The sequence below is a fragment of the Cydia amplana genome, chromosome 18, assembly GCF_948474715.1.
Source record: "Cydia amplana chromosome 18, ilCydAmpl1.1, whole genome shotgun sequence".
NCBI lineage: Eukaryota > Metazoa > Arthropoda > Insecta > Lepidoptera > Tortricidae > Cydia > Cydia amplana.
Window position 1 is genome coordinate 4,747,109 of NC_086086.1, and position 72,089 is coordinate 4,819,197.

The 72,089-nt window shown below is 37.1% G+C and overlaps 3 protein-coding genes across 3 annotated transcripts; 1 reads left to right on the forward strand and 2 right to left on the reverse strand.

Annotated features, from left to right (window-relative positions):
• Window positions 1–650: 650 nt before the first annotated feature.
• On the reverse strand, window positions 651–6,756 carry LOC134656264 (putative odorant receptor 92a). Its single transcript, XM_063511781.1, has 7 exons — window positions 6,170–6,756; window positions 5,508–5,673; window positions 5,054–5,150; window positions 4,311–4,412; window positions 4,141–4,229; window positions 2,524–2,590; window positions 651–768 (listed from the first exon to the last, which is right to left on the reverse strand). Exons 1-7 carry the CDS (start codon window positions 6,729–6,731, stop codon window positions 703–705), a joined length of 1,149 nt encoding a protein of 382 aa, XP_063367851.1. The 5' UTR covers window positions 6,732–6,756; the 3' UTR covers window positions 651–702.
• A 14,918-nt stretch (window positions 6,757–21,674) lies between these two features.
• Window positions 21,675–28,156, reverse strand: LOC134656269 (pancreatic triacylglycerol lipase-like). The gene is made up of 6 exons (XM_063511788.1): window positions 28,076–28,156; window positions 25,596–25,776; window positions 24,842–24,990; window positions 23,757–24,002; window positions 22,368–22,710; window positions 21,675–21,790 (listed from the first exon to the last, which is right to left on the reverse strand). The coding sequence occupies exons 1-6, from the start codon at window positions 28,107–28,109 to the stop codon at window positions 21,745–21,747; spliced, it is 999 nt and encodes a 332-aa protein (XP_063367858.1). The 5' UTR covers window positions 28,110–28,156; the 3' UTR covers window positions 21,675–21,744.
• An 8,318-nt stretch (window positions 28,157–36,474) lies between these two features.
• On the forward strand, window positions 36,475–41,392 carry LOC134656237 (pancreatic triacylglycerol lipase-like). Its single transcript, XM_063511739.1, has 6 exons — window positions 36,475–36,540; window positions 36,819–36,993; window positions 37,890–38,038; window positions 38,397–38,642; window positions 39,115–39,457; window positions 41,347–41,392. Exons 1-6 carry the CDS (start codon window positions 36,504–36,506, stop codon window positions 41,390–41,392), a joined length of 996 nt encoding a protein of 331 aa, XP_063367809.1. The 5' UTR covers window positions 36,475–36,503.
• Window positions 41,393–72,089: the final 30,697 nt, after the last annotated feature.

Here is a 72,089-nt window from a genome sequence, read left to right on the forward strand (position 1 = left end):
TATCTTCTATATTCAAAAATAGTTCCGCAACAGTCATTGCATCAATCAAAAATCGATAAGAACGATCGCGTAGGTATTTAGGCTTAAAAACAAGATTATTTTGTTTGTTGTTTGTTTATCTATGTGCTGATCTTTCTTGATTTAAATTACAAAAAATATAGGCCCGTGTATTGTACAACGTTTTACCGTACATAATTATGGCTCTCTAAATTTTCGACATAGGAACGTATTGTGATAGTTACCGCACTAGTGCGGTAAAGTATAGCACCATATGCACTGTAAAGATAGTTAGATAGTTATCTCTGTAAATATATATAATTATGATTTCAATAGGTTGGCAATATACAAATAATTACAGTTTTTCACCTGACTGGTATCACTGATAGGTAGGTACTCTAGGCGAACAAAAAACATAATAAATAGTTTCGATTAGGTACTTTATTTGGTGATTATATCATCATAAGTAATAAGTAGTATGATTTATAGATATCTGGCTAGCATTGTACTACTATACATATTGTGCTATACAATTTGTGTTAAAATTACAACCTCTTAAAAAAATCAAGACTGAACTCGGACTAGGCGCTATTATTACTATCTCAGGTAGGTACCTACGATCAGTATATGCAACATGAATAGGTATATTATGCGCAGTTATACTTTTAATATAAGGTAGGTGTTAACATTAATCTAAACATGTTTCTATTGGTCTTCTGGTGAATACACTGTTCGTAGGATTGTGAAGTATGACCAGGAGTTACTGATTATCTGAAAATAGAATATTATATTTAGAGACTTTAATTTAATATTTTTCTAGTTTCTATTCAATAATTATGTTTAAATTGCTCACGTGTAAGGTATTGATCATACATTTATCTATGGTATGGTATAACTATTTATAATCTTTAGTTTTAGCAGACAATTTGGGGTCGTTCATAATGCTTCCAAGTTTTTATCAAGTATCGTTTCATTATAAAACTACCTACATACAAGGTCTACACTAGGGCTTCCAATACCGGGATCCCGGTATTTCGGGATCCCGGGATCCCGTCTTTTTAAACGCATTTTTCAATACCGGTATTTTTAAAGGCAATACCGGGATCCCGGTATTTTAAAAATGAGGGAAATGCGCAGTATAAACCCTTTAAACCCATTATATTCGGCTGTATCAAAAAGCTTACTAAACGTCAGACGCATCTAGAGTTAAACCAAGAAAAGTCTGCAACGATTTTGATAGCACGCGCAGTGTTATATTAAACGTCAAACTTCTATGAAATTATGACGTACAAATAACACTTGCACTGCATACTGCGTAATTGCGTATGCTATCAAAATCGTTGCAGACTTTACTTGATCTAACTCTAACTGGTCTCTAGCCCGCATTTTATTATTGAAACAAGATCGTTGCCTAATGCGTCAGATAAATATTTGGTGGTTGGTGGTGGATGAATCCTAAAGTTATGTGAGTGATGAATATGATGATAGTGACATTAACATGAACATAATTAGTTGTTATAATTTTATCAAAAAATAAAACAAACGAGCAAGGATAACTGTAATAATGGCAAACCAATTTTGACGGAAATTTGAAAAAATGTTGTCTGGTTGGTTAAGTTGGACTACAAATGTGACTGGTGAGGTGAAGTCAACAAATTGGATAAAATTATTGCCAACCTTGAGTGTGAAATAAAATTATTGCAGATGGCGGCATTGATTCTTTATTGTTGTACGTAGCTTTTAGGACATATCTGGTATTCCAGTGAGCCTTTTTAATTCCCCTTTTTAATTCCCCTTTTTAATAAAACTATATATTTTTAAGCGATTCATATCCAATACCGGGATCCCGGGATCCCGGTATTGATGAAGACAGTTTCGGTATTAATACCGGTATTGTGAGAAGTCCGGTATTTGGAAGCCCTAGTCTACACATAACTAAGAGTGCTATTCGATTTCGTTAGGTATTTGACATAAATAAAATTTAATGCGTTAGGGCCACCCCACATCTAGCGTCTTAATGTCACCAATTGCAAAAATAAAAAGTTTTATTAATTGAGCCCGTACCATGAGTCACTGACAGTGTCAAAACTGACATTTACGCTATCGAGAACGTAATTTACTTTCTATACATCTCGTTTGCACAAATATGTGAGTACGAGCGAGATGTATAGAAAGTAAATTACGTTCTCGACGGCGTTTATGTCAGTGCCAAACTGTCAGTTTGACGTTAAAAACGTCAGTATTTTAGCGTAATTAGTATGGAAATAAATGTTATGGCAACCATCTTATTACTCAATGTGCAGTATCTGAATCAGTTTACAATAATCAAATACCCACCGAAGCCATTACAGCCGGTCTAGCATGAGTTGCGTTCTCGCGCGCGACTCCATACATCTGGCGCGACTTCAAGTATAGACTATGGACTCGCGCGCGATAACGCAACTCATGCTAGACCGCCAGGTTTCTGTATTTCTCAAGACCTTTTTAAAGAAGATGTGAAGATAACAAGTTAACAACGATGCTTACTTTAGTAAATCCTTCATAGCAAATGACAGAATATTTGAACGCAGTCAGGCGTGCAGGTCTTCGAGTCCTGAAAAGGTAACAATTTCGGAGCGAGTTAAAGTCCATTTTTTTATTCGGTAGACTGAAATGACAGTTAATAGTATGAAATGACATTTCATGTTCATACAATTAGCTGTCATTTCAGTCTACCGAATAAAAAAATAGACTTTAACTTGCTCAACGTAATTCAAAACACATGAAAAAACTATAATACGAGCTCGAAATTTTATAATGTTTACCTAGCATTTATTATTTTACTAAAGGTAATAAATAAAATATGTTGTAATATAATTATAGGTGAACCAGGATCTATTGAGGGTGCGCCATATTACGGAAATTTGTTGGTACTAATTTCTAGCAATGGCAACAATTTTAATAATAGACAACATCTACCCTCTATGATAGTTGTCAATATTGACAATGTAAACATTGCTTTGTCTAGTTTCGTGTGAATTATTATTAGACTGCAATAATCATGCCGAAAGTTTTAGATTTTACAGAGAAAAAAGTTGTAAATAGTGTATAAGTATAGTTATTTATTGGAAAAAAACGTGCGGGAGAGAAATTACTTCCATTAAAAACATAACGAAATTAGCATGTGAATTGACGGGTAAGTTTCAAACTTATAGACAAATGTCACTATAGTCAGGTCGTCACGATTTGGTTGATGTCTTAATGACTGAAGAATATTTAGATTCCGATTTTGAGTATAATGTTGAGAACGAGTCAAATTCCTTCATGACTGAAGAATATTTAGATCCCGATTTCAACTATGCTGAATAGAACATATTTGGTACGTTAAATAATTTTATTTGTAAAATTATCTATATAAATTCTTACTTATAACTCTTGCGTTACTTATTGACTTTACGCTATTCATTTTATCTAAATCGAGTCAGCCATTAAAGCGTAAAAACCGAAGAAATATCCAATCATCAAACTTCGCACTTATTAAAGTTGTCGGAATAAAACAAAAATCATCTGCCAATTTCCATTGTCCCCACTATACAAATTGTTGCTATATAAAATTCAAAACGAGCGCCCTCTTGACAATACTCCCAAAGTTCTGGTTTACCTATAAATAAGAGGTTATAGGTGAACCAGGATCTATTGAGGGTGCGCCATGTTGCGGAATTTCACTGGAACTATTTTTTTCATACTACACTGAATTGTCACCCTATACATGAGAATAACAGCGCCCTCTTGACAATTATCATATATTACTGGTTAGGCTATAATTTAATGTGCATCTTAACATAAATGTCAAAGTCCCTTGACAGTCAATCTGGAATGTATATTATTTATTTCTCCATTTTAGACTTCACGGGCCTATAAATCCCGGACTTTTGATAGATTAAGGTAGGTAGGTATTAAGATAGGCTTGCGTGGGGATATAGATCCAACACCCCTTTAGTAGAGGCCCTTTGGAGAGCTTTAATGTCATGTAGAACGCCTGCTGGAACCCGTTCACAGGCGCAACAATAAACACCCATGAACCGGTCGCAGCAGGCATTGGGACTATTGTAGAAAAAGTGAACAGTATACAGGTCTATGGATATTTATAATTATTAACATTACCTGATCATTAGCATCAGCAAAACTTTCTGCGTTTTCAGATTCATTTTATACCAGTCGCATAAAAACGCCGACTCCCCAACTTTAATACTCTAAAACATGATGTGAATTTATTATTACAACCCAATGTTTGTTAAGAATACTGAACAAAGTGATGGATAGAATTATTTTACCGCTCCAATTAGTTTTTCCCCGAAAACGCTCATCATAAATAATTGAAAGAGAACAGACACAATGAACAGCATACAGCCGGGGACATTGTTCCAATCACCTATCTAAAATAAGATAAACTTATCAAAGAAAATACTTTATAAGTAAGTACTTAACTTCCGGCCATTATTCTTATAAAGTAAATTAATTATTTTATTAATTAGTTTGTAATTAAATAAGACTATATCTGATATTAATTAGTCCATCCTTCTTGGAACTGCGATATTACACAAAATCAGACAAAGCCGCCTTGACGATACGCTTCGAAATACCTGCTGAAAATATTATATGTATTTTGTAATTGTTTATTATTTATTTTCGCACAACATATCAGCATTGCGATACAGCGAGGATATGCCGCCAGCATCCTTGGTACAATGCCCCAAGGGCCTATTATCTTTAAATTAATTTACCACCACTACCACTGTATACCTATATGTTTTATTTAAATACATAGTTTAAACAAGTTTTATATTTGTTATACTTTGTTTAACGTACCTGCTTTAAGGTACCTACTTGAAATTAAAACCGCCGGGACCAAGAAAATCACAGGAATATATTTTTCCTTACATCATTTTTTCGGACAAAATATAATAAAATAATATGAATAATAATATTAATAATCAAGGGGAGAGACCTTTGCCCAGCAGTGGGACACTCAGATAAGCTAGGGAAAAAATAAATTAGATTTATATATTGTTTTTACCATTAAGTTGAACCCAAGAGCGCATATTTCTACCGATCCCACCAGAACGTTGAAAAAATTAGGCAACGTAAAGATATCCTCCAAATCTTCCGCTAATCTGAAATAACTCGCTCATTGATGAAATTAAAATATTAAAAATTATACACTAATCAGATTCAGCTATTATTATTTATTTATCGTGTGGCATATACATGTACATGTCATTGGATATTGGATATCGGAATGCAAGTTTGTCGTCAAGGTAGATCACATAAGTTATTTTTTTAATACATAGTATAAGAAAGTAAATATATATTTTTTTATATAGGTATGCGTTTTACCGACGGCCCACTACAGAACATACACTGTGGGTGGCCTGACAATGCTCTTGCCAAGTTTTTTTAAACATTTCGTCAATGAATTAAAAGAAGTACATAAGTAGGTATAAGTTATAAGTATATAAGTAGGTACTTACTCCAGAACATTTTGGTGTTTTTTTATTATCTGGTCTAACATAACACCTGTAGATTGGTTTAGACATATTATTTCGTTGCTTAGGACGGCGAATATTGTGCACACATAAGACGTCAAAGTAAAGTACAGTGCATCCACGGCAGTGAAAAATAATACGCAAATGAAACCTGGAACACAAACCTGGGTTTAAAAAATAATTTTATGAATCAAGATTGCAGAAAATCATTAGTTACGAGCGATTTATTACCGGACTGACAGTGTCAAAACTGACATATACGCTAACGTCTACGTAATTTACTTTCGATACATCTCGCTTACACTATTATGCAAGTACGAGCGAGGTGCATAGAAAGTAAGTTACGTTCTCGATGGCGTATCAGTGCCAAACTGGTGGTAGCCACACTGGAAATGTTCGAGGAAGGTTATAGCGGACGTCTGTCGTTTATCATGATGAAGATCACTACATAGTATAAAACAAAGTCGCTTCCCGCTGTCTGTCTGTCTGTATGCTTAGATCTTTAAAACTACGCAACGGATTTTGATGCGGATTTTTAATAGATAGAGTGATTCAAGAGGAAGGTTTATGTATAATTTGTTAACTCGTGCGAAGCCGGGCGGGTCGCTAGTAGCTAATAAAAAGCATTAATTGTTAGTTATTCTTACCACACATTACTGAAAATACATAAACAAATGTCCACGTCAACCACGTTTCAGTAGAGAATGGCACAATGACAGCGTACGGCAAGATAAAAATCTCTTCATTCGTCGTAAGGTAATGATACAAAATATAGAATGGTGTTGAAAAATTATACACGAAAATCAGCACGGCGTTTAGGACAAAATAGTATTTGATGAGAGTTTTCAACAGATTTATGTCAGGACTCACGATGTCTGTCTTAATAGGGTCCCTCAAGTTTTCTGTACTGAGTCTTTCCAGCTTGTCAGCCAAAGAGAAAACTGTGTTCTTCTTCCTTGCTAAAGCAGCTATTTTCAAAAGGGATAAGATACCGACACAGATGCACGGAGCTAGGCCAGTCAATTCGAGAAAATTTTCCGGTGCCATGTTAACGATAAAGAACACAACTTCTGATGAGACCATTGCGAAAAGCATGGCGTAAAAGATGTAAAACGTCACACCAGTCCTTGATTTATCTTCCTGGATGCCCATGACTGACAAGTTGATCCTGATTTGCCGGAACACCTCGTCGAATGTGGGGGTGCTCATGGCGATGCCGCCTTCGTAATGAAGCTTTTGACTGTTATAGACACTTCTTTCGCTTATTTAAGCTGTTTACTCGTAGGGTTGACAAATCAATCTCAAAATTAATTATAAACTACTTGGGATACATAAACATTAGTCATTTATTAATATTGTTTATATTTATTTGTGTCGTGTGTTCCACCAGTAGTCAAAACTACAGAGCCATATTCGATTAACAATGTCGATCAATTCGTCTTAATAGTCTAGCTAGGTGACATCTAGGAGCACGACCGTGAAGGGCACTGCCAACCTTTTTTCGACGCGTTTCGTCGTATATACATTTCCTTCCAAGAACATAGTTTTGTGTGAATTCTCCTCCCTATACAATATTTATTAGTCTTTAGTCGGGCTGGTTGTATTGTACCTACCTAAAAATAAAAAATCTAAATCAGTCTCTGGCGGAAATTAACTTTGTGACAAGAATATGTAGTTTATCAAACACTATACAGCTCCTAGAGAAAAATAGTAGTTAGAGACCCAAAGTGGAATTTGGCCTCTAATGCGAGTTTGATGCCAGCGCGCCCTGCCCTGTCTTGTGCCATTTCCTTTCAGTTTTCTGTATTCCGAGTATAGTGACAGAGTAGGTCTTTGTCAATCTGGTCTCTCCAGCGGTACTTGGGACGACCAGATGGTGTCCGACCTATAAGGTGTCCAAAGTAAGTAGGTAATTTTAAGCGCCCTATTCGCTGGCATTCTCTCGAGATTACAAAGCTAACGTAGTCTTGCTGATTTTATCTCGCCGGCAATGTTCGGTTCTGACACTAGCAGCCATATTCGAACTTAGGGATACGTCGATATCGTTTCTATATATAATATTTGACGTATCTTAAAGTTTGAATATGGCTGTTGGTCTTCGAGACCCTTGTTTTTCCGGATCTAAATCCTTAAAAAAAAAACGTTTTCTTTAGTAGCCGATAACCCTACTCTGTGGGTGGAGAACAATGTTAAAACAGCGATGACAGCTTTGTTATTTTGGTCTCTGTGATTATAAAAGCCAACACAATCAAAATGACACATCGGCAATTCACTTTTAAATGTCACTAGCAAAGTTTGACATTAAATATTCTGTTAGCACGTCGCATTTAGAACAGACGACAAGTCACATCACAGGCATCTGATTAAGAATGACTCACGCTAGACCGGGCCAGGGCCGGGCCGGAGCTTCCGGAGCTTCGTTTTCTATGGAAAGCACTACGTCATCACCGATCAGCCGTTATAGAAGATGACATGTCGGATGCCTCGGCCCGGGCACGGCCCAGTCTAGTGAGTCATCCTTAAATCAAAGAATCAATGTTAAAAAGGGCGCTTTAAATTTTTATGAGGCAATATAGTATGTTCGTCAACTAAATAAATCAATTCATAATGTTCAGAAGCTCAAAATAAAGTCGCTTTTTTCTTTTCACCGTGTATTACTAACATAGAAGGTAGCATCCTATAGAAGTGGTATACGCGTGCCTCCGTGAGGGACAAAACATATAAATGAATTCGACGAATCACGGTGGTCAATTTACGGTGGGGAATAAAACAAGATGTGAGACTGTGACAAGGACAAACAATAATAGCGCTTTCGCTGCTACTCCTACTGAAAGATACATAAGACTATCCCGTTCTGGCAGTTATCCCCACCACTCATGCCCAATCCAGTTATACTAGATTCATGATTACTAAGCCGAAATTACTCACATTGTTAAAGAGCACTAAGAAAAGGCGTGTACTTAAGCAAGCCTAATCTTGAGCGATGGATATGTGTTCTTATACTGCATTGCAGGAAAGATTGCGGTGCGGCTCAGGTGGCCATCCTCTTAGAACCCTCTTTGAGTAATGGCACCCGAAACTCGGAACAAGCGCACGCTATCAGATCATGGCGAGTTAACGCGGTTGACATTTCTTACCGTCCTAAGAAGTTAGAAGTGCCTATCGATCTTAAGTTACACAAGCTTGGGGAGGGTAAGTTGTTACAAAATGAATTTCATTTTTAATTTAAGCGAGGAGTCTATGTACAGAGTAAATAGGTTATAAATATGTGCAAACCTTTTAAGACTTTCAACAAACCTAACCATATTCTATAACCTTCTACAGCGTAAAATAACGCTAACTCTTCAAAATTCATATTCATGCTACAGAAAATCTTTATTACTATGATCGTAAATCGCGCTGGTAAAGCAGAAAACTGCAGCATACGGCCGAAGTGGGATAATGGCGCGGATATAATCGTCGGCAAACGTAGGAAAATATCCCGTTAGTTATGTAGCCGCGTTCAATATTCTGTACCTATCAGTGAAGGTTTTATTACACTGCATATATGCGTAGAGTACATAAGAAAATATTTAACTAAATAAATGTGCTAAAATAGTCATTAGACAATTACATACTTACCTACCTAGTTATACAATTTGTCCGTTTTGTAATACTGAATTGTCCAGACTACATCACCAAACATTAAGTGCATTTTTATGAGTAAAGTGAAATACGGTGTTTCATTTAGGCACCTCATAAACACATTTTAATATTCCTGTAAAATCCAAAACACACCAAAAAAATTCACGCTCTTAAAATTTTCTGACATCTAAAGAATATCTAATGCAAAAAGATTACTATTACCGAAGTGCTCTCTCTCAAAATATTACCATAGATAACAGTGTGATGAAGACGGTGAGCGAGTGCTTCTATAATATTGTTGCGTGTTTTTTAGTTTACCTTTACAATGGCAAAATCGGTAGTTACCGCACCTTACCCGTAGCGGTGACAGCAGCGAGGACAGTATATTACTTAGGTACATTAATGTTGAATGATCACTATTATTATTTTAAAATACTTTGATAACCAGCCGCTTTTTATTCAGTTTTGGTTTACAAATGCAACTAAAATTCCAATATCTGTTCAAAAGGGACTTGATTCTAAAAACGGAAAATAAGTTTAACTACTTAGCTAAAACATATCGAGTAAAATAAAATGACTGTAAAATCGAATCGCGTATAAAATCTGTGTGCATTTTATTTTTAATTTCAAAGTTCCAGTTAGAGGAATTAAAATCGAACCGAATCAAAACTTTATTTATTCACCTATAGATATGTATCAACCTACTTTGATATCTAAATATTTACTATATCTGAATACGTAATTCTGACAAATTAAATAAACAAATTCAGTGTTCAAATACCATTATGTTATTTGAGTAAGTCGATTATTATAACTGCCGCTGTTCCAACTTGGGGATCCGGCTAACTAACCCCGATCGCATTGCCCACCAACAAAGGCAAAGTTTACCGAATAAGTGTTGTAACAGTGAACAAGCTTCCATTCTCTTTGCTTCGCCAGCCACCGTTAGCCTTATCGGGCAAAATTTACATAATACCTACAAGCCAGGCACTGCTGCTGATATTGCCGCGCGTCGAGATTATCGCGCTCTAAGCCGTCTTCGGTAGACGATGAGACGGGGACGTCATAAATTAATAACTATAACCGCTATCGCTACACCGCTGGAGTTAAGCCTATTGAGGTATCTTGCGACGCGATTGAGGTAACGGTGCAATGAATCTCATTAATATGCGAATGCGGTGAATGTGAAGACCCACAATGTACAAGCATGAATATGAACCATGAATCTATACCTACATTGGAGTTGCATGAGATATACCTAACTAAAACGTAGGGTATGAAATGCAGTAGGAGAACGCATAAGGGAAATCTGTAACTAGGTGTTTTTTTTTATAATTAGTGGGCTTACTCATGGCCACAGACTAACCGAGGCGAAGACGTGGCTTACGATGGAGCGAGCCTGCCCAGAAGGTGTTTATACCAAAACGTGTTCTTAGGAGCTACAAATCTTATTTTAGAATTAAGGAAAGCCACATTCTTATTAAAAGATAAAGATAAGATAAGATAAAAGATAGTTTATTCAAGTAGGCATAATTACAATGCGCTTATGAACGTCAAATAAAGCTAGGTAGCAAAATGATTGGCACCTTGATTCATTTTAAAAATATGGCCCATAGTTAGGTCTTTTATTGAAGAATTTTTTGTTTATTTTTCAAGCAAATAGATTTCGGATGTTTGGAAGTTCTTTAAATGAAATAAATTGTTCATTTGTAAGATTTTATTTTTGTAATCGTTTTTATGTATGAATGTAGACTAAGGGTTTTATTTATTTTTAATTTGCAAGAAGCAGTTCTTCGAGAAGTTTTCTAATTCATACCAAGATCAAAACGATTTTACCTCTCATCATAATTCAAACATTAAGTAGGTACCTTGAATGCAAACGCGTTTGACGGTACCTGTATCTCAGCAACCGTTTCAAGGGTGCATTCGAAACTATTGGATTTGAAACTCTTCCAGTGAGCGATATCACCGCTATAAGAGTTAGGTAAACTATAAAGACTGTATGTCCGTGTACATTGTACTTGAAGTAGTCGTAGAAGTTGACGCTTTATGACCGCACCCATTGGTACAGTCAGCAGCAATAGTTGCTAAGTGGGCGAGGTGTTCAAAATGATCTTGGCGCGACTCTATTGTTGAGAGAATAAGAGCGCCGCAAGGTAATTTTGAATACCTGGCCCGCTTAGAAACTTCTGCTGCTGACTGTAGAAGCTACAGCTTGCCTAGGCGCGACTAAAGTGCTGTACAATATTTACAATTTTAGTGCATATACCACCATGTAGACTGTAGTCTATTGTTTTTCAGCAATGAGGGAAAGTTTCCTTTCTCATTGTTCGTCGGTGCGAATAAAAAAATCGCCATGTATTTTTTAGCTACTTTACAGGAGACAAAAAAAAACTGTTTATTTTCCTGTTTGTAATATATTTGTTGCACCTGTATTTTTTTTTTCAGGTAGATCAATGGTTTTTACATGATACTTATGCAGAAAATAAACAGTTTTTTTCGTAAATTTTTACAATATAAATTATTTTAACCAGAATTTTGCTACATAGCGACTTAAATTTGGTTCACTTAAAATCGCCAGGTGTAAAGTTTAGCGACATAGCGATTTGTTTCCAAAGTAACGTAGCACGAGAAATGATACATAGCTGATTTTAGGGTCAATAAATCGCCATGTGCAATATTATCGCCATCACCCTCGACGGAAAACAAGGCATTTAATTTCGTTATGTGCAAAAAAATCACATAGCTATTTTTTGTACAAATTTTGTTAGTTAGTTTCAAAACTAATATAGATATAAAAAAAATATTGATATAGGTCGACGGAAAATTGAAAAAGGAATTAGAATATGCCAAAATCAAAAAATCGTCAAAAAAACACATAGCGATTTTTTTATTCGCACCGACGTGTTGTAATTTAAAATCTCATTGAATTATCCAAATATACACAACAATGAAGACTGTAACTTTATATACAGAATGCGAGTCTTTATTATTTACTTGTGCCTGTTACAACATTATTGCGCCGTAAGGAAATTTGATTCTCGAAATCAGATTGCAATATCTCAGCGATACGAATGTCGGTGATAGTAGCACTTCGAGAGTTACACGCGCAATTGCCTACTCTATTACATTCCAATTTGATTTATACAGTAGGCTACATTTTAAGTAGGCTATTTGGCTCGAATGATTTAGGTAATATTCTATCTCCCATTAGGATCATTCGAATTTTGATAGATTTTTACCAGGGAGGATTCTGTCGTGCTAAAACAAAACGCTATTCGTAGGTACGTTTTGTAATTACGTACTAGTTTTGGGCTTAGTATGGTGGCATTAGTGTTTAATGGCTTTCGCTTAAGTGATTTAATATCACTTTGCTAGAGATACTGTACATATTGTACTTGCCAGCCTTATTACAAAATTTATAATATATAAATATGATTTTTTTAGGATAAATTAAACACCCCTAAGTACTTCCTGGGAATATCGTTTTATAATTTTATTACCGATCAATCAAGGATAGCAGAAAATATACCCAACCTGTTGCAACGGATAGGACACGAGTTTTTAACATGTTGATACAGTCGATTATGTAATTAATTATCTATCGCTCTCAGCTCTACCCCACCAAATACGTGCCAAATCTGATTAACCGAGGATCTCGGTCTTGCTCGGTCAAAGTTGCTCTAACCTATGAAAATGATTATTGATTATGTAATTTATGTATCTGTGAGTGCATGAAAAAACGGGATGTAGAAATCGTTAAAGCCGTTTTCGAATATTGTTCCCACATTAATATGTGTCGCTTAACTACTAACTCGGGTAAATCCATTCGACCCTCTCATCAAATATCTACCCTATTACCTTTTCTTAAAACCAAAATCGCATAATCTGACAGAAGGATTTACCCGAGTTTGAAGTTAAGCGACATTAGGCGTTTCGTCCATTAGGTTATTTGAGCTTAGGTATAGGGTTGCCAACTATTTTTTGGTGGAATATAGTATTTTCCAGAATAAGGCATCAAAAATATAGTAATTTAAAAAAAATATAGTACTTTTAGATAAAATACTAAACATAAGTGTAAAAATACGTTTAATCGGAAATATAGTATTTTAGCGTACTTACCTACTATATATTTTTCCAAAATTATATAGTACAGAGAGCCACAATATAGTAGTTTGGCAACCCTACTTAGGTATTATAAACTTAGGTCAGTCAATGTTTAGGTAAAATGATCTGTGGAGCGTAGACTGTAGTTTTGAAGTTGAATTAAAGTTCTGCGAGAAGAGAAGAAACAGCACTCAGGAACGCGCCAGCCGGGATACCTTCGAAGTCCGCTTGCCGTACCTCCAATACCACCATTACCGGGTTAGTATGTTAATAAGAACACATATTTATGGTTAATATGTTACGTGTTAAGGCATATGTTGCCTGTAGTAGTATGTAGTGATTAGTGAGTAAGCTACCACGGCGGGAGGCGGTATTTATAGGCGCGCGCCCCACCATAGCCACTTAGGCCACGCCTACTTAAGACGTGGGTGTTACGTGCAGAGTCAGTTTTCCTTTATTCGACCAATAAGCTTACGCTATTACATTTGATTGGGGAATGGGTAAAATATATTTATTAGGAACATAATTGACTTAAATCTAGGCATATAACACAAATAATATTATTAATAACACAATATAAGTTAAAAATACACATGAAAGTAAAGGGTACATAATAAAAACGCTTAAAACTAACATGCTTAATTTTAATGAGCTATACACGACATGATCGTTAGGTAATTTAAAAATAATAATAAATGAATCAAGCATAGGTGATTTCCGGCCAAAAGTTACTATTTCAGTTTATTTTTATTTTTTATTTTTTCAATATTTATATTAAAACCTATGTTACGAAGATGCCGGCGGCTCAGGTGCGTTATTGGTTATTGGAATAGCCTAAGTTATGAGGGATATAAAATGGAATTTGGTCCGTTAAACCCGGTTCCAACCGGTAATTCCAACCGGTTCTCCAGCTAGTTAAACTCATGAAAGCCAGTATAATCACGCCCCTGATTTCTTGATATTGTGATGGATTTTGAGGTCAATATATATTGTTTTGTGTAACGCAGAAACTTAACAGCGGTCGGTAAACGAAGGGTACATGAGAGACACCAAGTTTTGATACAGGTAGGTAAGTGGACGTAGGTAAAGTCTATTTTTTATTCGGTAGACTATATAAAATGACCTTTCATAGTATGAGTCATTTCAGTCTACCGAATAAAAAAATAGACTTTAGGTAGATATTGTTTCGTCTATGACATTTCTCCTACGCCTACTGTTCGCGATGCAAATAATATCTCATTAAAAGCGTCAATGAATGTGTAAGAGCTGAGAGAGGTGCGGGGAGCCGGGGTGCATCTATGCATTTCCGAACAAACCCGAATTGGTTCCGATCTAGACTCCGCGCCAGCCGCACGTCTCTTGCGCTCATTTTTTTATATGTGTACCTACTTTCCGTTTTAAATTCGAATAATATAGTTTTTTGTGCAATTTTCGGATTTTTCACTGGTGTTTTAACTCCCAGCCGTTACAAAAGCTGGTCTTCGAACCGGATCGTACATGTTCCATACGCCTAAGATGCCTAAGATGTCAAATGTTAAAACACGGAGTGTTGCTAAGCGGGAACAGTTGCAATTAGAGGGTACCGAAAACAAAGAAGCGACCGGTACCGATATGCCGCAGGATACCGAAGCTAAAGAAGAACAAGTTCAACCTTCAACATCACAAAAACGGATTTTGGATGTGACATCAGTGATCGCGAGTACAGTCAAGACAGAAAAGACTCGTAAATCTGAGCGCGCCGTTAGTAGTGTGTCGAAAACAAAGAAATCTTCTGTATCTTCTGTAGAAGCGCGCAAAAAGAAGCTGGAGCTAGAAGCGGCGGAAGAGAAAGCACGAATTAGGATGGAGTTAATTGACAAGCGATTGGAAGCCGAGATAGCGGAATTAAATAACGATTACAGTCCACATTCATCGGAGGCCGACAGTTTAGTTTCCAAACGCAGTGAGGTTGCTAAATGGGTGGAGCGAAGTCAGCAAGAATTGGAGTCACGGCCAGTCACTGAACGGAACGAGGGTCTCGAGGGGCCAGGCTTGCCGTGCCCGCCAGCGTTACAGAACGGCGCTAGCACCGACGGTCCAATTCACCAGCTCGCTAACGTACTTAAAGATTTCCTCACAACTAGCATCACTGAAAAACAAAACTCCAAACTCCTAAGCCGTATCAGTACACCCAAGGATCTACCACTGTTCACTGGTGACGCAATGGAATGGCTGCAGTTCAAGATGGCATACGAAGAATCAACTCGATTGTGTCAATTTAGTGATTCCGAGAACTTGTGGCGGCTACGAAAATGTCTCCGTGGCGCAGCAAAAGACGCGGTCCAGGCGTTACTCATCACGGCTACTTCTCCCGAAGTACTTATGTCTACGCTCGAGCTGCAGTTCGGCAACCCAGATAATATCTTGTCGCGTATAAAACAAGAAATAAAAAAATTGAGTTCAGTGGCTCCAGAATACCATAAAGACATTCTTATGTTTTCAAATAAAATTAAAAACTATGTTGCCGCTGTACTCGCACTTAACCGTGAAAATCACCTCGAAGACTCGAGTCTAATCACAGTTGTGTTATCTAAACTGCCTACCATTCTTTTGTCTAAATGGGCGGACTACCGGTACCTACACAACACGGCAAGTACCACGACTAGACTCGATCAACTATCGGATTTTCTCAACGAAGAAGCTATTAAAATATCAAAGTGTAGTGTTACGTTAATTAATGCTCCAAAGGACAATTTTAAGCGTAAATACACGGACAATAATATCAACGCTAAGACTATACTACTACAAAGTGAACAAAGTTATACTAAGTGTCGTTATTGTCACGGAACTAATCACAATCTCACAGACTGTAAGAAATTTAAAAAATCATTACGAAAAGATCGTTGGAGCTATGTGAAGCGGTCCGGACTTTGTTACAAGTGCCTGTTACGTCATCACGATAAACAGCTGTGCCCGGCGCCGGTGTGTGATATTGATAACTGCGGTGAGGCGCATCACCGCTTATTGCATTTCGTACCGACTAACCGTGGTACATCAAGCAACAACCCCGTCGTAGAAGAACCGCCCGAGACTGAAAACACGGAAACTCAAGTCGTTACTCATATTGACTGTACCTCCGAAAGTGTTGTGTTAATAAAAGTCGTGCCAATAAGTGTACACGGACCTAATGGAACTATTATAAACACGACCGCGGTCCTTGACGACGGTACTAGTGTGTCGATGATAACAGCTGGTCTGGCCGCCCGGGCCGGCCTGCAGGGACGGCCCAAGTACTTACGTGCGCGTGGTGCATGGCACAATGCTCAGTTAGCGTGCGAAACGGAGCAGATAGATAACATTACGGTGTCTAATAGTGACAAAAAACTGTTTACGTTGAGCGCGCGCAGTGTGAATGAACTGGATTTACCTAAACAATATATCAACTTAGTTAATTGTGAAAAGTTCGCGCATGTTCAAAAGTATAAAAAACATTTTAGTAACGGACAGTATAAAAAACCTGAAATACTAATCGGCCAAGATAATTATCATTTGATATTACCATTAGAAATCATAGGTGGAAGTACACACGACGAGCCGTATGTAACTCGTACTCCGCTGGGCTACTGTGTACACGGCAGGGTTCCCTCAGGTGTGACGTCATCACACCGCGCACTGTTTACAACCCTGCATTTAACTACTTATGATGTCGACGACGCTGACGTCACCGAGAACAACCGGTTGCTTAATGATCTACACGAGAAGGTTCGCCGTAACTTTGCAGTGGATTCGATGGGAATTTCTACTAAACCGCGGCTGAATAGCGAAGATGAACGCGCTCGTGAACTGCTGGAGCAAACTTCTACTCTCGTTGACGGCAAATGGCACGTCGGTTTGCCCTGGAAAGACGTGAACTGTGTTATGCCCGACTCATTTCCCCTTGCGATGTCACGCTTAAGAAATGTCGAGCAAAAGATGTCAAAGAATAGCGCATACAAACAGAGGTATATGGAACGTTTTGAACACTTATTCGAAAATGATTATGCGCACGAACTACTCGACACTCAAGTTACGCCAAAAACTTGGTACTTAGGACATTTTGGAGTAGACAATCCAAATAAGTCAAAACTTCGGCTTGTTTTTGACGGCGCAGCTACCACGAACGGATTTTCTCTAAACGACTACTTATTAAAAGGGCCCGACCTACTCATGTCTCTCTTCGGTATAATGCTCAGATTCCGCGAGCACCCTATCGCCATATCTGGTGACATAAAGGACATGTTTCTGCGCATAAAAATAAGACCCGAAGATCAGAATGCATTCCGATTCTTATACAGAAAAGAACCCGAAGAACCCGTGAGAACGTATGCGATGTCGTCCTTAGTATTTGGGGCTTGCTGTTCGCCATTTATTGCCCAATTTATCAAAAACAAGAACGCTCAACGCTTTGAGTCATCACATCCGTCAGCCACGGAAGCTATACATAAGCAACATTATATGGATGACTGGATTGACAGCGTGCCAGATGAAGAAACAGCAATCAAGTTGATACGTGAAGTTAAAATGATTCATAAACAGGGAAACTTTGAAATACGCAACTTTATGTGCAACAGCCCAGCAGTACTCGATAGCCTACCGAAAGAAGCCCTAGGTGAGATGGCCGTAAAGTTCAAAACCGGCGAGCAGTACGAAGGCGAGCGAACTCTCGGCCTATTGTGGCGTCCAGTTGATGATACCTTGGGGTTTGACGTATCGTTTAAAAAAATACCGGAAAGTATTATAAATGGACAACAAAGGCCAACAAAGCGTGCCATGCTGCGCGTTGTGATGTCGATTTTCGATGTTTACGGATTTTTATCGCCAATTACTATTATAGGAAAACTGATTATTCGTGATACTTGGCGATTAAATATATCTTGGGATGAAGGTGTACCTGACGATATATACGATGAATGGTGCAAGTGGACGAATCTACTTAAATCATTAGATAATGTGAGACTGCCCAGGTACTATAACGACGCCGCGGCAACGAGCCCCGCCAGCGCAACGCACACCGAGCCGACGCAGAGTCAGCTGTCGCTAGGCGGCGACGCGCCCGTCCCGGCCTTATCGTTATCTATGCCTGCGCCGCCGCATAATAATAAATATACAAACCTGCAGTTGCACCTATTTTGCGACAGTTCATCTATAGCTATGTGCGCGGTGGCTTACTGGAGATGGGAATGTAATGGATTAATACAAGTTGCATTTATAGCTAGCAGAAGTCGTGTAATGCCTAATAAAACCTTATCAATTCCTAGGGCGGAATTACAAGCTGCTGTTTTATCTGCTCGCTTAGCAGATGCGATAACAAAGGAACATAAGATAAAGGCCGAGCGACGAACCTTTTGGAGTGATTCGAGTTGTACTTTGCATTGGATAAGGAATGCCGCGCGTACCTACAAACCGTACATATCACATCGCTTAGGCGAGATTGACGAGATGACGCTCATTAGTGAATGGAGGTACGTGCCTACAAAATTAAACATAGCGGACTTGGGCACGCGAAAAAACTATGACTGCCGCATTTTGGAAAACGAATGGCTTCATGGACCGACCTTCCTCCGACGTGATGAGTGTGACTGGCCAACCGATGTACTGAACCCTGAAATAAAAAACACAGATGATTTAGAATGTGTAAATATTATACAAAATAATGAAATTGACTTACCTGTGCCGGACCCAACAAGATTTTCTTCCTGGTTGCGCCTACTTAGGTCTACTAATATGGTACTTACCTTTATAAACAAATGTAGAAAACATACCATTGAGAAAGATGTCACCATGGAGAAAGCTGAAAGTTTAATTTTGAGATATTCTCAAGCTGAAAGTTTCGGACAAGAAATAAGTGACCTTGAACAAGGAAAACACATTAATAAAAATAGTAAAATACTTACTTTGTCACCGTTCCTCGACGAATATGGAGTCTTGCGCGCGGCGGGCCGCATCGATGAGGCTGCAGATGTTTCGCCGGCAATGAGAAGACCTGCAATCCTAGATGGTCAGAATTATACGGCGCGCCTGATTGTAAAATATTATCATACCAGCTCTGCGCATGGATATCAGGAATTGGTTGTAAATAATATAAAACAAAGATACTGGATTACAAAATTAAGACCTACCGTTAAAAACGTTGTATCTAAGTGCATGACCTGCCGACTTAAAAAATGTAAACCAGAGATTCCCAGAATGGGAGACCTACCTGGTGCTAGATTGGCTCACCATCAACGTCCTTTTACCTTTTGTGGCGTAGATCTGTTCGATCCTATGGAGGTAACTATTGGGAGAAGACGCGAAAAAAGATATGGCGTCCTGTTTACCTGCTTAACGGTGAGAGCTATACACCTGGAGACCGTCGCATCACTTACCTCCGATTCCTTCATCATGGCTCTGCGCCGCATGGCAGCAAGACGAGGCTGGCCTCAGCAATTGTTTTCGGACAATGGGACGAATCTCCGAGGTGCCGATACTGAACTTAGAAGGTCGATTCAGGAACTGGACGAGGAGAAACTCAAAGATGGAGCGATGAACCACGGGGCAAAATGGACTTTTATTCCCCCTGCTAGCCCACACTGGGGAGGTGCATGGGAGCGCCTAATACGAAGTGTAAAGGTATCCCTGAAAACCATACTAAAAGAACGAGCTCCTAGAGAGGAGACTTTAAACACGCTACTCGCTGAAGTTGAAAATATAGTAAATAGCCGACCGCTAACCCACGTTTCTGTCGAGCCAAATAGCCAGGAAACTTTGACACCTAACCACTTTCTTGTGGGTACCTCATCCAATCTACCACACATTGGAGTCTTTGACGGATCAGAGTTTTTTCTACGAAAACAATGGCGCATAGCTCAACTCCTTGCTGACCAATACTGGAAGCGTTGGGTGAGGGAGGTTCTGCCTGACCTGGTGCCGCGAAAGAAATGGCAAGCAGAGGCGAGGCCATTGCAAGTTGGAGACCTCGTACTTATTGTAGAGCCAGACGGGCCTCGCAATGTGTGGCCCAGGGGCATTATACAAGAAGTTATACCTGGAAAAGACGGGCGGATCCGAATGGTGAGGATTAAGACCAGAACGGGAATACTTACCAGATCTGCCACACGCGTCGCTCACCTTCCGATAGGGGATGAGTGCTGCTAGTGCAGCACTAGGGGGGGGTATGTTCGCGATGCAAATAATATCTCATTAAAAGCGTCAATGAATGTGTAAGAGCTGAGAGAGGTGCGGGGAGCCGGGGTGCATCTATGCATTTCCGAACAAACCCGAATTGGTTCCGATCTAGACTCCGCGCCAGCCGCACGTCTCTTGCGCTCATTTTTTTATATGTGTACCTACTTTCCGTTTTAAATTCGAATAATATAGTTTTTTGTGCAATTTTCGGATTTTTCACTGGTGTTTTAACTCCCAGCCGTTACACCTACGTTATAATACAATGTGATTTGAATTTATAATCTCCTTTCCTCTCTTACGCGTCTTTAACCAAAGTACATTTATGTATCAAAAAAGTGCTGCCTAATTTATTCAAATAATTATTTATCATGTAATATAATAAATAACCAACTGAAAGTAAGTAAATAATGTATATTTCTGAAGTTAATTCCAGAGCCTGTGTTCGGTGCGTGTTATGCCAGCGCCGTCTCGGCGCAAACTTGTGAAGTTCTATCACAACTTGTAATGGAAAATAGCGTACGGTAATGTAATGTTAGTTACTTAGTTATGCATAGATCTGGTCTAGTTTATTTGCCATTTACAATATTAAGTAATGAGATTTTTATTATGCATGTGACGTGACGGACGGAAAGGAATACTGTGATTCGTTTTGTTTATTTACTTTGTGCCCATTCACCTACTGTGATTAACATTTTTATACATATAGTAATAGGTAATAGGTACCGTAAAATGGGGTGAGTAGGCGCAAAACTGACATTCAAACCTCGATAACATTTTATTTTTACATATGCAAACTGAATGGTGTATATAATAAGTGTTCCGGACGTTTGTATTTTAGTTTTTATCTTATTTTGGGTAGTTCCATTTCATAACTTTGACGATAAAGAGGAAAACCCACCTCACCCCGTAGTGCCTCGTATTTGGGGTGAGAGGGCTTTTCATACAAAGGTGATTTTGGAAGAATGTTGGACCGATTTTTTTTTATTATGCGTATCACTATAGCTCCATTTTAAATTGGAATACATTATTTTTGTAGCAGTAGCCTTAAAATCACTTCTCACCCCCCTCTCAAAAGAGAAGGTCTCCCCATTCATAACCCACCTCTCCCCGCGAAACCTACTCACCCCATTTTACTAGGTTTCGTATGTAATTTTATAAAAATACATATGACTTGCCATTGTCAATGAACGCCCCGAGAATACCAATTTAAAATCCTTGATTTCGGTTTTTTTAAATATATATTCTTGTTTTTAGCAAGTATTACATAGCAGATCTTGTTTATCGTCAAATCCTTATATATATAATAATTTTAGAAGGGATATCTTCGTGCAGTGTTCACTCGGTATTTGCCAGACCTGGAGACAAGGAAAGACACATAAATATAATACACAAGCAGAGTCGTTTTCATTCCGACAGTAAATTACATCATTACATGTAATTTACTGTCGGAATGTCGGCATTACATCATGTTTAGTTTGTAAAAAGAAACTAACCTAATTCGCATTAAGTCAAATGATAATAAAGCATTTCGGTTAAAAAGTGGCCTTCTGAAAATCGTAATTATAAACTACTTTTTATAAAATAGAACTATTTTTTATCAACGGTTATAAAAGTTAATATTTAAGCTTAATAGTTGGTTAAAACTTTTCAATAATTAAAGGGCATACTTTATTAATTTAGGAGATACACTTTAATAATCTTATTCCTTCTTCTTCTTCTTCCCAAAAAGTTGAGATTTTGTATTACTTAAGTCAGTTTCATTCTAAAGGGCGGATCTATGTAACTCATTGAAGTTCTTGAATTCAAATCATTTTAACTACTCTTTCATCACTTAAAAAATAGTGTACAAATAAACAATTTAATTTCATCAAGAGATATCTATAATATTATATTTTAAACCAGTAATTGAAAGAAAAAAAAAATTGAACTTACCCCCACTTTCTCAAATAATCATTGCCCATATGAAGTGACTGTCCTCTGCAGGTACCTAAAGTGATCTGCAAGTTGGATGTGCACTCTTGCCCGATAAGGTGGTTGTACGACACACTAGCAGCAAACAGCTCCCACGCGCGGTTGTGGTTGCAGATGTTGGTGAGGCACGCGGGCTGAGAGATACCGCCGTTGGCGAAAAAGTCGGCATTGGCAATCGCCGTCCCGATGCCAAGACCACCAATAGTATAGCCGCCATCAGTATGAATCGCCTCCACGTACACGCCGTCGTTGGGACCCAGACGGTTGCTGTTATAATTCCACAGGGGACCGGCAGGGTCTAAACCTAATGGACAAAAGTGTCTCAGAGTTAGTGTAATAACTAGAGATGCCACGAATATTCGGGAACTATTCGGTATTCGGCCTATTCGGCCACTTTGCCGAATATTCGGTATTCGGCCGAATGTTGCCTACTATTCGGCCGAATACCGAATATCTGTTGCACCTACTTAAAAAGAAAAAATGCAAAATAAAAATAACCAAAAACTATGTAGGTATATTTAGAATGACTTCTTGGAAAGTTGTTAAATACAAAGGCCCTTTTTTGAGCACTTGTTGATTAGAAAACATTTAATTTTTATCATGAGTCTGTTTTGTTTGACTATATTCATTAATGCTGTTCAACAAAAATATATCTTAGCTAACGTCATCTAACGTTGAGCTTTGTTAGCGATCAGTTTTCATAATAATTGTGACTCAAAATGTTCGCATGTCATGCCGAATATTCGGTCGCCGAATATTCGGTATTCGGCCGAGAGAGGGGCCGAATATTCGGTATTCGGTATTCGGCCAAAATCACTATTCGGGGCATCTCTAGTAATAACGTTAAGTCCCTAAGGTACATGCTGTAATTGATTAAGTATTCCGTTTTGTACTTACAAATGAAATCTTTTTTAAGAAAAACATCTAATATCATTTTTTTCTAAACTGAATAGTTTGCGCGAGAGACACTTCCAAAGTGGTAAAATGTGTGTGTCCCCCCCCCCCCTGTAAATTCTAAAATAAGAGAATGATAATACTAAAAAAAATATATGATGTACATTACCATGTAAACTTCCACCGAAAATTGGTTTGAACGAGATCTAGTAAGTAGTTTTTTTTTTATACGTCATAAATCGCCTAAATACGGAACCCTTCATGGGCGAGTCCGACTCGCACTTGGCCGCTTTTTACTATTCGTTTGGCGATGGCGGTTATCGATAAATGTTGGTCATCTTGTAAACGGCTTGTTCTTGATTGAATAAAACTTGTTCATGAAAGTGCAAATTAATTTTATAATAATTATGATGTTTTAAACTCAATATAAGTTTAAACTCAAATGTATTTACTTACCAGTTACACGGGCAACAGCTCCTCCCAGCTCTCTTCCTGCGTTGCCAACCAGATGAGCGCCCAGGCTGAATCCGACGAGATGCATGGAGCTGTACGGGGCGCCAGTGGTCTCATGGACGAATCGCAGGAACTGACCGAGGCCGCGACCAACCGCGGGGACTCCACTCACAGCCGTCACGTAACCGCCGATGGCGAGGCGGCGCCAGTCCAGAATGATGACGTTAGCTACGCCTTTGTTTAGGTAAGCTGGAAATCAATGATTATTTATTAATGTTTGTATTTTTATGCAGACAAATGTAATTGACATTTTATTTATGTATGTCGATCCCTCTGTTTGTTAGTCTTCCTGCCAGAATCACCTATTTTGAGTTAAGCGGTTATATTTATTTTGGAGTAAATTATTAGGTAGTAGCGTTTGAAAAGGGACCTGGGGGCTGTTTTTTGAATTTCGATCGCTCGATTTCGTCACTCGAAAATCGGTGGAAAACGGCGAAATGCTAATTTTTGAAATACGAGTGATAGAAATTTGGAATCGAGTGGTATTGACCACTCGTTTTCAATTCTATTAGTAGAATTTATATGCCTAGTAGTGGAGATATTACTGAACGAAATACACGAAATCGAGCGGTCGAATTTCAAAAATCGGCCCCTTGTATGATGCTCGAAAGTTGATGACTATGTGTGAAAATTATGATTTATTTATAGGAGGAAAGTTAAAATTTATAAACTGTAGATATATTAGACGTCATATACAAAAGAAAAAGTGCCCAAGACCTCGAGTGGCTGATGAGAACTGATTGTAATTTGATTTGTTTCCAAGTTCAAGTTGTATGAAATTATTTCTTAAGGTCATCAGAATCAAAGGCAATATTTTCAATTTAATTCTGCAATATTAGGAAACTTCTTGCGTTTAACAAAATGATTCACAAAAAGATAATCAAACTTTTACGATAAATTATTAGTTCAGACAAATTGTACTTTCAACTTGTTGTACTTTGTACTGTAAGTGCAGTTTTCTGCTACAAATATAATTTTATGAATGTTTAATTTTGAACATCAAATTTATCAGATAGTTTAAAACCTACCGTTTCTGATAACGGGGTTAAGGTCTGTGTTCTGATTGCTGAGCCATCCGTGCGCGATGACCACAGTGGGGTGGCTGGGGTTGAAGTTTGAGTTCAAGACTGAGTTCCTGTCGTTGATGACCAGCGTTTGCGAGGTAAGTGGGTTCCGTCTGTGGTACAGAAGTAAGGGTGTTTAGATGAAACCATAAGATATGTGTCACGTCATTTGCGATAAGATCTGAGATTACCATCAGAGTTGGGAGTCCTTTTCAAACAAACAATAACAAACGCATGACATTTCTAAGATGTCTATAAGGCTAAATATGTACCTACCTATAAGTAAAGCAAAATTTGGGCAGATTCAAAAATGCGTTTTGCACGCATCATGCTGCTCAAACTTCTTCTTCTTCTTCCTCGCGTTATCCCGGCATTTTGTCACGGCTCATGGGAGCCTGGGGTCCGCTTGGCAACTAATCCCAAGAATTGGCGTGGCCACTAGTTTTTACGAAAGCGACTGCCATCTGACCTTCCAACCCAGAGGGGAAACTAAGGCTTTATTGGGATTAGTCCGGTTTCCTCACGATGTTTTCCTTCACCGAAAAGCAACTGATGGTGAATATCAAATGATAGTACATAAGTTCCGAAAAACTCATTGGTACGAGCCCACCAGCGCCTGCTCAAATTTATTGGCTAATAAAGCCTGAAGGCCCAAATTCAGGAAGGCCGGTTGAAAAACTTGTCTTTTCTATCTCTATATAGGAAAACGCTATGTTACCTGGTATAGAGCAGGTACAGATTATTATCCGGGTTCCTCTGCACCTCTTCGAGGAGGTTGTGGTCGACCTCCTCCTGCAGGTCCACCGTGTGAGGAACGCCGTCGCCATCAGGAAACTGGATGAACCTCGGGTACTCGAAGTCAGCCTGCTCTTCAGGCACGGGCACCGCCGAAGCGAAAGCTGAAAATGTAATTTTTTATTAGGATTATACCTAACATTCTATTTTACATAACAAACCAAAAAAATAAGATTTGTTCATTTGTTCATTTATTAGGATCACCAACAGAAGATTGAAACAAAAGATACGGTGCGCCGCCGCCGCGCAAAACTTACGACGAAAGATACCGCTGTCGCATGGGTTGTTACCTTTTATCAATAATATCTGGGAGACCGAGCTTTGCTCGGAAAACATATAAAAACTCAAAAACCAGCATTTTTCCAAAGATAAATCGATTTTTCGCCCCCGAAAACACCCATATACCAAATTTCATCGAAATCGTTAGAGCCGTTTCCGAGATCGCCGAAATATATATATAAATAAATAAATAAATAAACAAGAATTGCTCGTTTAAAGGTATTAGATTAGATTAGATAGATTACTCTGAAAATATACTTTTGATTAAATTTTTTCTGAACTCACCCTGTGGATTGTTTTTTTACGGTTGGCAAGATTGAACGTCACTATCAGTTAGTGATTTGTGTCCGTGGGATCAAGCATGTCGATCGATGGAAAAAAAATTAAAATATGCAAAAGTATCAGTTTTGCGTACTTTTAATAGCTTGTATAACTTCTAATGTACAATGTTCTATATAGCAAATACATAAATTTGATGTAATCCATTGAATCAGGCATGTATCGGCCTATAACATCGATTCTTGTTGCAAATCATAATCATGGCGGCCATTTTAGTATCTCGGTTTTTGTGGCATGGGGTGTCATTGATCGCCTATAAGGGTTTACTTTGACGACATATAGTGTTTTTAGATTATTTAGATATTGAAGGTTTTTTAACTGATTTTTGTATTATTGTTTTAGAATAACGCCTGAGCATATAGGAACTACTCTGAAAAAGTTTTAAACCGGGCTGTGACAGAAGTGGTCGAAGGCAGGCCGTCGATACGCCAAGCATCCGTACATCATCGTATTGTTATTAAGTACATACTTTTAATAAATTTTGATAGGTTTTTATTGTTCAATTATGCTTCTTACCTTAAATACGTAAAATATGAGACTGTTTTGCAACAAAGTTGATTTTTTCTAAGCTAACCTTTTTTCTCTTTGTCAAAGTAACCCCAAAGGCAATAAAATCCTTATAAATCCTAAACCTGCGAACGGATTTTTTTGTAATGTACTTATTGAAGTTTTCGTCCCTATACTATCGAATTCCGTCGAAAAAAAGGGAGGTATCAAAGTAACTCCAAATTAAGTTTAAAGTTGATCTCCACTTTAGAATTTTTTTTTAAAGGACACATTAGTATTTAAAAAAATATTATTGGTGAAATCGATAGAGGAGCAAAAACCGACACCTACTGTCATTTTTTAAATTTATTTTTGGATTCCATATTCGGGGAGATAAATAAATATTAATTTTGAAATTGATCAAAGTAACCCCATTCCACGGTACTAAAATTATACTCCTATGGTATGCAGTGTAACGGCACACAACTTAAAATAAATGAAATTAACATTAGTATTTTTTTTGGAAATTGCTTATCAATCTTATCAGGCTTATATGTCTTCCTCAGCATTTTAAAGTAAGAAATAATTAAATAAGTATTTATCATAATTATCTAAAATAACTGACAACGCTAGGTGGCACTGTTGTCCTGTACGGCACGAAACTCGATTAAAAAGGGTCTTTGTAAATTGGCATAGAGTACTTGTACCCAATTATAATTAAGTATTATAAATTCATTGCAAGTTGGGGCTTATAACTTTAACTAGTTTCATTGCTAAGGGCCACTTGCACCATTCACTAACCCGGGGTTAACCAGTTAAACCTGGAGTTTCCATGGGTACCAGTGCAATTTTACAGTGGGTTATTGGTTTAACCGGTTAACCCCGGGTTAGCGGGATGGTGCAAGTGGCGCTAAGTAAGTTACACGTTTCATCATGTTTCTAACTTTTTCCGAATAAATGGAACATTGTTTGTATAAACTTATTGCACCATTTTAAAACAGCAAAAGTTAAATCCCAAATAAAATAATAATATTTGGTATATTATACCTACCTAGCCCAACTTTACAAAATTATATAGAGTCAGACCAAGACAAGTCTGCAACGATTTTGATAGCACACGCACTGCAATTGTTATTTTAAACTTCAAACTTTCTATGAAATTATGACGTGAATATAACACTTGCATTGCGACGTGTGCTATCAAAATCCTTGCAGACTTATCTTGGTATAAGTCTAACGTTATATCTTACGTGTAATTATATTTTACACGATTTATAAAAAAAAATTATAACGACGTACCCGCAAAAGCAAGAAGCACTATGGCGGTACGCATATTCAGTTCTGCCAGTTGAACGACTGAAGCTACCACCCGCAAACAATCTTTTATACTTTACGGGTAGGCTATCATTTTTGATTATTTATCTTATCCTGTACGTATTTTTAGGGTTCCGTAGCCAAATGGCAAAAAACGGAACCCTTATAGATTCGTCATGTCTGTCTGTCTGTCTGTCTGTCTGTCTGTCTGTTTGTCTGTCTGTCCGTCTGTCTGTCCGTCCGTATGTCACAGCCACTTTTCTCCGAAACTATAAGAACTATACTGTTGAAACTTGGTAAGTAGATGTATTCTGTGAACCGCATTAAGATTTTCACACAAAAATAGAAAAATAACAATAAATTTTTGGGGTTCCCCATACTTTGAACTGAAACTCAAAAATTTTTATTGAGGTTTCTAATATCATTTTTTTCTAAACTGAATAGTTTGCGCGAGAGACACTTCCAAAGTGGTAAAATGTGTGTCCCCCCCCCCTGTAACTTCTAAAATAAGAGAATGATAAAACTAAAAAAAATATATGATGTACATTACCATGTAAACTTCCACCGAAAATTGGTTTGAACGAGATCTAGTAAGTAGTTTTTTTTTATACGTCATAAATCGCCTAAATACGGAACCCTTCATGGGCGAGTCCGACTCGCACTTGGCCGCTTTTTTTAATCACATGTAGGTGCATGACAGATAATTAGATAATAAAAATCGACTGCAAAATTGGAAAACAGGTGCTAAAGCAAACATATTAAACAATTTAGATATAAAGTTATTCTATGGAAACGCGAGTATGGACATTATTTACGACAAGTTCCTTTTGTACCGAATTTTCATTGCTAACTGTAAAACAAAAAATATACACATGTAAAGTAAATCTTCCTAAGATCAAAATGAAACACTCAAACCACTTCACACGTAAACAATCAGCCACTTTCAAAGCATGAGAAAAGAAAAAAGAACTACCTATTATATTAATATAATTCTAGAGCTTTCAAAGAGTGGCCTATTTTCTATACCGTAAACGGGGTGAGTAGGTTTCGCGGGGAGAGGTGGGTTATGAATGGGGAGAGAAGGTTTGAGAGGGGGGTGAGAAGGGATTTGAAGGCTACTGCTACAAAAATAATGTATTCCAATTTAAAATGGAGCTATAGTAATACGCATAATAAAAAAACATCGATCCAACAATCTTCCAAAATCACCTTTGTATGAAAACCCCTCTCACCCCCAATACGAGGCACTACGGGGTGAGGTGGGTTTTCCTCTTTATCGTCAAAGTTATGAAATAGAACTACCCAAAATAAAATACAAACGTCATTATATACACCATTCAGTTTTCATATGTAAAAAAAAAATGTTATCGAGGTTTGAATTTCAGTTTTGATCCTACTCACCCCATTTTACGATAGTCGATAAACGATTGTCAACTTGGCTAGACCCCCCCTGGCATGCGTGTTTGCTACCATTGTGGTATAACTAAAAACACTTTCCGGAACTATATATAACTATAATTACACTAACAGTATCTAATCTAGTAATTTTATAACAGATTATTATAATATTTTTTGTCTGAAAAGGTCTGTCTGATCATATCGCAAGCAAAAGAAAATGTAATCAATCTTGATTAATATTATGATGGGATTAAAGTTGATGAATTAGTTATGATGCGCGTGCAAGTTAGCAGACCATATGTCAAGTCTAAAGTATAAAAAATATATGCGTATAAAAGCCGCAGCGTTGCGAAGGGGGCGACGATGGCGATGTCGCATGTAATCTTGTACGAGCAATTCTTGTATATTTATTTATTCATATATATATTTCGGAAATCTTGAAAACGGCTGTAACGATTTCGATGAAATTTTCTATAGGGGGGGTTCCAGGGGTGAAAAGTTGATCTAGCTAGGTCTAACCTCTGGGAAAACGCGGATTTTTGAGTTTTTGTACGTTTTCCGAGCAAAGCTCGATCTTCCAGATATTTTAAATAAAAGTGAGCTGTAATAGCCACAATTACTTTTAATGAATTCGCTTCTTTGGATGCATGAATTTTACTTTTTACTGATTTTAAAAATTGAAAGCTCTAAAATATTCTTGAACGTGTTGTATCGAGTCGTCTCTTTGGCGTGGGTGACAGAGATAGGCTACAATTTAAATGACTTTGAAAGAGGAAGTTTTTTTACGAGAAATAAGTAAAGTAACATTAGGTACTTAGTTACCTATGTACTAGTTGGGTTTAAGTTTTTTAAACATTTTGTTTTTTACGATTATTTTCGTGTGCTTTTTTTATACATTTTCATGTAGGTATGCTGAGAAACAATGAATGTGATCAAAGGAAAATAGGCAACTAGTTATATCAAATACGCTCACAAACATTTATATCTCGGCAGCATAAGGAATAAAATCAATTTTTGTCGGATACTAGTCACAAAACAAGATTGTCGGATTCCGTTTAGCGCACTGAAATGTGCATCTTTAGAGAAATATCCGCTAAACCAGTGGAAAGTGAAACAAAATAAAACACATTGAATTAAGCTTGAAGCACAAAAGCTACATTTGATCTTTAAAAATCTGAACCTGATTTGACATTACATGCCACGCTCACACCATCTTACGTGCTCCAATGTTAGGCATAAGTACGAATGAGATGCATTGAGAGTAATTTCAAACAAATAATATCATTATCAAGTTGGATATTAAGGTTTTGTCGCTTCGAATATGGCTCCAGGACGTCGATTATCGAATGCGCTTTGGATATGTTAATTAGTTATATGTATCAGAACGTGTCACATCTGGACACCGAATAGAGAAATGTGTGGCTCTTTCAGAACTTATGATGGAAATATCAGTTAATTTGATATTTACCATACCTACCGATTGAATTCCTCGAGACATACGTACGAAATTGCGTTTGATAACTAACCAATCACACATCTCACATCGTGAGACCAAACTAGCCTAGTTTGCCCTCTGCCTCTGGGTTGGACGGTAAGATGGCATTTTATTTCGTAAAAAATGAGTACTGGAGCGTAGCCCAATGCTCCTCGAATGAGCGGTGGCAAAATGCCGAGAAAAAGCTGGGAAGATGATGATGAGTGCCGATACATTCGTTAAATAAAAACATGGTGAAGAAACATAAATCCCAAAATGTCCTACTTAAACAAGGCGAGATTCGTCTCTGGCCTAAAAGGTCACATAATAATCATTTAGTAAATATTATTGCCGAATTATGGCATCAGGAACATGCCTATATAGCTGACTTCTACAGCGCACTTCTATACCGCTAGCCGTGGGCAGAGGAGTCTACCTAGGTATTTAGGCGGTCTCCTATTATACAAACGCCCCGACGTACCTATATAATATCCTAGCTCCCAACCAACAAAGCGAATAACACACCAATTCGCTGCCCTAGATTAACAATCCGAAGAATTTGGAAATAAAATCATCTGCGTCTTCGTATTTCTTATCTCTGTCTTCAATAAAATTAGGTACATTATTGGCTTTCTGAGTGCGTGTGCAGGGTTGTGTGTAATTTGGTTTACAACTTCATTTTTTCCAATAACCCAACACATTTGTATTTGGTCTCATTACGGGTGTGATATTGTTTTTTCGGTTCATTATGATATGGAGATGGAGAGGTTATTCGAATAATAAGATATTATGGTATTATTATACGAGCCTATTGCCTCAGTGGTAGGCCAATTCGACTTATTTAAACGATGTTTAAACACATTTATAAAATGTGTGTGTTATAAAGTAGGTAGAGGCTATGGCAAATTTTGTTAGGTGCCTAAATTACCTAGCAGCGTCCTGGCAATATTTTTTATGAAACGACATATTTGTTTTAATTATTACTTCCTTTATTTATCTTATTTCTAAATCTAAAAATAAGTAAAACTAATCTTAAAAAGAAAAAAAAAACTAAATATAACCCTGCGGCATGGTGCCGTAAATGCTGGCAGCATTTCCTCGCTGTATTGCAATACTTAATCTTTGTGCGAGGAATATTATTATAATATTATTATTTCTTAAGTTATATATTTTATAACATGCATAGATAATAATACATAATATATAAAATATAAAAATAAAATACTAGAAACAAATTATACTAAATCAACAATCAGTGGGACAAGACCCAAGCGACATTACCTGAGCAGTGGTCAGTCATTTCATTGCATGTGGCACTGTGTTTAACGTCAAGTTCATAAATATGTATACAGTTTTCACCTTATTGCAGCAATTGATTAAGGATTAAGGTGAAGAAATGTATAAATATTTATGAACTCGGTTGCTCTTATCATTTTGTAATTGTTATTATTTTCAAGTCAAGTAGGTATTTGCAATTTTGCTTCTTATCTATGTTATTGCGGTAGGTGGTAATGAAAGGGGGGAAGTTGAAATGAATCAATCAAACTTTATCGTATTTTGCACGTTATACGTCATCATTTGCTTGTCAAGTCATGTAGTCATGTACAGTCAAATTGCCGAATAATGGGATCAGGAACATGCCGTCATAATATACCGGGTGTGGCCTGTATACGATCAAACAATTAAAGGTAGGCTGTAGATTTGTTCAGCGACTTTTAAAAATAATGAAGACTTGACTTCGTATTTTTCATACAAAATAAATATAATCTTCAATGTACGCCATTATCATTGTGATTGACGTTGCATGATCAACGTGCACACTAGCGCCACTGCTAAATAATCGTGATTATTTCAATTTAACGAAAGATATTTAAAAAAAGGGGGCCGCTACGTACTGCATCTTGTATTAAAGTACCTTTTGAATTCATCAAACTAGTTTCTATGTTGCTGGATTCGTCAATCTATAAACTCAATACAAAAACGGCCGTTTTAACTTTGGACGCAGTGATTGACGAATCCATTATTAAATAATCACGATTATTTAGCAGTGGCGCTAGTATGCACGTTGATGGGCTCTTAAACATAACAAAACTCGCAATACATTGCGCCTTAGAAAAAACTTTTAAGTTTATTAAAAATCAAAAGTCAGGTTATTTTTAAAAGTCGCTGAACAAATGTTGGTCAGTATGAGGAGTACAGTCTACAGTTAAATTTTTTGCTCGTATTACAGGCCGCACCCGGTAAGGTAAACGTACTAGTGCTCGACGCGATCCCAAGTACACGTCATCTTAAAACTTAAGTCATTGTCAATGGAGGTGACAGCAGGGTGATATGTATTGGACATTAGCATGTCGAGCACTAGTACGTTTACCTTATACAGTCAAAGAATTTAACTTGCGACCCATTTCGTACATGCCACAGTGACATTCGATATGAAAGTCGCTAGAGACCTCTGATTCGGTTAAGTTGTGTTCTAATGTATGGGGAAGACAAACAAATTATAGCCAGCATTTTAATATGAATTTAGTATGATACCTTTGGGTATGGTGCTTTACGCACACTAGCGTCCCAATCCCTCCCCATGTCGCAACCCCCCCCCCCTCCCCCTTTAGTATGAAATATGTCTCGGTTGACAGTTTCTTTTTATTTTTGGGGAAATGGTTTCTTTACACAATACAAAAGTTCAAAAAGATTTTAGCAACACTAGAGAAAGTGCAGTTTAACCTTTTCACACATTCATTATTTTTGTGAAAAGGGATGTAAGTTTTTTTTTACTTTCACATAAGTCAGGTTAATTTAAATGACAAAATATAAATCATTTCTTCAACTATCTAAACTAAAAACAAAAACTATTTTTTTTTAGAAAGAATGCAGAGAAAACATGGTTTTTAAACGTTTTTCGGCCATACTGAAAAATTACATTTTTGAGTTTAAACCTTTTACACTGGAGGCACAGATATATAGGCAGTTTACCACCCCGATATCCTTTGACGGGTACGGGAGCACGATGATCTTATCCCAGTTTCAAGATACTGTATGATTATAATACGCCTGGCGACGACGCTCCTTTTATCGCAAATTCCTAACAAATTTTCTGCACAGATCTATCCTTAGCTGACAGTAAAACAATTGAGACGAATATTCTATATCACTACATACTTACAAAACAAAGTCGCTTCCCGCTGTCTGTCCCTATGTATGCTTAGATCTTTAAAACTACGCAACGGATTTTGATGCGGGTTTTTTTAAATAGATAGAGTGATTCTGAGATTAGATATCTGGCAGTTAACGCCATGGCGCGCCACGAGGTATCAAATAATTACTCGTAATTAGCTTGATAACATCAGTTAATTACTCCAGTGTGGCTACGCACCAGTTTGGCACTATAAACGCCATCGAGAACGTAATTTACTTTCTATGCATCTCGCTCGTACTCGCATATTAGTGCGAGCGAGATGTCCAGAAAGTAAATTACGTTCTCGATAGCGTATATGTCAGTTTTGACACTGTCTCTCATGGTACGGGCTCAGCAGTCGAATTGTTTTACTTAGGAAAGTGAAAGCTAGTATTATTTAGGTACATTGAGGTACTGCTTCTTCCAATGTATACTGTAACGAAGCGCGCGTTCGCTAGCGGCGTTTTTCACCGGCAGCTTATCTTAGGTCTCGTACATAATTTTCAAGAAAACTTGCGCAGGACTCGACCCGCCAGTTTAGCTTGAATTGGACATCCGATTTAAAACCCTTACGAAGACACATAACTCGTCGGGTCTTTTAAGGATTTCTGGGAAATGAAGTTTTCGCGCCACGTAGGTGCTTTTAGAGGCAAACTGCTGGAAATTTTTACGGTTTTGAACGAACGAATTTAAAGTAAAAAGCTTTCATGTACCACATCACAATGATTTTGGACCAATATATAAATAATTGATTAGGTTAAGTGTTTTAGACACGTCTGTAATGAGGTCATTTCTATATGATGCCTCAATGCGTACATTGCGTATAGACCTATACGTCTACATCTATAGGCATTGAATTAGGATGACATGGCATGATAGTGATACATAAAAGTTAAAGCCAAATAAATCAACAAAGCCATTGTTTTAGTGGTTTATCTGAAAGTATTGTCTAACAAAAAAAATCTTTATGGTAAAATTCTATTCAAAACATTCACGTCGCATTCCCATTTCGTAAGCAAATTAACAGTTACGTACCTACTACCGTTAGATTAGAGGTAAGTTTTTAAAGTACCAAAATCAAGTTTATAATATGGTCAATAAATTATAAGCTGTCATTAAAGACTAGGCTAATCTCTTTTTCTCTAATTTACGTACGTAAATTATTACGTACTTAATGATCAAAATCACGATAACGAAATAGCAAAATTGATAAGATCTATAGAAGAAGTAGGTAATAGGTATAGGCTAATTTCTAGTTTTGCATACGCAACTTTTCAGCTAAGCAAAGCAATTATAATATTTACGTACCTACCTACTTATGATCTAAATCACGATAACGAAATAGCAAAATTGATAAGATACGATTATTCTAGCAATTATAAATTATGATTTTCTATAATCTATTCTGTCTAGTACCTATGCGAGGTTCCGCAGCCAAACAGTATAATTTCCTATTAATGCCAATCTAAACACTAAAGGTGCCTTTCGGATGGCATCTACGAGATGAGTTACGGATTTAGAGTTCTAATCGCGGCATTAATTCAGATAGGAACGTCATTCATTTTATCATGGAAATTGACAGTTATAGCGCTCTCGTCAAGGCCACAGCAGTAACGCAACTGCAGTAAATAAGTACCTACCTACCTATTAATGTGAATATGTTATCCATGAAAAGACATATACGATATAACCACCAGAGTAATAAGAATTAAGTTATATTTAAGTATACAGGGTGCTTCCTGTAACAGGAGCAATACATTAAACTGTAGGCTGTACTCCTCAAACTGACCAACATTTGTTCAGCAACTTTTGAAAATAACACATGTATTGATTTTTATTACACTTTAAAGTTATTCTAAGACGCAATGTACTGCAAATTTTGTTATGTTTAAAGCATGACAAGCAACGTCAAACACACTGATGTCAGCGTACATTGAAGGCAATATTGATTTTGTATGAAAAAAGGAAGTCTAAAGGATTCATGATTTTTAAAAGTTGCTGAACAAATGTTGGTCAGTTTGAGGAGTACAGCCTTTAGTTTAATTTATTGCTCCTGTTACAGGAAGCACCCTGTATATGCAAAGTTATCAGATAAATCACAAATTAGAATATGCAAATGTCATGTGTGATTTCATAAGACATGACTCTACCTATAGTATAAGCGCGTTTTCCTGTGTCACTTTTGTCTAAAATCTATACATACAGAACCCTGATAATAATAAACTGAGTTTGTTTTTAATTAATGAAATTAGAAACAATCGAATAGGTGATAACGATCAGTAGGTAAATCACTTAGATTATCGGTAATTATAAAATGACTAGCATCAGATGGCAGTTTCAGTAGTTTTCAGCTGGTTAACATTAAAATGCGGGCGGCGATAGTGTTTATTGTAGCTTTTGCAGGTATTTTTTTTTTTAAATCTAACAAATATGTTTGGGAATGTTGTGACATCCCCAATTTAAATCCATTACAACTTGGCAAAAAAGAGTAGAAATCAAAAAGTGACAACACTAGTCGTTCCGTTTTCTTATATAAATTGGTTTGAAAGGGACGACACCACAATGTTGCCACTTTTTTATTTCTACCTACTCTTTTTTGCCAAGCTGTAAATAGCTTTGAAATGTCTAGACAACAACAACGTGTATAGAGCGAAAAGATAGCGTGAAATTGTCAATTCCAGCTTATTCTGCGGCAGGGCCTGTGATTGAAGAACAGGTCCCCGAGTACTCTCGGTTCATCCAGTTCCCCGATGGCAACGAAGTTCCCCATACTGTGGACCTCGAGGAGGAACTTGAATTGGAAATTGAGGAAATCGAAGGGCATGCGGCCAATAACCTGTATCAGCTTTTCACCAGGTAACTTATCCTTGGCGGAACAAAATACCGTTCGAAACGCAACGTAAGAATTCGGTAGAATTATATGGCAGTATGTACGCTTTATTTTCTACGAAACATGATGGCCGTTCAATGATATGTGAGTTAACCTATTTTAAGTTACCTAGTTTGAAACTCATTAATTTGATTTTCTATTTTTTTTTAATAACGAAGAATTTATTTATAAAACAACATAATAATAACAGCATAGGTACCTTCAGATCCACAGCGCAGGCTTCGTCATCATACAGAAAGCTCATCCACCCCAGGTTTCGTCAAATTAAAAACAATCTAATCTAATTCTAATTAATGACAATAATCTAGTAGATCACTTGTAAATATGTGATTTTCATACTGTTATTTCTCTTTCCCATTGGAAACTAATTTCCTCTAACCTTTTAGATACTTTAGTTGTAGGTACAACTGATCTTTTAGGTACACGGGTAATTATACTATATCAATTAATACTATCTTATAATCAGATACATACCTAATCTGTTTGATAATTATACCCAACCCCTGGCAAACAAAAGACCATAATCTCTACAAATTCTTGACGTACGACAAGATAATAATAAATCGACTTTTTATCCATTCAGAGAGCGGAGTTTTGAAAAGTAGTACCCCTTTTTTAGATCACCATACGATTGCCAAAAATATAATTGGCAATTTTAAGGATTTTCTCTAGTGACTTCATTGATCGGAATCCAGATTTTTTACTTTTGCTCAATAGAAAATAATCACGAACATAAGTCTAAAACGCACTTTAAAAATTTGTAACAATTTATGCAGCTAAAAAAATATGAATAAACGTTCTAAAAATGCGCCATTTTGCAATGCAATTGAAGTGAGGTCTTAATAATTTTTTTGTCTTACAGACTTAACCCAGACTCTTCGCAAACACTGGTCATCAACGACGCAGACTCGATTCACAACTCCAACTTCAACCCGGCAGACCCTACCGTGGTCATCGCTCACGGATGGCTGAGCAACCAGGAAACCAATCTGAACTCTGTTATCAGAGACGGTAGGTTTCAAGTTTATTACTCGATTCCTTTTACAGGAAACATGGTTAAAGCTAAACAAACAAGTGCATGTATTTGTGTCATACAGTACATGTTAGCTTTACATTTGCCTTGTGGGAGACCTTATTTGATCATAGTCCCCCCATTATTGGCCACAGCATCTTTGCAAATGATAGTTGCAGCTACTAAAGAGGTATTTTGAGGAGGTAGTCTAGAGCCTACATCGACTGCGATGACTATATAGACCAATGGCCGAACGACATTTCTTTCCGCATCTATCACAGATGTGTCTTGACTCCTGGGGTGGTGGTGGATGGAAAAATGCTTGACAGAGTATTTGACAATGACTTTAATTTGCAGCTTACCTCGAGAAAGGTGACTACAACATCATCGTCCTTGACTGGAGCCGTCTCGCCATTCGCAACTACATCACGGCCGCTAGAGGAGTCCCCGCCGTTGGTCGCGGTCTGGGACAGTTCCTGCGGTTCCTCCATGAGACTACTGGAGCCCCGTACACCTCTATGCACCTGGTCGGATTCAGCTTGGGTGCTCATTTGGTTGGCAATGCTGGCAGGGAGCTGGAAGGGGCCGTCGCTCGAGTCACTGGTACGTAAGATACAGCGGCGATCAAAGTTTAAAAATTCTTTATTGATCTGTTACTCGCAGTGAATCTCGCTCACACTATTATCTAACTACGCCTGAGAGCTAATAATAGCAGAATGAGATCAAACGGTCATCAGTTGATTAATTCAACTTGGCTTCCTGAGCTAAGGCTTCGTAATTATTAAACTCAACCTTCCTAACAGTCCAAAATAATCTGTCCTTTGAAGCGGTACGATTAATTAATGCTTTCAAAATTCTCGCACCGCTCTTGCCGCCCCCGTAGTGCTGAATTTGTTTGAAACGAATCTATTTCATTGTATTTGCTTCATCGAGCAGATTATTTTGTCTCAGGTAAAAATAGCGCGTTTAACATCATTTAATACGTAGAAACTTATTTTTTGTAGCATCACATATCGAAATTATTTCTTCCAAACGTTATCTTAGTATATTAGTCCAAGTCATTCTTTGCTTTTAGGTCTAGACCCCGCTGGTCCTCTGTGGTATACAAGCAGCGATCGTCTCAATTCCAACGACGGAGTATACGTCGAGGCGATCCACACCGACGGCGGCTACACCGTCGGCGGTCTCGGCATCGGCTCGGCCATCGCCGACGCCGACTTTTTCGCCAACGGTGGCGCTTCTCAGCCATTGTGCCTCACCAACATCTGCAACCACAACCGCGCCTGGCGGTACTTTGCTGCCACTGTTTCCTACGATCACCTGACCGGCCGGGAGTGCTCGAACATTCTGCAGCTTACCTTGAACACCTGTAGAGGACAGTCTCTTAATATGGGCAACGCAGATTTGACAAAGTCGGGGTAAGTATAAATGCTACGACTTAGTGAATATATACGTAATTAGGCTCTGCTCGCTGTAAACATATATTTAATTGCATGTTGTTTGTTTGAAACAATAAATGCCTTATCTATTTATTATAACCACTCACATGATTCCAGCAACTAGAGTTTCAAGATTGCGCACCTCTAAAATGATCGTCGCAACTCGAGTTGCAAAAGGAGTGTATGCGGTTTTTTATTTATTATCTGTGAAGGGCTGCACAGATACGGTATAAACAATTTTTAAAACACAGACTACCAACGTGACAATATTTAAAAAATGTTTCAACCATATAGACACAACCACAGTATTTCTTATCTATTTTACTTTGCAAGTTGTTCAGGAAGTGCGATGTGTAAAAAGTTGCTGCGTGTTTTAAAATGCCTCAAGTATTCAAATTTAGATATTTCTATTAGTAATGTATATTAAACTACTCCGCGTTTATTGGTCTATTAGTTTAAAACTATATTTTAGACCTACTTAATATTGATGACCAAATAATATCACTTCAAAACAATAGTTCTGTAGATTCTTGACGTGTTTCTTATTTGAATGCCCTACATTTCTAAGATTACTAAATATATCTTGAGCAACCAATAGACATTAACTAGTTCGATTATTAAGTTACATTAATAAACCATAGAATGTATTAAATCACTGTGTATTACACAGGATTAGCGATCAAAACATGTGACGGTAAATTGTAAGTACAAACCCGGCAACTGTGGTTGCTTAAAGCATTTCTGCATATCGTAAGGCATGTGGTGTACTAGACGCGTTGCATACGCGTTTTGGGATTTTTTTTACTACTTACTTATAATTTGTATTTACTAATATTTCTTTGCTATTTACATTGAATAAACTAAATAATTACACGATTAAATAAATAATTAATTAGGTATTACAATTTTAAAGTTCCTATTTCTGTTGAACATCTGCACCGCGCGCTGTTGTGTCTCCACCCTAAATGGGTAGCCATCTTTATTTTTGAGATGGAAGAAGTCAGTTTACCGGCTTATTTACGTTTGTAATCAGTATAATTTTATGTGTTAATAGTTATTATTGGTTTATTGTGCTTAATATGTTGTGAAGTGTGTGTTATGGTGGATGTATTAAACGTATTAGTGTAGTTATAAGTTAGTTCGGTTGTTGGTGATCGGCAATTATAAAAACACCAAAATTTAGTAGGTACGTAGATACTCTTTTGTTATTTTAAGTTATATAGCTACTATCATCGTTATAATTGCATAAGTTATGCATTTTATTTCAAGATTATTAGTGTCTTAAACTGTTTTTTACTATATTTTAGTACTTCAGTGTCTAAATTAGCCACAAAAAAATCATGAACATAATATATAGTTTCACAGCAGATTGAGCAATTCGAAAGTTTCTTATCGGAATTTGAATTAGTTTTACTCGGCAATTTCATAGGTGAGCTATCAAGATGTTTAGTACCAATTAAAAGCTTATTAAGTCTTCTTTAAATTGAATACAAAAAAAAGATAGGTTATCGATTTAGATTTTTAATTAAAAATAGTTTTCTACTATAACGCGGACATTATTTCATTGGGTCACCTTTGTGAATTTTTAATAATTATTTTTATTATAACAGCACAATGCTATAGTAGTAACATAAATTCTTTGTTTCTTTATCATTAAAAAACCAAAAGAATCGTTGCAAATGCTTTAGCAGAAGTAAAGTTATCGATTTTTGAAAATATCATGACACTGTGCCGTCGTATCTGCGAAATGGCAGAGCAGTTCAGGGCACCTTTTGTTAAAATCGGAATCATGTGAGTGGATAATTTCAAATGTTGATACTGAAATTGAACGAACTGTGATTTTGAACATGAATTTCTTTTGTTTTCAGATCTGGCACATACCGGGTGAACACCGCACGAAGATATCCCTACTAAACTATGAAAACGACTAGAAATAAGACCAACTCTTAAAATTGGCTAAAAATAAAGATTTGAACTCTTTAAAGATCTGTACTTATTTTGTAATAAAAATAATATCACTTCATACTTATCCTTCCTAAAAAAACACGACCTGTAAATTACAAACATTTCATTTAGGTACATATAGCTACCAAGAGGATCCCATTTTACAAAGCAATATAATTGACTCCCTCTTGTCCAATGACAAGGAGGCCAATTCGAACTTAGATGTATCTTGATATCAAAAGCATGTCATTTTGTTATCATTCGTGCGTGCAATGTACTTGTTCGTACAAGTATTGGCGTGAGTGAGATGCAAAAAAACATCATTTTGACATCAAAATATACGTTTGAATTGGTCTTAAGGTTCGTTCTTGCCACTGTTGTCGCTTTTGTCGATTTTGCAGTAAAATGTTTAAACATAAAATAGTTTTAAAAATCAAATAAATAAGGTTTTCTTTGTATTCAAAATGGAAGTCAATTCCAGCAACAAATTAAACTAATTCGGTTAATAATTTCCAATGTTCCCCAGTGATCCATTTAGATTGTATTTACTCCAGATGTACAAGAGTCTGAGACATTGTCTAAATTAAAGACGTTCCCAGAAATGGCTTAGCTTCACTGCCAGAGTTCAATTAACTATCCATTCCTAGCCAGCTATTATCAGGATTTATATTATGATCAGTGCCTTTAGGGGTAATACCATTCACCGCGCCGTCGGTCACGTGCGTCTAGTCCACGGCCTAAACTTTAGCAGTCTGAATTTGAATTTAACCTTTAGGCCCTAAAGGTTAAATTCGAATTCAGACTGCTTCCTTGTTACTGCTACAGACTGCATTGCTGCAGTAAATGTTACGGGCGTCTACTAATTTTAATAATGGGACTGGAATTCGATGCATATATAATCCAGATCGAATCCTATCAGGATAGACCTACTTTTCCTAAAGATCGTAGGGAGGATCTACTTTACGCACTTGTATCGTAATGTACTATTGTGACACAGTGACATTTTACTATAAATAATAGTACCTAATTAAGTTACAGAGCCAATTAATTACAGGTTCTCACTTGCAGAGTTTCAATCGAATCGCTACAGACCGGACGAAGTGGCCATGTGTGGCCTTTAAGGTGACAGTCCATTTCCAACCGCAGCTGCACTACTGTTCATTTTACTTTGGAAATTGACAGTAACAGCGACGCGTTCAGTACCAGTAATGCAGCTGCGGTCAGAAATGGAATGTTACCCTAAGACGAAATTAATCATTTCGAGTGGCTTGAGCCGCACGCAGCCTAGACGCCTGTCGAGTGTCTGCTCCGGCCTCCGGTCTGCGGCCGTGAAACGCGCGCACTATTAACCGACGTGCGGGACCAAATGTGACACTAATCGAACACGGCTGATGGTCAATGCATTCGTAATCTTGAGACTCAATATTACCTGAATTAAGACGTACCTGTGTGAGGAAACATGAAAATGAAATAGCAATTTAATATCAACATCAGTGCCTCGCGCTTTTCTATAAAACTAAACCAATTTTCGTTCTAGAGTAACCAAAACGCATTAACATGATGTCTTTTTTGTAGCATGAATAGATGTTGATGAAGAAATTTGTTTTTATTATTTTATAAACGAATCTATAATTTTCTCATACTATTCTTCAAGCTAAACCAAAAAATGGTTTGTTAAGAAATCTGTTTGATATCAAGTTTTATGCTTCTCATTACGGCCAAAGGTCTCTTCCCTTTCCTCTCAGGTTCAATCGAAACGCACCCAGACACAGACCGGACGAGGCGGCCATGTGCAAGACGAAATTAATCATTCCGAGTGGCTTGAGCCGCAGCCTAGACGCCTGTCTGCCCACTGGCGCGCTCGGCCGTGAAACGCGCGCACTATTAGCCGACATGCGGGACCAAATGTGACGCTAATCGAAGTTCGAACACGGCTGGTTGTAGATGCTTTGCAATCTTGATTAGGTATTCGTGTTCGCATTTTTTTAACCTAATGAAGTTTTTGGACTAGACATTTCTGTTTTAAAATCATTATTAATTTACTAAGAGTCATTCATTTTCATTCTTTTCACAAAATGGGTCCGGCCCACTCACAGTAAGAATACTGTGAGTAAAGAATTGCTCAGTTTTTGTTCCCAAAATATGTGTAATTTTAATTTTTTTATTCACATTTGACACACACAAAAATAACGATCATTCGTACGTACGTCACAAAATATCTACATGCAAACTTTCACTAATTACTCATGAAATAACATAATTTTAGAAAGGATATTATTTTGAAATCAATCAAATTGCTGTATCTATAAAGAAATCTTGTTCTCAGCACGACATTATTATAGGTGTTTAGGAGAGATTGGTTACATTATTGCCTCCGCAATCAATCCAAGAGCCGTCCTCCGGGAAATGCCTGGGAGAATTGTGTACAGGTCAAGCGAAACACTACTTTAAGCTCTATACATTCAAAGTTCAATATTGAATGCTGTGTGACGGCAGCAATTAAAAAGTGGCGTTTAGGTACTTGTATACAGTTTGCAATTTTGGGGAATTGATGACAATTTGGAGACAACACAGTCAATACGATATGCTCCAATTGCCAAATGTGTATTTGTTTTCTGTGATTGATTCGTGTTTTCCATTGAGATTTTTAACATTAAGCACACACCTGACACATCTAGTACCGTCGCGTTTGATTCTCAGGAACCAGAGGAGTAAAAGTTTCAAATACTTATTTTGCTACGAACTTTCGAACCATGGGAAAGTTGTTGGAACCAATGCTTATGATCCCGGTTCCTACTTACAAAACAGATATGAATATAGGAATGTGCACACCTAGGTAATAAGTCTTATCCGAGTGTAAAAATAAGTTGCTAAAACACATTTACAGCAATACTGAAGTGTTCATTTATTCCATGCTTTGATTACGTTACTATCTAAGCCGGCCAGGCCGTAAAAGACCCGATTTAAATAATGCGAACGAAAATGTAATTTTACTGCTACCGCGCCGCGGCCTCTGGTATTTGTATGCAAAAGACTATTGTCCCCGCTAGAATATTACCTACGCTATATTTGCGTTGCTGGTGCCAATAAATGTATAGCTTTATAGACTGGTAAATGTCCTTAAATTTCCAAGGCTGTATTTCTTATTAAACGTGGAGCGGAGGCCTATAAGATCTTTAGAAATCTAATTAATAACTGGTAATAATATATTATTGATAACATTTCGCTTTCAATAATATATAAATTCGTATGAGATGCAAAAATATCAATTTATTTATTTATTTTTATTTTAGTTATTTATTATACAAATACAATACAAAATAACAACTGTCTTGTTAAGGACAAAGCTCCACAACACTACATGTGTTTGACTGTGGAGTCTCACTATTCTATACTTAATTAAATTTATATTATAAGCCATAATACTTAAGTAGGTATGTCATGAATACTCTATAGAGCAATACATTCCCCTATAGAGTATTCAAGAGATACCTTTTAAGACTGTTTTTTAATTTACTTTTTTTGAGCCAGAACGCTTATGGTGACGTCATATCGTGGGATTCGACAGGTTAAGTAGGTATGTCATGAATACTCTATAGAGCAATACATTCCCCTATAGAGTATTCAAGAGATACCTTTTAAGACTGTTTTTTAATTTACTTTTTTTGAGCTTATCGGTTCCCGATTAAAACCAGGATTGTACTCGTAAATTAGTGGCTCCCTACACCATTTGAAGTGCGTTCAAGGCGCTTTGCAAACGTAGTTATATCGGAACATCTTGTTTGAGCTCGCTTCCTATTGCAGCCGTATAATTACAATATTACACTAACAGTGAGTCTCGAATTTCCCTGGCGCACTCCGGCTCATTGTTACAATTATGAGCTCTGACGCGCTCCTGGGAAGTGCAGTATAAACACCTGTCACCATTGTCAGGATTTCTCGTATCCTCGTTGTCCCCTTTATAAGACCTACCTGACGTAGGGGGTCGTATCTCGTCTCATAATAATTGATTGTCCTAATGTAATTGTTACGCATAAAACTCTTTTCGCATAATTTTTCTCCAGCTGAAACAGAAAGTATTTTCGAAAATATTTTGGATAGGTTGTGTAGAACAGGATAGGTTGGGATATGTTTCTTTTATAATTACGTAGGTAACTACCAACAACGATCTAACCTACACAGATAGGGTCAGGTGGGGTAAATATAGGATACGGGTAAAAATAAAACAAAGTTTTAACACTCAAAAACTTATTCTATTTCATTCCCATTCCATTTAAAAAGAAGCCTGACACATAAAGGTGGGATTCCACCAAAGTTCGGTGCAGTACATTTGTTTATGAACATTTTGAGCACGCACAAATAGTGCACGCACTGAGTCACGCATCCGTCTCCACCGACGAAGCTATATGTCATTTTTGTAAACGTACAGAGCACATTTGTACACGAACATGTTCACCTAGAAATATAATCTGATAAATAAATAAAAAATCTGAAATCCCTGATCTACAAATTTTTGTACATATTCTAAAAAAAAAATTTCATTGAGTAACTAGGATCCAAATTCCAAAACAAGACAAATGCTTCTGGGTCTCAAGGGGTTAAAATATTTACAAATGTGAGATCAGAAACGAGTACCTACTAAAGTCTATTTTTTTATTCGGTAGACTGAAATGACAGTTCATAGTATGAACATAAAATGTCATTTCATACTATGAAATGTCATTTTAGTCTACCGAATAAAAAAATAGACTTTAGGTACCGACCTATGCTTTTTAATACAAAAGAAATACCTTATTTATAATAATGATAATCCATATTCTTTGGCGATAGTGCTTTCATTATTATTATTATCAGTGAAATTGACTAAGCTAATATGTACTAGGAGATCAACAGGCCAGGGTTCGTAACATTAGACCACCGATACATGTGGCTACCTATTATAGGTTATGATGTGGACATAGACTTTCTACCATAGGTCTGATTTAACATAATAAATATTAAGGGACACCAAAAAACTATCATTTGCAAACTAGTAATTGCGCAGGTACCTACCGGGCGTCCAGCAGCAGATTTCCTATTTCAAATTGAAACATTTTTCGACGAAGTTTTTTGGAACATTATGTCGAAATTTAATGTGATGTTTACCGATCGGTTTTTATTTCACTGGACGAAAACATCGTAAGGAAACCGAACTAATACCAATAAGGACTAGTTTCCTCTGTAGGTATATTATTGTGTTGTGTGCATGTCTCTCTGTAAATGTTTTATTGAGGTTGTGCAATAAAGATGATTTGTATTGTATTGTATGTTTTTTATGTAGTGCCAATTCTTCCGTTTAGGTTGCCCAGGCCGATAAATGGAGGTAATGGTGGCCCAGTCCCATTGCTCCATCTAGTGAGTAGAAGCTCTGTGCCTTCGTAACATGAGGTAATTTGCGCTAACATTGCAATAACGCGAGACACAGAGCCATCAACAGCAGCCGGGAATGTAATTAATCGGTGACGTCGTAAATAGGGACGTTATCCGCTCACTAATGCTCATTTACACGATGACGGCTTGCTACACATTCGTAATGATGATCAAAGACTCGTTCGGAACCGTTATTAGTAGTTTGGGAAATTCGACCAGGGAACAAATCTAATTATTCTAGTGAAAATACATTGATTTATTTTTTTGAGTAGTCACACTACTATGTTTTAAATTATACCTAAACTGAAATAGATACCATACACTAAAGAAAATGTGACCAAATCCATCACAATTTGAAAAAAAAAAAACATTTATCACAATCATTTATGCATGTATTGTGTATTACAGGTAATGAATACAGGTATAGAATACAGGTATCAGTGGCGGCGCGTCCATAAAAGCCGATTCCCACCGGCTTGCCTGTTTTTGGACGTTTGAGCAGAGTTGTAAAGGAAATATGTAAGCCAAATTAGCCTCTATGGATATGTTTGAGGCACCGCCACTGACAGGTATAGACCTCGCCATACAGTTCAAAATGCATATGTACAGTGAATGAGCTAATCCGTACTAACAGTATTAACAGACTAGGATTAGTAACGTTATCCTTTCATTATCCATACATGCGGCTGATAAATGTATCAGAGCACAGAGCTAGTAATATGCGCTAACATAACAATAAACTGAGAGACTGGGAGGCGTATTCTGATTGTAACACAGGTTATGAATTTAATCTGGATTTGTTACAGACATGATCTGTCAGCGTCAAAAATTACATTTACACATCACCCATTCCAAAAAGGGCCTTTTCTTCCCTGCTAGGAGGGACCAAAGTGGCATTTTTCTTCCCTGCTAGGACGGATCAAAGTGAGACTTTTCTGTTCTAGGACACGATTTATTTATTTTTTGCATATAGGTAAATCTTTTGGCCTTAATAATATTTTGAAACATAATAATTTCCTCATAGGTGATGTGAAAACCGGTAGCAAAATTATTTCCACCTTGGGCGCGAAAACTTGAATCCCTCACTATGCTCAGGACTCTATTTTAGAACCCTTCGCTTTTTTCAACATTTAATGTACGCCCTCGCCGTAAATATATCACTTTGCACCCTTGTGACACAATCTACTATTCTGGTTGAAGAAATCTGGCAGGTCATTCCCATAACAAATCCAGATCGTATTCATAACCTGTTATTACAATCAGTATAATATATGCCTCGTGGAATATATTCGCTACTCAGTATCAGTCAGAAATGCCAGTAATAGGTGACGTCATAGAGCTCTCATCCGCTCACTGATGTAGCTTAATGAGTTGGGTCAATTTCTGAACACGATTTTTTTTCTGTCCGTGATGAAAATCGCGGGTTAGCATCAGATAATACTTACCATTTTTTTTTACATAAAGAAGTCACACTTTCACACCGAGTTCCATATGAATTCACTGATTAGTTGGTTTTTAGAGTACACATAAAAATACCTAAAGGCTCAAATTACTACTCCCGTGCCCTGTCCGGAATCTACTTTTAAGCATAATGAAAAATCCTACGAAAAATTCTACATTAGTATCACTAATTTAGTGTCAAATACTTAAACTAGATGATATTTACTATCACTGAGCACATATACTATTAACTTAATTGTGGTAAATAACTTGTGATCGATGTTTAAATTTTGTCCGAGCGCGCGAGTAAAATTTCGTCGGCAAAACTCAAAGGGCTCTGACAGCCGACGTTTGTATTTGAACCGCCTCGTGTCCCGCCTCACCTGTACTGGCAGTATTCGGCTGTCTCTCAAAGCAAGCGGATGTAAGTCAAGCCGCGGCGTGTTCGAGGAAATCGCGTAAGTATTTCGGAATCCGGGTGGGCGACAATTTTTTTCTAATTTCGATGCCCCTTATAAATTTTATTTTCCACATAGCTTTTCAATGACAATTGTCATATTTAGGAGCCCTTTATGTATCTTTATGTAAGCGATAACATATCAGTTTGGTCAAACACGATTTAAATTTTTGGCGAATTTTTTTATTACGAATTCTAATTTCCGTGCCCTAATTCCCATAGCAAATTTATCTAAAACAGCTGATTAAGTGGCACGGGAATTAGAAAGTATTACATATATTGTCAACAAATCTTTTATTGGGGGCACTGTAAGTTAATTGGCAATGTTTACGTCATATTATTATTACATATATATATTGGCATTGAATATATATTATATGTTATAATAATACGACGTATATCTGTCTATTTTACATTTAAGGAAATCTTAAAGAATGCACAAAAATCTGTGAATAGTTTTTTAGTATAAGTACTATAGTACATACAGGATGGACCCGAATAACCCGGGCAATTTTAATACGTAAGGTAAGGTGGGGTAAGACGACACCGGGGTAAGACTATCACTTGTATGGAATCCTTGTACTGTTAGTCTTATCCCACCTTACCTTATTCATTGATCATATTATAACATTAAAATATTATATAAACATAAAACTATTTCTGGAATTATTACATATTATAATACCTGTATCTAAAGTTACATGAAACAAAATGAATCACATTTGCAATGTTTTGTTTTTGTAAATTTGACAGCTGACAGTGTATGCCGTATAAAGTTTAAATATCTGGGAGACCGAGCTTTGCTTGGAAAACATATACCTACCTACCTAAAAACTCAAAAATGCGCGTTTTTCCAGAGATAACACCTACCTAGATCGATTTTTCACCCCAGAAAACCCTCATATATGATCAAATTTCATCGAAATCGTTAGAGCCGTTTCCGAGATCCCCGAAATATATACAAGAATTGCTCGTTTAATAGATTAGTTGTTATAAATTAAAACGTAATACTATTAGATACCTTATTTGGGTTCCGTAGCCAAATGTCAAAAAACGGAACCCTTATCGATTCGTCATGTCTGTCTGTGTGTGATAGTCTTACCCCGGTGATAGTCTTACCCCACCTTACCTCATATGTGGTTAAACAATTTTTTGTGTTATGAATTTATGAAGGCAGCATATTCGATTTCTTCAGATTAACTTACACAATAACTTCTTCTCTCTGTGCCCCTATTTATTTCTTAGTATCATTTCCTATACGGCCATATACCAGATCATACACCTTGTACCTATCTACATGCAGATACATAATGACACTTTTTAATGAATAGTTTTGTATGTAAGGCGGACATGTTTACGCAACTACTCAAGTATTGTTTTGAAATATGTATATTTTACTAAGAAAGAGAGATTAGTTGCCATTAAAATCAAGGAAACGATTAGTCAAATACGTAGTTTTTAATGTATCATACTTTCGTAGATTTGTCGTCCGAAACTAAAATTAAAGAAGATAAATATGTTCGATGCCGCTTCAGTATGGTTGAAGTATATTATTGTAGATTAAAATATATATAAATAATAGTTTTAACTACCAAAATAAGCTAAGAAAACAATTCCTGTGCCATGTTCTAATTTCCGTGCTAGTAAAATCTAATTCCCATGGACACACTAATTCCCGTGCCCTGACCAAAATTTTAAATTGAAATAACGTTTATAGTTTTATGAATTTTTTTACCCCATAAGAAAATTAATGTTTATTATATTTTTTATCAAATTATCAGCATATTTTTTTTTGTGTAATGTTGGTATTTCAAAATTCCATGGGAATTAGACAAAAATGCTCGTTTGGTGAAATTGACCCAGTTGCGTGACATGAGTCGATGTTGACTACTAATTGTTTACAAAATCGATACCGTAACGTAAGTAATTCGGAGCTCCAAGTCGTAACTTTGTAAAATACATAATTATTTACAGGTTGTTTTATGATACTGTCTTGACAGACAAGTTGGGCATTTTCACTTACCACTATGGGCCGGTTAGCAATCGTCACAAAACTGACACCCCATACATTTTGTCAGGAATGTAACGGTTACTGAAACAAGTACCTACACGTTTAAATGAAAATGTCCACCAACAGATATAGTGCATAGGTAATTGTTTTCCATCGTATTTTCTCAGATACGTTCATATTTTTCATGCTACTCCAGTACTTTTTGTACGGAGACTGACTGAAATAGCAAGACACGTTCGTACGTTTCCGTGAAAATTCGATGGAAAATAATTATGCACTACATCTGTACTCGTAATGAGTGTTGGTTAGAGACTTGCTTTCAAATTAATTTTATTTGCTCTGACAAAAATTAGCACAGTTAATAAAATTGATTTGAATAGATTTAAGTGGTACCAGTATGGAGATAAGTAGTTTGAGTAAAATCATAAAATCCCCCCTAAAATCATCAAAAAATCATGCTTCGAATGACCCCGTTTCCTCCTACGTCTTGCTACCATCATCCGATGTCCAGACCCCCCCCCCCTAATTTTAAATGACGTAATTTATGAATAGCCCCGTGAGTATGGAACAACCAATTTAGCTAGGACCCTAAATGGCGTAACAATCCCGTGTGGTGACTGTACTTAGATACTTATGTGTTACTTAGGCAACCGGAAGCTCCAAAGTTGTACATTTTATTACAAAAAGGAAAGCCTCTCTTGTAGGGTCATGACACCCAATTTTGATTCTACCAATACCAAGAAACAATATTTAAAAACAGATATTTTGTGAGTGAAATGAACATGATATATCGTTTCATTTCATCAAAATTCGTCGTCTATTACGTTCCGAGCGTCTCGTACTCAAAGATCCTAATAAAGGCCTCCAATAAACCTATGTCGCGATTGTCTCACAATTCAAATAAACGTTGTCACTTGGCGCTTTGTGGTGTATGCAAACATACGACAGCCTGCTATTTGAATTTGAAGGTGATCAAAGTAAGTGTGCGCTGAAGCATTGGAGATGCTTCCTGAGGCCACAAGAACATATATATCTTAGTATCTAAGTAGGTATAATATATAGTAAATATACTAAGGATGAGACGAGGAAAGCGCAAGATTTTTTTTATCGTGAAATAATACATTTCGTCGCCTGATGCACGGAGCCGTACAGCGCCATCTACAATTTGCCTTAGACTTTACAAATTTGATTAAATCAATTATCTGGGAGACCGAGCTTTGCTCGTAAAATATATATAAACTCAAAAATTCGCGTTTTCCCAGAGAAAAGACCTAGCTAGATCGAATTTTCGCCCCCGAAAACCCCCATATAGTAAATTTCACCGAAATCGGTAGAGCCATTTCCGAGATCGCTGAAATACCTATATGTATACCTTATCACCCTCTCTCACACATCATTTTATTTAGGTTTAATTACTGTTACCTACTCTTTTGTAAGCCCCAAGATACAGGCTCAGCCTAGTTAGGGGCTTACCACACCTTTGTGCATGCGTATTTTATTAACTATAAATAAAAATTATTCTTATTCTAAATATATATACATACTTATATAAAAGAAAAAGGTATAAGAAGAGTTGCTAGTTTAAAGGCATAAGATAAATGTATAATAATAAAATAATAATTAATTAATTTTTAATGATTTTTTACTGTAATAGCTAAAATGTGCTGTATCTTACAGTCGTTATAAAAGATACCTTCAGGTATAACAATTTAATATAAGACAACAACTCTTAATATATACCTACATAGCAGTAATATTACATTACTACAAAAGCCGGAAAATAGCGGATTACCGGCTTAGTATGATATAAACAAGCGTGCGTAAGTGGAACTGCTTTACGAGACATGTAGACTAATTTCGGCCGAAATAGATATATACTATACACCTATTCCTATCAAGGGTTACCTTAAAAAATCACAATGCAACCAATGTAGGTATAAGTAAACGGTTATCAATTCTAAAATGCCGTACACATTGCGCCAACGTTAACCAATATACGGGACGCAGTTAAAATACCTTATTGCGATCTAGTTCTAACTCATAGCTGAGCCCCTTAGACCTAGTTTGTACAACTATCTAAGTTTTGTGAAATGTGCATCGTGCAATATTGTTATCAACGAGGTGCTAGCATTCGTGCAAAATAAGATTAATGTTATGGATGATGTCAGTTTAGTGAGAATATGTGCAACGGGATTTTCTGCTGAGGATGTGGAGACGGCAAAGAAATTATTGTATGACTGTTTAAAAGGAAATGAAAAATATATAACAAGAAGGAAGGAGAAGCTGGAGCGGGACATTGAAGATATTATTCGGTGCATCAAAAATACAAAAACAGACGAACTACCCATATTTGTAGCTAAGGAATTACACAAGTTACCTCCGGTCAACTTTGAAAATATAGATGTTACACGGCTGCTGAAGGACATCGTCAACTTGCAGGGTCAGATACGAGAAATAAAGGATACGTATGTGACACGAAATCAGCTTGATTTGTTAACAAAAGATATGCAAAATTGTAAAGATAAGGAACGTATGGAATCCTGTATGAGTCATCATGAATCCTATTTAAATGTTAACCGCAGAAGAGGTGCGTTTTTGTTAGATAGTGGACCAATCGGTATGACCCTTTATAATTCGACTGTTAAAAGTTCAACTTTAAATACAAATAATTCGATATTATCTGCGAATGTTGAGAGTGGGGTCGTTAAACCGCCCGCGACCGTTGACTCGATGCGCGTACCTGCTCAGATACCTGAGCCGTGCTTACCTGTCTCGCTCCCGCATAGCAGCGAGTCGGCATGTGAGCCGCTGGAGCGATCGACAGTAGCAAAACCTGTTATCGACGCGGGCGGTGAGGAGAGTAAGCAAAATATGAAGTCGGTTGAGTCAACCTTAGATAAGAATCATTCGCAAGATAAACCAAACGTTACGAAACAAACAAACAATAAACTGTCTTATGCACAATGTATACCGGAAATAGGTGAATGGAAGGATAAGGAGATGGATGAGGAATGGAAACTTGTTCAGTATAGGCGACATCGAAACCAGTTTATAGGTAAAACTGGGAGTGCTAAAACATCGTTTAATACGAAGTTTAAAGCGGCAGATGTTAAGGTGCCAATGTTTATTTCGAATGTAGACCAATCGGTAACGGAAAAAGATATATCTGAGTATATATATGAAAAAATTCAAGATCGAGTAACATTACAAAGGATTGCCATGAAGCGTGATAAGGGCTATTACTCTTATAAAATCTATGTAAGTAAATCTAAATTGGGTGAATACCTAAATGACAACCTGTGGCCTAATGGTATAACTTTTAGACGTTTTGTTATGTTTAGAGGGAGAGTGGCGGATACGGAATTTAAGTCGAGTGAAATTCATAACATCGAAAAATGACAGACACATGCAAAATGATAACTTTTAATTGTAGGTCGGCAAAAAGGTCTATAGATGGTATAAGAGCTTTGTGTAAAAGTGCGGATATCGTGGCGTTGCAAGAGACATGGCTTCTTCCTTTTGACCTGCCTTTCCTTAGTACGATTGATAAGGACTTCGGTTGGACGGGTAAATCGGCGGTTGACGTGTCTGTTGGATTATTGAAAGGGCGCCCTCACGGTGGAGTGGGTATCCTGTGGCGGAAAAGTGCGTTCAATGCGGTAACTATAGTTGAGTGTGATAGTGACAGAATAACATTCGTGAAAGTCTTAACTAGTGACGTATCTTTTTTAGTGGGGTGTATCTACATGCCTACGGACTCAAATGATAATATGCCGTTGTATACAGAGTGTTTAGGTGCGCTTTCTTCGACTATTGCAGATAATAGTGATGTGCAAGCGGTATTTATACTAGGGGATTATAACGCTCACGTTAATGAGCCGTTCTATAGTGAAATGATGGAGTTCTGCTCTGAGCAAAAATGGATATGTGCGGACATCGATAAATTGGGTGTGAGTTCTGATACGTATACATACGTTAGTGACATACATGGGTGTAGGAGATGGTTGGACCATTGCATTGTGACGAAATGTGCTTGGAATACTATACGCAACGTTACGGTTATGTACGATGTGTTTTGGTCCGATCATTTCCCTATGCTCATTGAATGTAATATTAATGTATTGGAACCTGTAATTAATATCTGTAATAATTATGTAAATAGTGGTGTAATATGGGGTGAAAGGCAGCTTGATCAAATTGATGAGTATAATAGGATCTGTAATAGTGAATTGAAGGACATTGACTTACCTGACTCGCTTAGGGATTGTTGTGACGGGATGTGTGATAACCGTAATCACTATAAAGTAATTGATGACATGTATATCAAGGTCATTAACACCTTATCTAACGCTGCGAAGGTGACAGCTAAATGTGGTAAGCGAGCCAGGGGTCGCTGTCTAGCAGGGTGGAACAAACATGTTGCAGAAGCTCACAGGGAAGCCCGGCTTCAATTCAAGTTGTGGGAGTTAGCTGGTAAACCACGTCAGGGTAGGGTTTTTGATCTTATGCATCATACCAGGAAACTATTCAAGTCTAGACTTAAGTGGTGTCAGAGCAGGCAGGAGCAGATCCTGATGGACAAACTAGCTACTTCCCACAATAATAAAAAGTTCAAAGATTTCTGGACCGGGACTAAGAAAATGAACGTGAGGCCGGGCTTGCCGGTGAGTGTGGAGGGTAAGTCGGACTGTGGGGAGATTGCCGACATATTTAGAGAGCACTTCAATGTCAAATCGCTGCTAGATGGAAATTCTGTCTCACAGCAAAAAGCTAATGAGAGGGCCGTCGGGGCCGGGCGTTCTACCCATTTTACCTCTAAACAAATTAACTCGGTCATCAGTAATATGCAGAGGGGTAAGTCGCCTGGCCACGATGGCCTTAGTATAGAGCACTTTAAATATGCAGGAGTGCACCTACCTCGAGTACTATCGTTATTACTCAATTTATGTATTGGTCACTCGTACCTTCCGGCGGAGCTCATGAGGACGATTGTTGTACCAGTGGTTAAAAATAAAACGGGTGACCTATCTGATAAGGCGAACTATCGCCCTATCTCGCTCGCCACCACTACAGCTAAGATACTTGACCGTGTGCTTGACAATGTGCTAGACAAACACCTAAATATACACGATGGCCAATTCGGCTTTAGAGCGGGGCTGTCCACGGATAGTGCAATTCTATGTCTTAAGCACACGGTCAGGTATTATACAGATAGGAAAACCCCCGTCTATGCCTGTTTCCTCGATTTGTCCAAGGCATTTGATCGAGTCAATTATGATCTGCTTTGGCAAAAACTAAGTGAGACAGGTATACCGACGGAGTGTGTGGGACTGTTTAGGCACTGGTACAGCAATCAGATAAACCAGGTCAGGTGGGCGAGCAGTTTATCCAACGAGTATAGGCTTGAATGTGGGGTAAGACAGGGTGGTATCACCTCACCGAAGCTCTTCAACCTATACATCAACGAGCTGATAGTCGGGCTGAGTGGCATGCATGCTGGGTGCTATGTGGGTGGCACTTGTGTCAACAGCCTAAGTTATGCCGATGACATGGTGCTACTGAGCCCGTCTGTCGGTGCGCTGGAGCAGCTGCTTGCCTACTGCGAAGCCTACGCCTTGACCCATGGACTAGAGTACAACACTAAAAAGAGTGAGGTGATGGTATTTAAGGCGGGTAAAATTAAGCCATACTATATACCACCTATTATGTTGAACTTTAGCCCATTACAAGTTGTGGACAAGGTTAAATACCTGGGACACGTCCTCACGAGCGACCTAAGGGATGATTTAGACTTGGAAAGGGAGCGCAGGGCGTTGGCGGTTCGGAGTAATATGATAACCCGCAGGTTTGCTCGTTGCTCACGTGATGTAAAAATCACGCTATTTAAATCATACTGTCAATCCTTGTACACGAGCAGCCTGTGGGTCCGGTACACGAAACGAGCCTACAACGCCTTGCGCGTACAGTATAACAATGCTTTTAGAATGCTGATGGGACTGCCTCGCAGGTGCTCTGCATCGGGCATGTTTGTGACAGCTCGCACGGATGGTTTTCAGACTATATTACGTAAAAATATAGTCTCATTACTAAGTCGTGTGAGGTGTAGTCCCAACAGCATTCTAAGAGAAATTGCTGATAGGTATGATTGTCCGATGCTAAAGCATTGGACCGAGCAGATCAAAGGTGTAGCGCAATTTGTAGTGTAGGTACCTGCTATGCTGTAGTAGTGTAGGTAGGTATCTATATTATAAATTAATTAGCCGAACATAAATGTATATAATGTAAAAATACTAACACTAGATTAAGATATTTGCTTGTATTACTAACACTCTATGGATACTTTTGTTTGTCCGAAATAAATAAATTATTATTATTATTATTATTATTATTTGTGAAAAACCCGTTAAAGATAACGTACTGAGCCTAGCGGGAAATCACCCCACTAATTTATTACCATGAAAGTAATGTTTCGCATAATAAACACCGGGATGGTATTGAGAATTTTAACCATGTTGGTTCAAAACTTCTAATAACTAGTAGTTCGCCCCGAACTGAGAACGCGCGGTTCGCCAAAAAGATCAATTGAATGCAGTCGTCAAAGGATCGAAAACCGCGTGCGATTTATTGCAAGATCTGTGGAGCCCTTAATTGATAAATTTAAGTCACCATAGAAATTAAAATAAACTGTATCTGTGGTAAGCCGTAATCTTTCTTGTCAAATGTCAAATACTAAATAATATTATGTTTATTTTATTTAGTTTTTATCTTGCTAATTATTTTAAAATCTTAAATTAAAAAACAACATTATAAATGTGTAAACCGAGCACTTTCATTTCATTTGATACCAAACTCGACCATACTTTCTTGCAATTAAAATGACCAGAATAGCAAGACCCCTCACAAATAGTTTTTTAGCATTTTAAGCTCTTCAACCTTAATAATTTCTTGATCGAGCCTGCTCAAAATTTAATGACTAAAATGTAATGCCTTCAACTTTACGTTCACCCAATTTCATTTAAATTAGAACAAATTTACTTAAGTTATTGTGTATCAAACTATCTTCTGATTGTTCAGCTTAAAAACATCGAAATGCCGGGGCGTGCCCCTAGCCAGCCGTGTGTTCCAACTCAGTTCCAAGTTGAATGTAAGAACTTCACTTCGCTTCGCTCGCTCGTTCGATGAATGTAAGAACTTCACTTCGCTTCGCTCGCTCGTTCGATAAGAACTTCACTTCGCTTCGCTCGCTCGTTCGAAGAGTACCTCCCTACTTACTAAGTCACAACACAACAGTAAAGCGTGGATCGACTTCATGCAATTTATCAATAATAACACAATCAGAATATTAAGACGATATCGGAGTCTAGTCTAAGTGCATTATCCATCAGCTTTGAGCTTCAGATAGACTAGTAATACAATTTTGATTAGCAATAACATCAATCAATATTAATAAGTTACCAACTTTACTGCAGTACGATAATACAGCTTTGAGAACGGTTCGCAAATAAAGTGTAAGTCCTAATCCTAGTCCTATGAGTATTCTTGTTTAGCTACGGGACACGTGTAACTTCTTAGCTGGATTTCATTGAGACCATTCTGAAACCAAATTTGCAAATACAATAATATACTTTATAGTTCACGTGTCCAAATTTTTGTGTAACACATTTTACATATTACTAAATATTTTGTTACTGTTTTGTTTATATGAAAACATTTATTTTAGTGTTGTGTCGGACCAGCACGGCTAGCACATGATTACCCGCGGGATAGCTCGCGCCGCGAGAGACGGCAGTCGCCCGTCACAAATTTCTATCTCTATCTGTCAATTCCTCGATTTTGGCAGCACGAGTTCGCACATCGAGAAAAGAGTTCCACGAGAGAGAGCCATCCCGCGCGCGACTTAGCCAATGTGGCCATTTATACATGGAACAAACTTTTCATTCGTGGCAACACTGAATCGGTAAAATAATAATCGGATAAGTAATGAATAGTCAGCCTTAGAAACGGAGCGTCCCTAGTCACGATAACTTTGTCTCTTTCTCGCAGTATGAAGAATAAGAAATAGCAAATATTATTTTTAAGTCGAAAATGTCAGTGTCAATACTGTCAATCAAAATTTGATTCGCTTTGTCGTTACAAGTTGGGATATATTATTATAATTATCTAAAGATTACCTACCTAATCATTAAAATACAACTCCTTACGAATAATTGGCGTTTTGTTAAAAGTTTTGGCTAACAAAATACCATCTTTACGAAGAAGTCAAGTTGTAAGTACGTACACAATTCAATCTTCATAAAGCTCTTTTCCGTTGTCTTTTGCAAAAAAATTACATTCCTTTTAAATCTTATTTACAGACTAAATATCTTATGCTAATCCCCGACATATCTCCCTTATGGCTTCGAAGATAGATTGAATGATAATCATGCACAAGCCTGTCATCAAACACGGAGGTATTCTCTACACCTAAGCATGCTGCTGCTAACCGCAGCCCTCCTGCCATCACGGAGGACATAGAAGGGCTCAAATAATGTGACTTTTAAATAAATACTACCAAAAACTTTAAATGATTTTATTTACTTTGACCTTTTTGAGATAGGTACTCAGATTTAAGTACGATTCGTCGGAGTCGGAGCGCATTTCACATTTGTATGCCCAAAGCCGCTCGGATGGCTCCGGACGGATTCTATCGCTTCTGCCACACATTATGTAATAGGTACACTGAAAAAGCACTCCGGCGCGGCCCAACTCTAGCCGGTCGGTGGGAATCGTAACTTAAGGATTAGGCTAGTACCAACTCGTACACTACAAAGTAAGTATTACGGCTGTGGTCTTCTGTGAGGTGGAGGTTGAGTTGAGCTGCCAGATTCATTATTTGCATTCTTTGTGGAATGATGTTTCACAAAATTTCGTCTAAATCGGTTCGGCGGATTAAGCGTCAAGAGGTAGCATATAGTCAGCAGCAATAGTTGCTAAGCGGGCGAGGTGTTCAAAATTACTTTGACGCGCTCTTATTCCCTTAACAATAAAGTCGCGTCAAGATCATTTTGAACACCTCGCCCGCTTAGCAACTATTGCTGCTGACTGTACATAGGTACATATTTACTTTTGCATTTACTTATTATAAGTAAGGTTGATCGCAATATTCAGGTCGGGATTGTGTTGTTTATATCCCGCAATGAATGGAAACACCTAAGGAGCGACATAATATAGGTTGTCAACAATAATTGCATGTAAAAATACGCGTGTAAGTAAATATAACGGGTTAGCACTGATTGATAGCACGTAATTGTTTCGCGGATTAGCAATGTACTATTTTTGTATCAATTATTTATGTTTCTATTAATTATCCCCCAGTCAATTCGCCACCAAAGGTTTGCTTTGTTGATGAGGTCGTGGTCGTACAATCTTAGGCTTAGATTTTTTTCTGTCGGATTTTCGTTTAACTTAAGAGAACAAACAAGTCATTGTGAAAAAATATAATCATTTTGATATTAATGGCATGATCATGAAACTCAAGATTCAAATTATACTTAAACAAAAAAGTGTTGTAGTATGAAATAAATATAAAATATGGAAAATTATCTTTCTTTTAGAACAAAAGTCAACAAAACTTCGACCAAATGCGCTTGTCGCGACCCTCTAGCCTCGAAGACAATTTCTCTCATTTTGACGTTCAAACGCGGGACATTTTGTCTCCCATAGTACACTCGTGCTACGATTTTTGAGAGTATCCCGCGTGGAACTGTCAAACGACAAAATTATGTCGCTTTGACATTTGTCCGCGAGACAGCGGGTTGTCGCGCGGTTCTTATGCTACCGATTCGCGAGAGAGCTCTATGTCGCGGCATTTTCTCGCCTGTCGACTGTCGCGCCCATCATGTGCTAGCCGTGCAGTACCAACAAAATTAACAAATAAAACCAAGTAGATACATCAGTATTTGTATGCATCACTCTCTTTGTGTTAACACATGACATAAGTGTGCGAAGCACGGGCAGATACCTAAATAACCATGTCGCTCCGCAAACTGCGCCGCCGCTACCGCTGATATTGGCGTTAGTATATGAATCGTCTTAGTATTTCATTATTATGTAAGAAATAAAATTATTAAATAATCAGGTTGATGCAATATTCTTCTTGATTACTTCTATGCAAAGCAGGTTACTTTTCTCTGCAGGAGACAATATTTATGATCCCTATTCAGGAAAGCACACAGGTTCCCATGGCTTGTGTAATGTGTATACAAGCATAAGTGTATCCTCAACATGGAGCTACCTCTATCTGACGGCGTCTTATAGGTTTTTTTGTGTTTTTTGAATGTCTAGTTAAGTTGGTCTTAGTAGTGACTTCCCGATGTGGTGTAAATAGCGAGATCAAGAATATTCTTCGTGTTTATATATACGTACATAGGTCTGCCAACTGTATTTCAATTTGGAGTGGATTCATGACGTTGGAAATATTCTATTTATAATTTCTTTTCGGACCATTCGAACATAAATTAATTTCGCTTTGACATCAATCAAAGAGGATTACTGCTTACGCAACCTTTTGGTACGAGCAAGGTGCAGAGGGAATGCGCCCTGTTGACATTAGTGAGTATAAGTGTTCCACAGCAATCGCAACGCCAGTCGACCGTTCCCTGTTTCTATCGAGCCATAACCGTCTACAAAGCCCGACAGCAAAATAGTATCAAACTCAGCGCACCGAAAAAACACCTAGAGTGGCTAGAGTAGGTACGGAAGTGGCTGAAATGAAGTGGTTGCCAACGCCGGATAAGCGAAATGACTTTCCGGTCCCGGCGGCGTCGTAAAACTCAACGCATGCATTTAATTTCGGGAGTTATTTTACTACATGTACGTGAGAATACAGGGGTGGACACTTTACATTTTTACCAGGGAATATGAGAGTTTCGCTACCTACTACCGGACTCGTTTTCATTTTGTTACCCGGCCTGTATAAAAAGCTCGTAAATCTTGTGCAATGGTGACTAGGGTTGTTTATAATAACTGAAGACACGGCTTTGTGATGCAGAATCGTGAATTGATTAATGAATGAAGAATGAATAGTAAATATCTTATCACATAGTGTTAAAATTACACCGCTCATAAAAAGCTGCGGCATTAAAAAAAATCAATTGATTATCTTATTCTTGCAAAAAAAACATTGCTTTGATCCCACAGATACTTTCACATCAAAGAATATAAAATGCGAATTGCACAGTTGAGTAGGTATACATATATATGCCAGGTATTCACACCAGTCCAGTTACGTTTAAAAACTGTAAATGACATTCAGAATTAGATGATAATCACTGGAACATGACAGTGGCAGTAAAGATAAACAGGCTGAAGACAACTTAAGTGTTGGCAACGCTCTCGCTGCCGGAGATTAATCTTGCTATTTACTCTCATAACCTCATACATACATAGACAACGCTATCGTAAAATAAGTTTTAGCGCGAACACAATAAAGATCAGATTCCAAGTAATCTGGGATAGAGTTACGAGCTTAGCATGATAAATGGTCGATTGTCGACATAAAACTAATGAGAAGCATTTAATTACCGATATTAATAGCACTCTTAGCTCGGCATTAATCTGAAATTAAAGCAAAACCTACCGTGATAATTCATTTTTGGTTTTGCTAGCCATTTCAACGGTAAATCTGAAATAAACCTATCCAAATTCATTAAACGTGGTTATTTGGTTGGGCGGCGAAGTGGATTTTGATTAGCCTTTAACTATTCGAATACTTGCTTATTCGTAAATGAAATATTTGCTGTACTTTTAGTAAAAATGATAAAATAAAATAAAATATAAATCTGTACAGAGTGACATCAAAGATGTAATTACAGTCAATGTTATTATATACTTTCATAGAACATATTCTTTCTTAGTAGGTTCAGATCATATATATTGAAAAAGTTAACGAAGCACAATGTATTTTTAAAAGCAAATCAAAAGAAATTTAAATTTGTCTAATACTTGGTAAATATTTACGGGAATATTTAACAAATAGGTAAAAACTGTAAAAACAGACAGTGCATATTTCTAAGCATATTTGGTTGGACCTTACTGTCTAATTTACATTCATAGTTTGGTAACTATTGTAAGAGTAAAAACACCAGATCACCATTTTAAACAATATTTATTAGGTAATCACAAAATATGAAAGTTTAGGTCTTAGGTAATACGCGACGCCGTCCAGCGGGCTCAGCACGGTTCCATTTTTTATCCACTATCACTAAGCCCGTCACTTTCGCACTTACATACTTGTTAGAACGTGACAGGCATGGTGATAAATGATAAAAATGCGACCGTGCTACTAGGGCAGGCGTACCTAAACCCGATCTACAAGATGGATGACGTCACTAGTGTTGCCGCATTCCCGGTTATCATAGTGATGTGAAGACCGCTAAATGACGATTCCACCTTTTACTATTTTACAACAAACAAAGTTATAATATAGACGGAATCATTCCCGTGCCCCAAAATCCCGGGGTATGATTATAAGACAGGACAAACATGAGACTTATGAGACTTTACAACTTACAACTGGTCAGTAGTTTTAAAATGAGAATGACAAAAACTATGACCTCGTCTAATTGATCAAGTTTTCACACTTAAAACAACACTAAGAAAAGCGCTCAACAAATCAAGCTCAAGTAAAGCCATCCTCGTACATACAAGGGCCACAAACACAGGTGTGCTCTGTTTGCCGGGAGCAAACGTCCGTCCTTCGCGATGTTTGCGCTCTGCGGGACTGCAGGTGCTAGTGGGACTAATTTTATTACATTGACTAGTCGAGCACTAAGTAGCAAGCACACTTTTGTGATTTTGAGTACAAAAACAGTCCGATTGTAGACCGCGGTTACACATTTGCGGAAATGGCGAGGGAAATGAACCGAATACACAGATGAATGTTTTTTCTCACACATTCGCTATCGCTTATTCACCTCATCAAACTTGTGTAACTGCGGGGATGATCCTGTAGTCATAAAAAACAGTGTTACTTACCTATGTTAGAAATGCTGCTTAATTGACATGGAATATTATTAATAAAACACTCCTTTTGCCATCAAGTAATATCTATTTTGATTCGACTTATAAATTTTAAACAAAATAAGGTAATTGAGTAGCATTTTAACACAGGATTGCACTGAGGCATGCGGTATAGTATTCTATGTTTTAGTTAATACTTATATTAAAAGAATCACTAATGTTATGCAATTTGAACATAGACCATAATTCATTTGATAATAAGAAAGGATTTTACAAATGATAAAGAGAGGCAATCAATGTAACTAATCTTCGTTAAATAGTTATCATATGGTGTAAGCTAAAAGGTTTGTTTTTGGAGGCGGCCAATATGGCGTCGACTGTGATAAACTATGACTGTGTGCTTGTGGTTGAAAATTGAAAATACAATAATAACTATAGACAGTGAAACAGTGGTTTGATTTTAATACTTAGTTAAAACTAAAATGACAACATAGCTGTAAATTAACGCATTCTGACGCTGAATTTTAAATTAACATTTTGTAAGTTTGGTAAAGAGATGGTAGTGCTACGAGATTAGAGTTGCAAAGATTTATAGTTGGTCAAACCAAATTGTCAGTAAATAAGAACAAAAAAAAATACTCATCCTTTTCTTTTGGGTGCTAGTACTAGTGTAAGACAAAGATAGTATGATTATCTCTGTCTGTGTTTGAAATTAGACAGTCCTTTGACAAACTATAGACAAGAAATTAAGTTAGCCTTGAGCCTGACGCTGTCCATCTAAGTATAACTGGTCAAGCAAATCTTGTCAGTAAAAAAAGGCGCGATATTCAAAATTTCTATGGCACGATATTCCTTCGCGCCTATAGTTCGCTATACTATTAAGTTCGATATACTAGTAAGCTATACTTCGAAATATAAAAAAAGTCTTATTGCTAAGCGCGTGCTGACTATACGCAATCCCATTTACCTTTAATCTTACGGACTCGAGCATGTCTCGCGTTTTCTACTAGTAATTGTGTTACATGTTGGCTTTGAGTCTGATTCTATAAGGGAAAATTACACAGTATGTATACCTATAGTAGGTATATAGCGCGCTATTTAATACTGTCATAATATTTTTTTCTTATCAAAACTAAGACTGCCTCTAAAATTAATTCAGGATACTAGCAAAGAGGCATCGATTTCATTAATAAAAAAAAACAAAAGACAATCCCTTATTCAGAACCTTTTTCAGTTGAAATGAAAAACGGAATGTTCGCTTTGTAGCCCACTCGTAAGCCGCAGGCAAGAACGTACCTAATAAATCTCTTTCACTTTTTAGGCCTGTACGTTAATCCGACCGCATGTCGACTCCCTTCGACAAAAAAATCTGTCCCAGAAAATTTGCATCAGAATAGTAGGCAGTTGTCTCGAAGGGTGCCTCCTGTGGCAGCCGCAAAACCACGATTTACATAATATTTTCATGTAAAGTAAACCACAATGCATACAAGAGCGGGCATCCTACTACAACTACATACATAAACTCTCCAAAATTAAAGCCTGGCACAAAAAAGGCCTATTTTATTATACTTTCTTTTCGTCCGAGCCCTTCACTTCTGCTAATTAGGACATTCAAACTTGCACAACTCATTTTTGTATCACTTTTAAATGAGCAGCTTAATGTCATAATCAGGCAAAATTGTTGGCATAAAATGGTCCAAGTGGTCGGAAACGACTTTCCAGTTGCCCCTTTTTGCGCAAAACTGGGAATCCGGGCTTACTGACCTTCACTGAACCTTTGAAGTGGGAGTTAATTAAATTTCTTCTGCTTACATTACAAGGGAAATTTACATTATGAACGTGCACAAAAAATATTAATCGATAAACAGGAAAAACTGTGCGCGGCCCAAAATTAACGTTTAATTTTGTTAAATTTTTGGTAGTTTAGCGATGGAGATTTATACAGTAAATGTATAAATTTCCATAATTATTCTTATCTAATGATTCTTTAACCAATATTATTAGTTCTTTTAGTTATAGGTTCTAACTGCATATTAAGAAATACCTACTATAATATGTTTGAGTTTACAAAAAAAAAACCTACTGTTATTAGTAAAGTTAGATACCGTCCATATGTAGATACCCAAAATATTCTTGTTCTTCTTCTGCGAATATATTAATGATCTTATCTGTCTAGACCATTACAAGTATATAGATACGTGTAAAAACTTATATAATTGTTTTGAACTTTTATATCTACGAGGTACTCCAATTATAGTAATTTATAGTTTCTTCGTTAATCAATAGACTGTTAACACGTTCGCAATTTCAACTTTCGTAACGTATTAGAGTCATTATTAGTTCTTGTTATTTATTTTTGTTCATAATTTAATAGTTACTCAGAAATATGTTTATGAACTTCTATGAATACAAAAAGTTTCAATTCACCTTATAAAATCTTGTTTTCAAATCACAGTCAGTCACCTTTATTATAAGCAAGAGTCCTCACAGACGAACGAAATATAAGGTCAGTGGAACAAGTGTAACTAGAGGGTAAAGTTAAGGGATGTCTGAAGAGCCCTTTGGAATTAAGAAATCAAAACCTCGTTTGCTTAATTGGGAGCACCGCTGCTACACTTCAACTTCTTAGGTATAATAAAAAATTATTAATTAAATTCTAAGCAGTAGTAAGCAGTAGTAAATAAAGTACAGTAAGTAAAGTACAGTAATTAATTAAACCTTATTTGTCCGTTAGCAGTCTCTGTTCCAACATCAATGGTTAATGACACATTTTTTTTACAGAAAACTCTCAGAAGGTAATTAGCTACAGGCAGTAATTTACATGATGCTCAGGATCCTTTGTGCTGACCATTAGGAGACCCATATCACGTTCTTTGTGTTTGTATAATTCGGCCCACCGAGCACGCACCCGCAAAACAAATTAATCCCAACTTGAGAACAAATGTTACCTCGTTAACCCGAAAAATTTTACGGCCCCGTTACCGCTTTAAACAAGTTTCAACATGATTTAGGGATTCGTTAACTAATTCTAAGAGTTTCTTAAATATATTACAAACAAAATTTTATGAATACTTACCGCGGTATTCGGAAAACAAGATCCGTTCTAGAGAAGAGAACGATACGATATGTAGGTACCGTAAAATGGGGTGAGTAGGGTTCGCGGGGAGAGTTGGGATAACCCAGCTCTCCCCATTCTTATGAAGGGATGAAAGGGGGTTGAGATGGGTTTTAAGGCTACTGCTACAAAAATAATGTATTCCAATTTAAAATGGAGCTATAGTAATACTCATAATAAAAAAATCGATCCAACAATCTTATAAAATCACCTTTGTATGAAAACCCAACTCACCCCAAATACGAGGGACTACGGGGTGAGGTGGGTTTTCCTGTTTATCGTCAAAGTTATGAAATGGAACTACCCAAAATAAAATAAAAACTAAAATACAAACGTCCGGAACACTTATTATATACACCATTCAGTTTGCATATGTAAAAATAAAATGTTATCGAGGTTTGAATGTCAGTTTTGCGCCTACTCACCCCATTTTACAGCTCAATTCGGGCAATCAATGTCACTTTTACGTTAAATTATCGTATTAAGATCGTTTCAAAATCGTTTTGAGATCTAAAAATACATAACGAGACGTTATAACATTGTGAAAATCGTTCAAGAGTATCTCCTGAATCGCGGAAATGTCAAATTTGACAGGCTAGATCTTAAACATATCGTTGCATATCTTGGTGATGTCTAATAGATATCTAATAGATGTCTAGTTCAAAATCCGAATCGGGCCTATATCCTGAGTTCGTGTTCTTTGGAAGTTTCCATAATGGTAACGTAAACTTGGAAAATGGATTTTTGAAATGTAACATTAAATTGTAAGAATATACAAGACATTAAGTATACAGGGTGATTCATGAGACGTGAGCAGGACTAAGGCTACACAATCAGTAAATGTAAAATAATCGTTCACCACAATGTCCACAATATTTAAGTAAAACAATCACGCTTTTTTTCTGTTGTTATACTTTTTGGTAAGGACAAATTTAATTATCTACAATCATGGATACCCTACAACATTTCATTAACAAAGATAAAATCTTTTTAACCGTTATGACAGCACTTTGCGTATGAAGAAAATAAAATGTCACACTTGAGTGAGATACGATTTTCCAAAAGTAACCAGACTTCGACGACATTCAATTTGGCACTTGTTATGGATAAAACAAAGAGGGTGACCATAAAAGTCGTAAATATAATAACTTTTTTTTTAAACAGTGTAAAATAAATTATAAAGTTAATCTCACAAATACTGGTACGAACCAGTTGTTTACTTACTGTATGCGTGGGCTTGATCCTGCTCACGTCTCCTGAATCACCCTGTATAATTCTTAGGTACTTCCGTAATTACACTAAAACGAGTTTATTTAAAAATAAGGTATTATTCACATTAGACAAGAAAAGCTCTTTTTCATTATAGCATTCAATCATATGTAGCCCGTTATATATGTACTCATTAAATATGTTTTGGCTTAAGTAAGTTTTTTATTTGAATCTGCTAATATGCTAAATTAATAATTTGAAGACCCCGATAAAAATGAAACAGTGCCTTCAGCATCTGGGGAATTGAATCTGTCATCTAGAGAGTCTAACCCTATAAGATTGTTAAAGATTAACTAAATCTTAGTTGTGTTATTAAAGGACTGTGATAATAGTATTTTATGCAACCGTTGTTTAAGAGGGGCTAAAAAAGGCGAGTGGCGTGAGTAACAATTTGAGGCGAAGCCGAAAATTGTTAATTAAGACGGCACGAGTATTTTTTGACTCAGTTAAACAACGTTGCATACATACAATACTTTTTCTACGACCAAACACTTACTTTGATATAAAATTGTAAATTTAACAAATATTTTTCATGTCATCTAGTGGACTTCTACCTACGGTATCTACCTGTTTTTAGTGATTCTTGTGCTATAACTGATATTTCTTCAGGCGTAGACACTAATTTTTTGTCTTCATCCATTTTAACTTGAAAGACACACTGTTTTTTAACACAAAAGTTAAGTTTTGATTCGACAGGCATAATAGTATTCATATTCAAGATTCACAATATTCAAGAAGTAGCAAAGAATGGACGGTACGAGCGGGAAAAGAATGAATGAAATAAAAAAAAACATGTCTATGGTTCACTTATTTGTCAGATATGACATTTACACCATAAGCACTTATGGGTGCGACGAACCAATGTCGCGTTGCAGTGCGACAGTGTGTTTCGACTGACTATAAGGTTGGCAACAATGTATTTTTTAAGTGGCCATTACACGAAGTATTGTAAAAGAGCCAAAACGATACTGCGTGTATGCACAAATGCTTTTTTAGGGAATAGACTAAAGACTTGTCTTGACAACTTTAAGATAGGGATTTAAAGATGTATGCACGACTCTTTAAATGACAAATAAAAGTACGGGAGTAGAAAATAGTATTTTATACAATCGTAATATAATGGAGAGCTTTTCAGTCGAGTACCATGTTTAGGCAACGAAGCTTGCTGAGTTGCCTAAGTAAGGTACGAGATTGAAAAGCTTGATTATATCACTATTGTATACAATACTTTTTCTACGAGTCAACAAAAAAAAATACTTAAAACTAGTAGAAGAATCATATATGTAGGTAAAAAAAAAACAAAAGTATACAGCTAAGATGCGCGAGCAGCCGCGATACCTTCATACTCGTACGTGACGCGGCCCCGCGCCCCGCGCCCCCGGCCGGTTGAACAACGACGCCTTCTCGTAACTCATGAGGCCCTGGTACTTGCTCCGCGCTTTCGATTGGTCAATTTCATTACAGTTGACTAAACTGTATCGAAATGAATATTATAGTTGACTAAACTGTATAGAAATGAATATTATAGTTGACTAAACGGTATCGAAATGAATATTATAGTTGAGTTGGGGTCCCAAAGTGGAAAAAGTATGCGATTTCACTTTGGTATACGAAGTCTTAATTCAAGCATGCAGCTAGTCGACGAGTAGAAAAAAATAGATAATGGAATCGAAACAGAATGTCAAATAAATCTTTTATATTTTATGAATAATACCTACTACTAGTCTCTTACCTATGTTATACAATTCTATATTTAAATACAATAAAATGGAAAGTTCAACTAAAAAACGAGCATTATGCATGCAAAGGAAATGTTATATACTTGGTCAACCAGATCTTGACAGTAGAAAAGGGCGGCTTTGAAAAATGTAGGCGCGCAGTGATATCGTCCCATAGAAAATTTGAATTTCGCGCCTTTTTTTACTGACAAGATTTGGTTGACCAGCTTTATAAATCTAATTATGGTGGAATAAAGGCAATTTTTTTATAGAGTCTGTGCGGAAAGAGAAGAGTCGTGGAATGTATGGAGCCCAATACATTCCACAACTCTTCTCTTTCCGAACAGACTCTAAATCTTAGTTGCTGTGGATTGACAATTATTTGGAATATTCATTAGTGTGCACAAACACGTAAACTCAGAAACATCCCTCCCACCTTAAAGGATTACACACGTTAGACCGGGCCGACCGCGCCGGGTCCGGGCCGGAGCTTCCGGCGCTTACTTTTCTATGACAGATGACCGGTGATCACGTGATGCTTTCCATAGAAAACGAAGCTCCGGAAGCTCCGGCCCGGACACGGCCCGGTCTAACGTGAGTTATCTGTAATATACCAAGTCCAGTCCAGTGTGAAATAGGTATTAAGGTCAAATTATTCTTAGACCAAGCTCAAGATATTTCAAATGTTGGTCGACGTTTGGCAGCCGGCGGCGATAACGCAGATGACGCAGATCTGTAATCGTTTGGCACGAGCTGCCCTCGTAAAGCATGAAATGCTGAGTACATGCACTGCCATACATAGACTCCGCATACCAAGTAAAATAACGCCTTTTGTTTTTACTGCGAATCTTCGCAAAGACATACTTTGCATTACTAGTTTGTGTTTTTGATGACACAAACGGGTCTACCGCGATTTGTTTTTACCTTAAATTCCGACGTTTCAGCTGAGTTGCACCAGCTGTGGCCACGGAAAGACTGACGTCCTAGCAAATGTCAACGGAGATATAAATAAAACAACACTGAACTACCCGAAATTAATTTATAACAATATACTCTTTTTTTTGGGCAGTAGTTAATATGTGTAGGTACAAAACGCGAGAGTTCAAAGTGTTGTCGTGCACGACTCCACATGTCAAGTTCTACTTCAAGTATGGAGTTGCGCGCGACAACGCAAGTCATGCTAAGTGGTCTTCAGGAGCTGTGTTATTTAAGGAATCTAACCTCTAGCAGCGGCCCACCATACAATGAAAATCAGCAGTCAAGTTTGAATCAATGGTATTAGAAAATATAATTGAATTTGTTTAGTTTCAAAATCGACCGAATAAAACAAAAGCTTCTGATGTTCTATTTAATAATGATTTAAATTTTGCTGTAAGTAATTAAGTAGTACTAGTATTAGGGCTCGAGATCGCTAGAGATTGAAAAACCCTTCGCCGCCACTCGCACTATTTATAGTTGATGCTTTTTTTACCAGTTGCTCTAAAAAATATTTTTCTGGATAGAATAGTTAGATGATCTGTGGCCAAGGAGGTGCTCGCACCACTGGGGTAACTTTGCTCATTATTCCTACGACAAGGGATTTTTTTAGGAAATGGATTTGAATTGTCTGCTTTTTACGTACCTATATTTTTGAATTTGTTTGATAATATGTACACAACAGTGGTCTTTCGGGGCCAAGTGCGACATTCAAAAACACATTTCGTCCTAAACGTCTGGGATAGGTATTTATTTTTTACGAGCAATTTTAAGCAGTAAGTACCAATATTACTAACCCCGATGAACTTATGTCTTAATTTTAATGCGTAAAAATCCTCTCCTAATATTGTATAAATACCACCCTGTTTTTAATCTGTGCAATACGAAGTTTCTACCAAATATATATATTACTACATACTTATATACAGGTTGGCCCGAAAATACGTTGACAACGTTTTTTCAAATTATTTTATTAAATACTTACATAAGTAGTACAAGATTAGTAAAAAATTAAAACTACACTCTTTTTATGCAACAAAAAATAATTTTCTTCAAAATAGCTTCCTTTCACTATAACATTGACCGCAAACTATAATTCATTGGATTTAGATCAGGCGAGTAGGGTGGCCAATCTTTTGAACTTAAGAATCCGGGAAAATTATCATGGTGCAAAGAAAATTTTCCCGGATTCATAAGTTCAAAAGAGTGGCTTACCAGAGAATGGGAAGAAATATCCTTGGAGGAGCTGCGGCATTTCGTTGAAATTTTTAACG

Bases quoted from the DNA above. Each gene is read 5' to 3' on its own strand.
- LOC134656237 (XM_063511739.1), top strand. From the start codon at position 36,504: ATGCGGGCGGCGATAGTGTTTATTGTAGCTTTTGCAG. The intron at 36,994-37,889 runs GTAACTTATCCT...TTTGTCTTACAG, and splicing joins CTGTATCAGCTTTTCACCAG to ACTTAACCCAGACTCTTCGC. The intron at 38,039-38,396 runs GTAGGTTTCAAG...TTTAATTTGCAG, and splicing joins GAACTCTGTTATCAGAGACG to CTTACCTCGAGAAAGGTGAC.
- LOC134656264 (XM_063511781.1), bottom strand. From the start codon at position 6,731: ATGAGCACCCCCACATTCGACGAGGTGTTCCGGCAAATCAGGATCAAC. The intron at 5,674-6,169 runs GTAAGAATAACT...TTTGTGTTCCAG, and splicing joins TGTATTTTCAGTAATGTGTG to GTTTCATTTGCGTATTATTT. The intron at 2,591-4,140 runs GTAATGTTAATA...TTACCTTTTCAG, and splicing joins TTGCTGATGCTAATGATCAG to GACTCGAAGACCTGCACGCC.
- LOC134656269 (XM_063511788.1), bottom strand. From the start codon at position 28,109: ATGCGTACCGCCATAGTGCTTCTTGCTTTTGCGG. The intron at 24,991-25,595 runs GTAACATAGCGT...TCTGTACCACAG, and splicing joins CTGTACCTGCTCTATACCAG to ACGGAACCCACTTACCTCGC. The intron at 22,711-23,756 runs GTAAGTAAATAC...TTTGTCCATTAG, and splicing joins AGCTGTTGCCCGTGTAACTG to GTTTAGACCCTGCCGGTCCC.